Below are 72,089 nucleotides of genomic sequence, written 5' to 3'. Positions count from 1 at the left end.
CTCAAGAAAAATACAAAAAAAAAATTGAGAAAGTTTATGAGTTATTTGATTTATATAATAAATTTAAAAGAAAATATAAAATTATATATTTATAAAATGATAAATTTAAATTTTTATTATAAATTAATTTTAATTAAAAATAATAATTTTATTATTACTATTATTTATTTATATATTTACTTTGATTATTAGTTTTATTATTATATAATTTATTTTACTATTTTTTATTATTTACTTCTCAAGTTATACATAACCATGATTACAATAATACATTCCTGATAATAACCATGAATGATATGATTATGATGGTGTCATAACATTGTGAAATAAATAACAACACTAATGATAATGATCATAACAACCATGATAATATTAATAGTTTTGTTAATTGTTAATGATATAGTTCGTATAATAAAGACATAATGATAATGAAGATAACCATGACAATAAAGACAAAGACAATGAATAATTACAATAATACATTCCTGATATATAACTGTAATAATGAATATGAAAAAAAAAATAAAAAAAAATAATAATTAAAAAAAAATATATATATATATATATATATATATATATATATATATTATCAACCATGTTAACTTTTAGCTCAACTTCTCAAAAAAAATATACTATACTATCAACCATGTTATTTAATATCTGGTATGAATTTGTATTGTTATGAGTATTGTTTTATTACTTTTTAGAAGGTTTTCAAATTATTTTTATATTAATGTTGTTGATTATTATGTCTAATTTTATATATTTTATTATGTTTACAGTAGTTTGAATTCAACTTTTATTATGTTGATCGTATTCTTATTATTTTACCGTATTTTGAATTAACATTTAAAGTTATTTGATTTTTTTTAAGATTTTTATTTCACTGGAGTAAAATCATCACAAGATAATAAATAAATAATGGTTTACTTTTGAGATACTAAATTTATCATGTAGTATTTAAGAGTTAATATAACAATAATTTTTTAAACTAATAATTTAAAAATAATCAAAATATTTCTTATATTAAAAATAAAATATGACTAAATATTAAAAAATGTTTAAATATCTGTTTCAGATTAAAAAAATGTTTACTTACAAACCGAGTATTTAGTCATAAAATAATAGTTGATTATTTATATTTATCAATGTCTAAACTATTTGAAGTAAAAAATAATTTATGAAAAATATAAATTAGAGATGAAATAATTTTCAAATTAAAATAAAAATTATTATAAAATATTAATTATATTTTAAAACAAAATATTAAAATTAATTATCCATGAATATCAAAATTTAAAATTAATTAATTTTATTATTTTAATTATGTTTTGTTATACCGTGTGTTTGTTTCCAAGTGAGTATTGTTCATCCAGACGAATTTGAGAGAATCACTCCTGTTTGGATTCATTCATTTGCGAAAAAATGCGAATGTGGACTTAAGAGAATGATACTCACTCAAATGAGGTGAAACAAGGAGAAAATCACGCAGATTTGAGAGAAATATGAAAATGTCCACTTACTTTTAACTAGACATGACAACTGTGCATGACCATTGTTCATGACGCAAAGATTCGCATGCTTGTTGAGGTGATGTAATCTTGGTTCGCTGAGAAAACACGCTATAGGAGTGGGTTACACATGAAGAGGTAAAGCAGGCTTGATTTTTAAAATGCCATAATCAATTATATAAATTATATAAGACCATAATCGATTATGTGGTCTTCTATAATGTATAAACGGTCTTTTGTAACATGCACCACTAGAAAATCATTAAATAGAAACTAATTTTAGAGACAAAAAATAATTAGTTGTTATATTGACAAAATTAGATATTATTTTAGAGACTAAAAAGATTATTGGTATCTAAATTAGTTTCTATTTTGATAAATAGTTTCTAAATTGGTATTTAATTAGCTACCTAAGTTTTAACTACCAATTATTATTCTAAAGTTGGTATTTAGAAATTTGGTATCTAATTAGATACCAATTTAGAAATTATTTATCAATAATAGAAACTAATTTAGATACCAATAATTTTTTAGTCTCTAAAATAGTATCTAAATTTGTTAATATAGCAACTAATTATTTTAGTCTCTAAAATTGGTTTTTATTTAATAATTTTCTTGTAGTGATGTGTCTAACCTTTGTGTAGATGGTCTTTTGCTAGACCTTTTAATTCTTGTGTATCTAATCTGTTTGATGTCTAATTCACTTATGTTCATTGAACCGTTTAGATCATTAATTGACCATTTATATCATTCATTTCTCATTCTCTTTTCCTTAATTCAAACATCTTCACTTTCAAGTCATTTTTTCCTAAAAGTCATTTTTTTCTTTTTTCTTCTAATCATCTTCAAATTCAAACAAAACATTGATAATTTATTTTATTACAATGGATAACATAAATATTAAAAAAATATTACAATCAATCACATCTTTATGTTTTTTACATAAGCAATTACATAATCAAATAAATATAACAATTGTATAATCTTTGATCACGAATAAATTAATGTGCAAATCTTGTACACGAAAAACAAGCCCGTAAAATGTTTTTCCAATAACATTTTACTTTCCATTTGTGTTATTTCTTTTGGCCTTCATAGGTCCCATCCCATGTTTCCACTTCTTGAAGCAAACAATGTGTTATAGTTAAATATTAGAAAACCATATCATAGGAACCATAGCGACACTGGAGAATGAGTTAGAAACATTTTTTAATAAAAAGCTGTATAATAATAAATTATTAGTGATGAGAGAATATGATATTAGTTTTGGGGTACCCAAATATATGATTAGCCCAAACATTTTCCAGAAGTATTTTTACAATAAAAGAGAGAGAGAGAGAGAGAGAGAATAAAGGTAAGCATTGATATTGGTATGACCCCACAAGAGTGCAGTGTTTTTCTTGCACAAATCTATATATAGAGAGAGACAGAAGAGAAGAGAAGACCCACAGAAGAAGGATAATAGACTGTGAATAACAGAAGTGAAGGAGCAGAAAAATGGAGATAGAGAAGAAGGCGAAGAAGAGTGAGGAAATGGAGGGTGAGAAAGAAGTGAAGAGGAGCGAACCTCGACGAGGAGGCATCAGAACATTACCTTTCATCCTTGGTCAGTCACTCACTCACTTCCCTTCTCATTCTTTTTCTTTTAACCTTCATTTCCCACTCATGCTTATGGCTTTCCAAAATAATTTCATTTCAAACTCATCAACCCACAAAATCTTAATAATTCTTTCTAAAAAAAACACCAATGTACTACTTAACAACGTTTCTATATATTTATTAAAAAGATTAAATTATTGTAAGAGGATTATTTTTTATTATCATTACTTTCTTAACATAATAATTCTTGCAAGTAGCTCAGTTTTGGTAAAACATCAACTCGGTCAAGAGTAGACGTAGGAGAATTTATATTAAAAGAACTTTTATTTTTTAATGTAATTTTAAATTCTAATTTTTTTTTTTTTTTTTTAAGCTAGAGCCTCTCTCGTGTATATTTTTCATTTAATAATAACAATAATATAAAAAAATAGTAGTTTTCAGTCAATTAATCGAATAGGAGGGAGTGTTTTCAATCCAACTCTGTTGTGTAAAATGGATATTTTACGAGGTAAAAAAAGTCATGTTTCTCCAAACTTTAATTTATTTTTGTTTCTGTGTTGCGAGCAGTTGTATAGTACATAAAGATTTGGGGTTTTTTTTATACAAATTTAACCTCCAATTCTAAAATTTATAATAATATGTTTTTAATTTCAATTAAAATTAACTCAGTTTAATTTTCTAGTTTAAATCCAAACCTGTCTAATACAATATAATCAACAGGCTATTTTGTTTTAGGTAAAATTTAATTAATTAATTTATTTAAGGTTTTTCGGTAAATCTGAGATGCTCCTTTGTCAAAGATAATGATTAATGTTCTGAATACTAAAATTTATTACCAATATAACATATAATAGTGTGATTAGTGATGTTAAATCTATTAATGTTTCGTATAATATTTTTAAATTGTTAAAAACTAATTTTCTTAAACTTCATTTAGAACGTTTCTGCTACTGGTTCTTATAAATAACATAAATTCTTATTTCATTGTAAATAAAATTAGTAATCTTACATTACTTTTAAGTAATTTATATTAGATTTTTAGAAATTTTGTTCCGATATATTATTATAAATACTTACATTTTCGTAACTTGTTATTTATATTTCACTGTATTTTCGATAAACACTATTTTTGGTAAAAATAATGTTAATAAAATTTTAGAAACTTTTGTTATCACTTAAATTAATTCCACCACAGTTTCTGATAAGATAAACACGGATTAAACATTCTTTGCTGCAAATATTCTTACATAATTAATTCATATGTATTTACTCGAGGACAGTTTCATATGTATTTGCAATAGATCTTATAAAATGAGCAAGACACATCTTCCAAAAACTTTTTATTTTAACATCCTAGAAAAAAAAATACACAGCGCATATATATATCATTCAAATTATATCAAATATTATTTCAATAAAATATTATTTTTCATAGAATTTAGGGTTTACACTTACAATCAAAAGTTGTATTAAGAAATATTCAACAAGATTTTTTATTACCAAAGAAAAAAAAACAGTTTTTAATAATATTAGTGAAGAAGTTGTTTTCTTTATTAGGATAATTTTTCTCAAAATTTCTATTAATTTAGAAAAATAATCATTTTTAAACATTATTAATTATTTATATCTCACTTACCATTTTATGACAACGACTTGTGCAATTAGTAATTTTGTACATTATTTCAAAAAGATAAACAGTGAAGATAAAAATATATGATAAACAATGTTTAAATTAAAAATCACATGAAACATATATTGATATAAGTAAACACGTGAAAAAACAAGTTTTCATCTTTCTTTCGCATTGGAAGCATCTTTCCTTTAACTTTTTTTCATGAAGAGACTTGTTAAATAAACAACATAGTTCATCTAATAAACAACAAATTTACTTTTTTTTTGGTAAAGAGACATATTAGATACATCGTGTATCCACAATACTTTGAGTAGCTAACAAAGATTTGAGGTAAAGAAAAAAAAAGTATTGTGCAGTGTCCAAAATCTAAATATTTTTAACACAAAGTTGATACAAATGGTGCAGCAAATGAACTGTGTGACAGATTTGCAAGTGCTGGTTTTCATGGTAACTTGATAAGTTACTTGACCCAAGAGCTGAACATGCCATTGGTGTCTGCCTCAAACACATTGACAAACTTTGGTGGAACGTCTAGCTTCACTCCTCTCATTGGAGCTATTATAGCAGATTCCTTTGCTGGACGCTTTTGGACCATTACTGTTGCTTCTCTCATTTTTGAACTGGTTTCTTACCCTTTCCTTTCCACTATAATTTAATCTTATCTAATCAACTCTCATTGTGAAAAATGACTCATTCTAATTGAACTTCTTTACCTCTGAAAAAGTTAAAATAAAGCATTAAGGTTTATCTCATTCCTTTCAAACTCTCAAACTTGAAAATCACCACAGTTCAGTTAGATAAAGTTTCAAATTCAAAACAAGTGATTTCAGTTATAACTTAAGCATGTTCCATTTTAGTACATCCTACCAAATAATTTTTGTCAACTATTTTCTTGGCACAGGGATTGGTTAGCATCACTGTATCAGCTATACTGCCACATTTTCGACCTCCACCGTGTCCTACACAAGTGAACTGCCAAGAAGCCACATCCTCGCAACTATGGATACTCTACATCTCCCTCCTCCTCACATCTGTTGGATCAGGTGGCATTAGACCTTGTGTTGTTCCCTTTTCAGCAGACCAATTTGACATGACCAAAACTGGTGTGGCATCAAGGAAATGGAACCTCTTCAACTGGTACTTTTTCAGCATGGGATTGGCTTCTCTAAGTGCTTTGACCATTGTGGTTTACATTCAAGACAATATGGGATGGGGTTGGGGCCTTGGAATTCCAAGCATTGCCATGTTGATATCCATCATTGCCTTTGTGTTGGGCTCACCACTCTATAAGACTGTCAAACCAGAAGGAAGCCCTTTGGTTCGTTTAGCCCAAGTAATCGCAGCAGCTGTAAAGAAAAGGAACAAGGCTTTACCAGAAGATCCCAAGCTTTTGTACCACAATTGGGAACTTGATGCTCCCATTGCTTTGGAAGGCATGCTTCTACACTCTGATCAATATAAGTAAGTCACACATTTACCATTTTTCATTCAAATCAAATACTTGAAACATGAACAATGTGTGGTATTATCTATTCTTAGATTTTCCTTTTGAGGGATTTAAGATTTATTTAAACACCAACTTCAAGCATTGAAAGCCTTCAATAATCAACTATGGTCCACCCTCCATCGATCCTTCACTTTTTCTATGTATACGCTATACGATTCACACTGATTACTGGGAGCATTTGCAGATGGTTGGACAAGGCTGCAATTGTCACAGAGGAGGAGGCAAGAGATCCATCTACAACACCAGACTTATGGAGGTTAGCCACTGTCCACAGAGTTGAGGAGCTAAAATCTATCATCAGAATGCTTCCAATATGGGCATCAGGAATTTTGCTCATAACTTCTTCATCACATCTGCACAGCTTTGTAATTCAACAAGCTCGTACAATGGATCGCCACCTCTCTCCCTCTTTCCAAATTTCACCAGCAAGTATGTCCATTTTCAGTGTGCTAACCATGATGTCAGGAGTTGTTCTATACGACCGCTTTTTTGTTCCCTTTGCCCGTAGGTTCACAGGGAAACCTTCTGGAATCACTAGCCTACAGAGAATGGGAATAGGCTTCATAATTAACATCATAGCCACTGTGGTTGCTGCTCTGATTGAAATGAAAAGAAAATCAGTTGCTGCCAGATACCACTTATTGGATGATCCAAAAGCCATTATTCCTATAAGTGTGTTCTGGCTGGTGCCTCAGTATTTTCTGCATGGGGTGGCTGAAATTTTCATGTCTGTTGGGCATTTGGAATTTCTCTTTGAGCAGTCACCAGAAAGCATGAGAAGCAGTGCTACAGCTCTGTACTGCATAACCACAGCCATTGGGAACTACTTAGGTACATTACTGGTGACATTGGTGCATAAGTATACTGGCAATGAGAGGAACTGGCTTCCAGATAGGAACCTCAATAGGGGTGGATTGGACTACTATTACTTTCTTGTTACTGTCATTCAACTTGTAAATCTTGTTTATTATTTTATATGTGCTTGGTTTTACACTTACAAGCCCGTGGCAGAAACTACAGAACGGAACAAGGAAGAAGATTTGGAACAAACCAACGAACATATCTCATCTTACAATTTCAAAGATGGTGAGGAGGAAGAGAAGAGAGGATTTACAAAAGTTGAATGAATTGATAGGCTTGATATTAGATTTTAGCATTGTTGAATTATGTGTTCTTTTCCTCATCAAATGACCTATGTAAGTGTACACTGCATCTACTTAATGTTTTTTTTTATGTTTAGTTGAACTTATATAACCATCTAACTAAGCCACTCTTTTCGTTATTTAGAAAGGGCATTTTTGTCATTTTCGATAGAAAATTGGTGCATGTTATAATTGATATGCTGCAGGGAGAAATTGCCTATTTGAAAACGTTAACAAAATCAGGCCAGTTTCTTTCTGCACCTCCACAATTTTATAAATTCCAAAATTGACCTTCACTTGTTATTTGAATTCGAGATCTGGGAGTATGCTATGGATTCATCAATCCGGAAGTGAATCATGTTGCTTTCCAGATGAGGGGTGTTCCAGAAGCAAAGTTTGCATAAATTGTTGATTTCGGATTGCTGAATCCGGAAGCTTAATTTCTATTACGGATTGGTGAATCCAAAATTATTTTTTTCAGTTATGGATTTCTGAATCCAGAATACATATTTTGAATTACGGATTGATGAATATAGAATGGTTTTTTCAATTATGGATGTTCTACATTTTTTTTATTTTGGATTAACACTATCAGTCATGTAATACTGGAAGCACTAATCCAAAAATTTACATGGTTTCATAATCCAGAATGTAAAAAAATAAGTGTACAATTTTATATAGAAACAATTTTATCTTTGCATAACCTTATGGGGTGCAAGAAGAAAAATGTAGGACTTCAGGAAGAAACTGCCCAAAATCAGATCCTATAATGTATGTGAGGCACATTCTCCCTGCACCCAACACATTCTAACTGGCACCCAATCACTTAATAGTAAAAGACGAATATACCCTTAATGAAATTCTGAAAAATATAATTGTGATATGCACCCAATCACCTGCACCAACCCTATTCTTCTCTTCTTCCATTCCATTGTGCCTGCCGCAGCCACCGTAAGCCACCGTGTTGTGCAGCCACCGTGAGCAAGCTTGTTGTCCAACCACCGTGAGCGACGTTCTTCTCCATTCTTCTGCACCCACCGTGACCTCCATTATCGCAAGCAGAGCACCAGATTCGAAGGTACGTCATGCTTCCGGATATTTTTATCCATAAGTGAGTGAGAGTTGCGGATATTTTTATCCGCAAGTGACTTTTGAGAGGTGCGGATATTTTTATCCATAAGGGAGTTTGGGGTCCGGATATTTTTATCCGTAAGTTTGTTTTGACTTACGGATATTTTTATCCGGAATGTAGTTGGATCCGGATATTTGTATCCGTAGGCACAACTGTGGTTGGCTTCCGGATATTTTTATCCGTAGGCACAACTGTAGCTTCCGGATATTTTTATCCATAAGCAACGATCAGTTCCGGATATTTTTATCCGTAAGCAACTAGCAATTCCGGATATTTTTATCCGTAAATGAAGAAGACAAGGGCATTTTAGGATTTTTAAAAGTGTGTCGGGTGCCAGTCACAATTGATCGGGTGCAGAAAGCAATTGCCTGTATGTGAGAGGGGTCACCAAGGACCCAATAAAACCTTCTTATGGAAGTTTTTTTTTGCACACCCAAGCCTTTTTTTTTTCTGTACCCGGTAAATATAAAAACCTCCATTTTCTGAAACTTATAAAAGTATATAAATTACACAATCCGAATTATTAATTTTGAAGGTAATTATAACTTTTAGATTATGTAATACAGAATTCAAAATTCTATTTTAGATTTGCACAGTTTAAAAATATTTTTTTATAATAGTCTTATTCATCATCTAATAGTCACTTCCAAATTATACAATTCATAATTTATTATTATTTCTAAAACAATGGTTAACTGCAAAAACTTATTTACTTCTAGATTATGCATAATATATAAGGTGTGGAAGCAATGGCAATGAATTAGTACTCACAATTACCCATTTATGGGAATTAGCATTGACACAATATTCATCATTCACTATCTAAACTTTTTCACTATTTTTCTACTAAAAAACGTGAGGAAACTAGCATTGATGTTTTTTTTAACTATATTCATTAATTATGTTTTTTAGCTTTAAGAATATTAAGAAATGTACTTTAAGTCTAATTCAATCTTATATAATTAGTTTATAAAGTGAGGTTTGTACCCACTAATATACTATGAAATTTCTTTATGTCTAGTCGATGTGGGATCGGTTAGAATAGGTAGCTTGAAATAAGAGGAGAGGTGAGTTATTTTCGTAAGATTTTCACAAATACTAGTGTTAGATTGAAAACTCAATTAAATCAACTAATTTACTTGTTTAATTGATTATAAAAGACATAATAGGCATAAAACAGATTAATATGACATATATCAGAGTAAGATAGAGAGAGATAATGCACAAGAGAATTATACAAATTCACTCTTAACTAAGAGTTACATCTAGTTCTGAGCACACCATTGAGAATTCACTAAAGCAATAAAAAAAGATCACAAGAACAACCAGGAGTGTTGATCTTGAAGTCTTCAAGAACACACAACACTCTTAACCACACATAGAATTCAGAAACCCTATCTGGATATGTTCACAACACAAAATAGTAAAGAAGAATGAAGTTTGAATACACCTGAATTTAATACAAATGAAGAACAACAGAATTGGTAACCCAAAAACCTACTTCACATCACAACAATGATTCAAATGTAATCTCCAATAATGATTTTAAAATTTTTTGTTTTTCTCTCTCAAAAGTGTTGTGTTAAATGATCAGAAAACATCTTTATATAAACTAAGAAAGATTGTTAAAACAATTTGATCATTTAATGAAATCAGTTAAATCAATTAAAAATAGTTTGATTAACATAATAATATTTTAATAAAAACGTTTAATTTGTTTATGAAAATAATTGAATGTTTTATTTAACATATTAAATCACCATATAAAAAACCAGTTCATTTATCAAAATAATTGGTTGATTTCATTTAACAAAAAATACAAAAAGAAAACAAATCATTTTTAAATTCTTTAAAAAAACTTAATGGTTTTCAACCGGTTGATATGATAAATCAATTTATTAAAATACTTATTATTGTCATCAAACCTGAATATAAGTAATTTTAACTGATTAATATATGAAATAACTAATTAAAATAAATACATATTTGGAAAACAAAACATTTAAAGGAGATTTTAAATCAAGTTTACTTGGATCATTATGAGATACAAATTTACAAGATAAAATATACTTAACTAGACACACAACAACAATAGATCTTCAAGATAGATTTGGAAATCATCAAAGTTTCCTTGTTCAACATGATTTCCAACAAGTAAACATAAGGAAGTTAATAAGGATAAAACGTGAGGAAACTTTTAGCACAATATGGTTGTTTGTAAAATGACTTTTACATTGTACAATAAAAAAATACTTCTAGATCCATAAGTCATTTTTTAAATAAAATTACTGAGTTTTGTGGGGTAGTAAAAGTGCATTGTGATTGCCAATGGTTTTCTGTGGAGTTTTTTTAGGATGACTTATTTCATCCATTGTAGGGTGATCCTCCTTATCAAGGCAATTACTTTAGATGTGCAAAAGTGAATGTAACTTCTTCAATTGAGCATTTGTTCATTGCCTTGTTGTAGTGCAAAAATGTGTATACTAAAGTCATTTGTTTGGAACAAATTGAATACTTAGGGTGTGTTTTAGGGTGTGTTTGTTTCTAGGAGGAGAAAGGCAAAAGAAAAGGGGTGAATAAGAGTAATGAAGGAAAAGTTGGAAAAACAAGAAAAAAATGATAGGAAATCACAAAAAACTATGCATTTTTATTCTTTCAAATTTTCTTCGGTGATGTGAAGAGATTTGTGAAGAAAGTTGTCTTTTTTAAAAATTAATTATAAATAAAAATTATGTTTTAATATAAATATAAGTATAATACTTAATACATATTTTTATATTATAATAAAATGAATAATTAAAATAATAAATAAAAAGTAATTTAAAATTTAATTATTAATATGCATTTTTATTTTTATTATTATTTATTAATTTTTAATTTATTTTATTTTAATTTTTAAAGTTTTTATATTAAATTATTTATAATTATTTTAAACTTATTATATTTATCAAGTCACTCACAAACTTTCATACAATCATCACATCACTCACAAACTTCAATAAACTTTCTCCACAAATCTACACTAATATACCACAATCCAAACAACTTCACTTTCCTCTCATATTAGTTTAATGTTTTGTTTGGATTAGAGGGTGTGGAGGAGTGGAAGTGCGAAGATTTGTGAAGAAAGTGTGAAAAAAGTTGAGGGTGTTTGGATTGAGGTATGTTAGAGTGGATGTGTGAGGAAAGTTTATTGAAATATGTGAGTGATGTAATGGTTGTAAGGATATTTTGAATTATTTTTAATTGTGTAAATGATAAGATTACAAATTTATCCTTGTATATAAAAAAGAAGAAATAAATTATAATTAATTTTGTGCACATTATATTTAATTAAAAGAAATTAAAGTTTTAATTATAAATAAAAGAAAAATAAATTTAAAATTCAAAGAAATAAATAAATAATTTTGTATATTTAAATATAATTTTATTATTTTCCATTTTATTAATTTAAATTAAATTTTTTAATTAAGTTAATTTATTTAGATAATTTTAATATTTTTTATGTTTCTTGAAATTATGTTATATATATATTTATATACAAAATTATTATTAATAAGGATTTCCGTTATTATCATTAACAAAATAAATATATTTTAAAAAGTAAATGATTATTTAGAACATAACATGAATATTAAGTAGTTCTCAAAATATATAATATAAAGTCATTATATTTGATCTCAAAAGAGATAAAAACATGTTCATTTGTTTCTAGTTTAGAAATTAAGATAAAATGAAGAACATAATAATGTTAATTAGAAAAAGGAAACACATCCCCAGTAATAACATTTTAATCCTTCTTGTGGAGACCTTCGAACGGTTTTCTAGAAGACATATCTTATTTCGTTGTATGATAATAACTGCATCTTTTTCATCGGCAACGTCTTCAATGCACCATTTGAAAAAATTACAGCCTGGAACCATGTCACTTCTAATCTGTTTTCAAGAAAAGATTAAAATTGAACAATGAATAATTTTAAAATAACATTGTTAAGTTTACCTTGTAGTTGGGACAACCCCAAAAATTGTTTCCAGTATTTTTTTTTCTGTTGTTGCTATTCTCAAAACAACAAACTGTCCACAATCACAAATAGGAGCAACGAAGGCACTTGTGCTCCTAGTAGCATGGGTAAAAGTACCACATTTTTGCACACTACAACCAGTACAACTAGATGACGATGTGTTCTGATACACAGACATTGAAGGCCACTTAAGCAATGTTGTCGAAGTTTCATATTAGATAATGGAACCCAAATATGATTTATACATAATAGAAATAAAATGTTAAAAGAGTTGCATTCAAAACAATATGATTATTCAAAACAATGTTCAATGTCAAAAATAACAATAACAATTCATTAATGTTGAACATGAAAATTAGAAATAAAAATAACAATGACAATAACATAATGATAACACAATCAATGGCCTTGATGACGTCAAATGTCATTCAGAGTATCCTCAATTCGGTCCATCCTTTGGCCAACCCTGTCAATGCGGGTATTCATGTTTTGTCCCAAACAAAATTTGGGTTAACAATTCGGTTTGAATGAGGATTGTCGGCTCAGGCTGACCACCTTCAACATGTTCTTCTGGGAATTGATCCTCTTCATCATCTTTTTCATGTGACTGGTAAGGCCTACCAAGTTGGCATACGCCATTGACCTGAAATATATTTAATTTTGTCATACTCTTTTTCCCAAAGTAATGATTTCATCTTAGCATTATTGCTTGTTCATTCGACAAGTCGAAGTCATACACCTGCAAGATCCTCATTATCAAATTTGCATACGGGAGAGGTATGTTGTTTATCCCGACATTTGATAATGTGTTGCATGATGTAATGAGGCCAATTAATGATTACAATATTTTTATTAACCACAACATCAAAATATCTTCATTCAGTAGTTGTGCGAAGTTACTTCTATGAGGGCACAAGATATGCACCCATGTGTAATGAATAGTCGGTCATTCATTTTCAGACTACCAGCATTTCTGACATTTTGATCTTCAACATCTTCACGAATCATGGACGATAATGTCAGTGCTCGATCATCCAGTTCCTCAGGATTCGTCCCAAGGGTTAACTTAAGACCGTCATACATGAGATGAGCAATGTTCATCCAATCCATTTCTTTAATGTGTATCATCCTTCCGCAAATCTCAATGGCAAGGTGACCAAGAGGTGTGATCTTTACATTTGTATAAAATACTCTTACCAAGTCCTCATAATACAGAAGATTAATTCCAAGGAAAGGTTGTAAACCTTGCCAATTCAGAAGATTTTGGAATTCAAATCCTGGAGCATCAAAAAATGGAGTATGCATAACTTTTGGTGGTAATATTGATTTTGTATGAAACCTTTTCTCAAACACCACCATTTGACGTCTTATACTAAAATATCTTGAATAATCAATTATATGTAAACTATGAGAAATAAATTATATGTATTTCATAACATTATGGTATGTGTATGTAAAATGTAAAAAAATATAAAATATAGCATTCAAAAATTCTATTTCCATTCTATAAAAATAATAATTTCAAATAAATAAATCTATTTTTTTATAAAGAATTAAATGTTCAAAAAATATTAAATATGTACACATATTATTAAAAATTCTAATTTACTATGTAATCTTTTTTCTGTTTTTTTAATTACTACAATATTTGTTTTAAAAAATAACATTAAATTTTTTTATTTTCCATTATGTAAGACTAATAATTTCAAAAAAATAATCTATTATGTAAATTTCTTAATTTTAAATAAAAAAAGTATTTATTAACAGCTTAAAAGTTAAAAAAATAATTACTATGCACATTCATAAATTTATTCAACAATTTTTATAATCTTTTTAATAACAATATTTAGAAAAAAACAGATTCAAATCTATAATTTCAGTCTATAATTTCAATTCATGTCACAGAAAAGAAAAAATTCAAATTTTATGAAATTTTTCCAATAACAATATACAATTTTAGATAATCAACTTAACACAATAATTAATTTACTAATATAATTATTTTATTTTTCCTAAACATTCACATCTAAAATTACAAACTAATTAACATCAATAAGTATTTTAAAATAATTTAAACAAATTAAATTCATAATAAAAATAAACATCCAAACACAATTTAAAAAAAAAAACACACATACCTCGAGAGAACAGAACAAAACCACAACACAATGCAAGTTTAAGCAAGTTGAAATTGTCCCTGAAAAAAAATATCATTCAAAAATTAAATAAAAAAACAAAAAATAAAAAATCTAGAAAAATAATAAACATAACCGATTATCACTTCCGTTAAAAACAACACATAAACGATTATTCAAAGTTTTATGGCACAAAATCGATTATTCATGTAGTTAAAAAATGAACATAATCGATTATGGTCATACATAATCGATTATGTTCACTTTTGCATAGCCCCCATAATCGATTATGTCACAAATTGTTTTTTTTACAGATAATCAATTATGTCATGAACATAATTGATTATCATTTGTTTTTTACTAGATAATCGATTATGGGATACGTTGTTTTTCAGTGTTACTCAGTTAACAAAATTCTCAGAAAGCTCACTTGAGGTCAGAGACGAAGAACCAAGCGCACTCTCCTACCACTATGCTTACTCACGACCCTCTCCAAGCCCTCTATAAACCCTAAATGAATGAAGAACTGTCTCAAATGATTTAAATGTGTTTTGTGTTTTGTGAGGTTCATAACCAACTATATAATGGTGCATCACTCTTTATTACGGTTCATCCACTCTCTCACCAACTTAACTATGCATCCATTTCGCATTGAAGTTGGTCAAAGAGATTCCTGAAGTCATGAATCTCATGCGCGTTGCTGAAAAGCTTGCTCACACCATTGTGCATGCATGCTTCCTCCACGTTGCTGAAAGGCCATCACATGTACGTCCAAAATAAAGCACAAAACTAAGGGGCAGAAATGACTTTGTAGTGATCCTACGTAGCTTTCACTCCCACACGCTCTCCTTTCTCTTCACTTATCAAAGGTCCCTCATTTTGGCCAACTTTCCACTCACCCTCACCCTCCACCATCAGTAGATCCAAATGGGGGTGGCACCCCTCATCCGTCTGGGGGTACAGTGCCACTCCCAATACAAACACAGTGTAAATTCATTCTCTCAAATCTCCTCCCTAATCCAAACACACCATTAGTGTGTAAGTGAAGACCAAAGGTAGAGAACTTAAAACTAAAAATCATTGTGAAGGTTTTCGTAACTTCAAAATAAAAACATATGGTTAGCATTTATAATTACATGCATGCATTTGGAGTGACACTTGATGTAACACGTCTGAGCGTGCATGTGTTTGGGATAACATGTTATTTCAGTGTGTACGAGTTTACATGTGTTAGTTGACACGTTTTGTAACACATGTTAGTGTTATTATTATTATTATTATTTTAAAAGTTAAAATTTTCCTTTTATATTTCATTTTGTACATGTACAAAGCATAATAATAATAACACTTTTAATTCTTAATAATATCACATAAATAAAAAACTTTTACCCTTAAATTATTTTTTATTTTGACCATCACTCAAACTAATTAAAATTTATTTTTAACATTTTTAATTATTTATTACATTTGATTTAAAACCCTAGATGACAACCTTCATTGTTGTCGATCATCTCTTTATAGGTAGGTTTAATTATTGTTCTGATTTATCTTGTCATTCTTTGCACTTAGTCTTGTTGTAACCATGGTGGACTCAGTTCACTAAACAATTGAAATAGGGGATATTAAATCCCAAACTCATGGAAAGCTTTAGATCTAAAACCCTAGACTACAACCTTTATTGTTGTCTATTAGATCTAAAACCCTATACCACAATCTTCATTGTTGTCGATCATCTCTTTAGAGGTAGCCTTAATTGTTGTTGCGATTGTCATTTCTTGCACTTAAGCCTTTCTGTAGCCATGGTGGATTGTTAAAGCTTAAAAAAATCTTCTATATATTTAGTTTTTTTTTTTAAATTACTGCAACAATTTTTATAATCTTTTTAATAACAATATTTTAAAAAAACAAATTCAGATCTGTAATTTCAGTCTATAATTTCAATTCATGTCACAAAAAAAATAATTCAAATTTCATGAAATTTTTCCAATAACAATATACAATTTTAGATAATCAACTTAACACAATAATTAATTTACTAATATAACTATTTTATTTCTCCTAAACATTCGCATCTAAAATTACAAACTAATTAAAATCAATAAGTATTTTAAAATAATTTAAACAAATTAAATTCCAAATAAAAATAAACATTCAAACACAATTTAAAAAAAAACACACATACCTCGAGAGAGCAAAACAAAACTACAACACAATGCAAGTCTAAGCAAGATGAAACTAGGACTGAAAAAAAAATCATTCAAAAATTAGATATAAAAACACAAAATCAAAAATTTGGAAAACTAATAAACATAACCGATTATCACTTCCGTTAAAAACAACACATAATCGATTATCTAAAGTTTTATGACACATAATCGATTATTCATGCAGTTAAAAAACAAACATAATCGATTATGGTCATACATAATCGGTTATGTTCACTTTTGCATAGCCCCCATAATCGGTTATGTCACGAAAATTTTTACAGATAATCGATTATGTCATGAGCATAATCGATTATCAACTGTTTTTTACTGGATAATCGATTATGGGATATGTTGCTTTTCAGTGTTAATCAGTTAACAAAATTCTCAGAAAGCTCACCTTAGGTCAGAGATGAAGAACCAAGCGCACTCTCCTACCACTATGCTTACTCACGACCCTCTCCAAGCCCTCTATAAACCCTAAACGAATGAAAAACTGTCTCAAATGATTTCAATGTGTTTTGTGCTTTGTGAGGTTCATAACCAACTATATAATGGTGCATCACTCTTTATTACGGTTCATCCACTCTCTCACCAACTTAACTATGCATTCATTTTGCATTGAAGTTGGTCAAAAAGATTCTTGAACCATGGTCAGGAATCTCATGCGTGTTGCTGAAAAGCTTGCTCACACCACTGTGCATGCATGCTTCCTCCACGTTGCTGAAAGGCCATCACATGTACGTCCAAAATAAAGCACAAAACTAAGCGGCAGAAATGACTTTGTAGTGATCCTACGTAGCTTTCACTCCTACACACCCTCCTTTCTCTTCACTTATCAAAGGTCCCTCATTTTGGCCAACTTTCCACTCACCCTCACCTTCCACCATCAGCAGATCCAAACGGGGGTGACACTCCTCATCCGTCTGCGGCTACAATGCCACCCTCAATCCAAACACAATGTAAATTCATTCTCTCAAATCTCCTACCTTATCCAAACACACCATTAGTTTGTAAGTGAAGAACAAAGGTAGAGAACTTCAAACTAAAAATTATTGTGAAGGTTTTCGTATCTTCAAAATAAAAACATATGGTTAGCATTTATAATTACATGCATGCATTTTGAGCGACACTTGATGTAACACATGTGAGCATGAATATATTTGGAGTGACATATTATTTCAGCGTTTATGAATTTACATGTGTTAGTTGACACGTTTTGTAACACATGCTAGTGTTATTATTATTATTATTATTTTAAAAGTTAAAATTTTTCTTTTATATTTCATTTTGTACATGTACAAAGCATTATAATAAACTTTGAATTCTTAATAATATCACATAAATAAAAAAAATTTACCCTTAAATTATTTTTTTATTTTGACCATCACTCAAACAAATTAAAATTTAATTTTAACATTTTTAATTATTTATTACATTTGATTTATATAAATTTTGTGTGTGTATATAATATACATATAAAGTTTTCACTTTATATTTTAACTCAGTTTATATATTTTATTGTATTTTTTAAATCCTTTCAAAATTTCATTTCCACAATAATAATAAACATCAGTTTTTGTAATTTTTTTTATCTTTCATTTAATTATTATACAAAATACTTTAATAACAACACAATTATTTTCATATTATTTTACAAAACAAAAGTTACAGTAGCAACATGTTTTCACCATTTCATTATTGTTTATTCATTATCACAAAATAATATATTTTAATTAAATATTTTTAATTAATTATTTGGAATTTGTTTTGTATATAATATATCGGTTGGGTTTGATGAACCAACAACATCTGGAAGGTCATCCGATCGATCAGAACTAATACACTAAAGTAAAATAAGAAGATATGTGATAAATCAAATAATTCATTCAAGTTATATACATAAAATACGACCCATCAATAATATAACTATTACAAACTCTATAAATAAATATGTTATACGAGAATAAAATACGTTTTGTTTATTACATTAACCACAATTAAATACTTAATACTCACTTGAATATCGAAGAACCTTTTACAGATACACTCTCGACTTGAAAGTTGAAATTTGAACACCACAAGAATAAAAGAAAGAAAACATAATAATAATGGAGGGAAAAGATTCAATTGTCAAGCTGGTAGTAGATAGTGTCTAGACCTTTATATAAATAGACATGATAATTTCTTTCTTCAATATAAATATTAAAATTACACTTTTTATTTTTTTATTCATTTTATACTTTCTATTGTATTTTTAAATATTCCTAAATTTAATTCCAGCAATAATAATAAGAATAATAAACCTGAACATTTTTCTTTTAAATTTCCTTTTATTTTTATATTTTAAATTATCTACAAAAGCAAATTATATTTTCTATTACATAATTTTTTAATTTCATCCCAACCCTAAACCAAAAATATTTTTTCTTTTATTTTTTTCTATATTTTTTCCAATTTTCCTCTTTTACTAAAAGCAAGTAAAAAAATCTCGAATTTGGCCACTTGAAACCAAATTTCAGTGGGATTCTGACGGCGAAATAGAAAAGAGAGGTAAAAATTTGGCTCCTCAATCTGCTGCAATAAAAGAGAGTTTCCTAATGTTTTTTTTAAGAAATAAACCACGGTTTTGATGATAAAATTGATTAAATTTTAAGGTAAGGATAAGTGGATAACTCACCTTTTTATTCAATTATATTACAACTCTCAATAATATTATTTTAATATTTTTTATATTATTTAATTTTAAAAATATTTTTTATTATATATATTTATTGTTAAATTCATGAATATATATAATTTTAAGAATTTTAAAATATATTTTCCAAAATTTATTATTTTACCATACTTGAAAGATTAAATAAAGCATGTATTAAATACTGGTGTGTGGGTTTTATTAAAGGGAAATGGTTAAAAAAAGTTGGATGAGGGATAAGTGCCCTAGGTAAAAATCTTCACAACTTTAACCAAAACAAATTTGCGATTGTGTAAAGCTTCATAGGACCGAGGTGTGCCCTCCCTCGGCTAACCGGTGTTAGATGCGGATATAAGCGAGAGACCCGCCGTTGTTTCTTGTTTTTGTCGTTTTGCTCTGAAACTGCTTATCCGAGACACCAGAAAGAGAAGAGAAAGAGGAAATTGGGTTGAGTTCAGAGAAGAAGATGATGGAGGTGTCGGTGGGTGGCAGCAGCGTCTCTGAGCTGAGTCCGGACGAGGAGAGGATCATGATCAAAGACATTGCTCTCGCTGCCCAAGCTAACAGCAAAGAAGGAGACACCTTCTTCTTGATCACCCAGAGGTTCTTCCTTCTTCTTTCCCTCACTTTTGCAACTGGGTACCCTAAATCACATCCAAAGTTCACACCTTTTCTGTTTTTTCTTAGATTATGCCAACGTTTCCTTCTCTTGGCAAAGTGGTAATGCCCACAATTTTCTAGATCTTCCTCTTTCCATGCCCTCGATTTTCTGACCTGATGTCTCTCTATATAGTAGTCATTGGAGTGGAATTTTTGGGAGGTACGGGATGGATTTTAAGTGAATATTGCAATAATCTTATAACGCTTGTGAAATTAGGGGGTGTTGGGTCCAGAAGTTGTTTGCTGCGGATTGTGCAGCAAAGACTTCTTCGAATCCCTTGGTTGCATTGTTGCCTTGACTTGCATTTTATCGTTGTAATTTAAACTTCAAGGACTAGGTTTTTATTCAGTTCAGTAAGTTGTTAAACTTTCTTGTTTTCTTTTCTAAAGGTGTGTCTGGGGCGGGGATGTTCTGTTGTTGGTGTGTATGAGTATGACATACTGCAGGAATGATAAATATTGCACTCTTCCGCAAAATATTGGCGTTACTCTTAGTGCCTATACTCCAAGTGATAAGAAACTGATTCAATGTATGAGCCTTTCATACCAATGTTTCCCTAGAACTGGAAACAATTTGTTCCTAAGAAAAGGCGCTACTGATTTAAAAGCAATAAAGTTGAGCCGCTGTTCCAAAGTTGATTTGCACGTAACAGACGTCTTAGGACAAAGAGATGTGTGTGATAAAAATAAAAATTTTAGTCCCTTTCTTCATGACTGTTGGTGGAAACCCGAAGAGACAGTTTTTTTATTTTCTTTTAATCTGTGTCAATAACCTTGAAGCAGAAATGCTTTGTAGTTTGTACTTTAATCTTCATTTTGTGGCTATAGACTGACTGGCCTAGTTTGAATGAATACCTCCACACACATGTAATTGCACAGAATTAGAAGGAAGTTGTTTCTGATAGTTTTTATGCAGATGGTGGCAATATTGGATTGAATATGTGAACCAAGACCAATCAAACACTTCATATGATGGATCTTCCTTTTCAGAACATGATTTGGCCAATTCAAGTGCGTTAAAGAGGCCAGCTGGTATTGATAATTCTGATTTGATAGATGATGCTGTGTCAGAGGACTCTGGTATGGGTATTGAGATTCATGATACTCTTCTAGAAGGCCGTGACTACGTGTTACTTCCCCAAGAAGTTTGGGATCAATTATTTAGATGGTGAGATTGTTTACTTGTCACATTGGTCATGTATGGTTATTCTAAAATGTGATAAGTGCCATATTGTATTTATGATTCTCTTTTTGAATTTCTTGAATTTCATGGTTTTTGAAGTTTATAAATTGACACAAACTCCTAAATGACTAATCCCTTAACTGCGCTTTAATGAGGTGCCTAATGAGGTGCCTGACATTTCCCCCCATTCTTGACTAGGTATGGTGGTGGACCTACATTGGCAAGGAAAGTTATTAGTTCAGGTTTCTCCCAGACTGAATTGGCAGTAGAGGTGTATCCTTTGCGGCTTCAATTACTTATGTTGCCAAAAAATGACCGTTTTGCTATAAGAATAAGCAAGAAGGTATGATGTGATAAAGTATTGAGTCATGATATCTGATAAATATATCTTTAGCATCCTTGTCAATCCTTTGCTAGTAAAATTCAGGTTATACATGCTATATCTACCTTAAGAGTTGAGATATTTTGAGCAGGAAACCATTGGACAGCTTCATAGAAAAGCTTGTGAAATATTTGATCTTCAGCCAGACCAAGTAAAAACTTCATAGTTCCTTGTATTCTAATTTTTTGAATTTATTTCTTTTATATTCAGCAAGTAGTGAAAAATAGCTACCTCTATTATAGGTGTGTATTTGGGATTACTATTCCCGTCGGAAGCATGCTTTGATGAATGACATGGACAGAACTCTCGATGATGCTAATTTACAAATGGACCAAGATGTGAGTTCACTAAGTTTTATATTGGAGTGTTCCTCTTTCTCATGCTTAAACATTTCAATTTATCACTCCTGTTTTTCATTTGACTATTGAAGACATTCATGCAGATTCTTGTTGAGGTCATCAACAATTCAAACAACACAAGTTTTGCTCAAGAAAACGGTTCTGGATTGAGAGAAGCGAATTTTGCTCTAGTGGAGCCCCCGAAGTCGAGCTTATCAATTGCCGGTGGCTTATCTGCTAGCAAAGGTGCATCTAGAGGCTACAACACAGACCTTTCTTCATCTCTGAACCTAAATTCTCCGGTTAGAGACATGGAAAACCCTCATGGAACCAGTGGTGTCACCACAAGAGGTTCATTTGGTGGTCTAACTGGGTTGCTGAATCTTGGCAATACCTGTTACATGAATAGTGCGATACAATGCCTTGTTCATACTCCGGAATTTGCTAGATACTTCAGGGAAGACTATCATCGAGAGATAAATTGGCAAAATCCATTGGGCATGGTTGTAAGTATCATCTAAAAAGCTGTAAGCATGAACTTGTTTCCTCTTCTTTATGTAACTTTATTGGGGATACTTAGAATAAGAATTTGGTTTAGAGGTAAAAGGTTATTTGTAGAATTTGTTATGCATATATGTGTTTGTGTTTGTTTGTTCTAATACACCCATAAATCCTACATCGCTTAAGAGTTTAGGTCAAAGGTAACTTTTATACACCTTTCTCTCTTAATGAACTCGAGGTCAGAATGTTGACGGTGTTCTTGGGCAACAAAACGGAGGGGCCACTCCTGTTCTTAGACCTCCATTGGGGGCTTATTCTAATACACCCACAAATCCCACATTGTTAAAGAGTCGAGATCAATGGTGGTAACTTATATAAACTTTCTTCTTTTAACTCAAGAGATTTTTAAGTACAAAATATTGATGGAGGCATTAAACTCCAAAACAATACTTTAGATGTGGTGATTGACTCTAATAATGCTATCTCAATGAACTTCAGGTCAGAACCATATATATGTATATTATTGGAAAGGTTCCTTAATTGCATCCTTGACTGGGATTGCTTTAATTATAACCTCAAGGGTGGTGTTAAGTGCCATATTGACTAAAGACTCCACTTTAATAGAGTTTATAAAGTTTAGATAATCTTAATTTCACTAGTCAATTTTGTGGGCTATTATTCAGCTCCTTAATTCAAATTCTGAGATTGTCTTAGAGTCTAGATTAGATTTGTTGTAGGGTTACTTGCATTTGCTATGCTCTAGGTTGGGAGGCCTTGGGCTTGGGCAGAAATGTTTGAAAGTTGCTTTAGTTCACCCATAGCTAGTCTTACGTGCAGCGTCAAAGCATGTGAATCCCTCACCTTACAAGTTAATTTTGTTGGGTTGAGTTAGTCCTTTAGCCAAAATTCATACATATAATATTTGGCTTTAGGGTGAAGGAACATTAATGATTTTATATTTAAAATGCTTGTTCACTTTAGAGTTCTTTGGGTTTCAGGTGTTGATAATGTATACACTCTCTTATTTATACTTAATTTCAACCTATCTATGTAGAAGAGTGGGGGCCATATGGATTGGTGTTAGAATCCTGCGTTTAGGCCTAAGCCCATAAAATTGGCAAACTGAATTTGTTGCAATTGCTGATGTGGCTTTTAGTTAGAGGAGAAGAGATAAATATAGGGAGAGGACATGGAAAGCGACGCTCAGGAAGTATTTTCTCTATAAGAGTCTTTAGTAGTATGTTTGGATGAAGAACTTTTATAGGGTAATTCACTTTAATAGAGAATTTAAAATACTCCATGACAGAATATGTTGTTCGGATAAAGAATTTTTAAAAGATATTGAAATTATAGAAATTTACAAGAGTAATTTGATTACTTAAAATTATAGAATTTTAAATTCTATATAAAAAGTGAGAATTTGAAATTCTTTATACTCTCTCATCTCTCACATCTATGTCTCTTATTTTCATATTTTATCCTCAACTTGGTTGAAGCAGGGACGTGGTCACCTTCAATGTGGATGTTGTTGTCTCAGCCTAGGTCGGGGCATCATCAGCTCACCATTGTTTTTTCAAAATGATGTCAACAAGGGTTTCTTTTAAGCTGAAATCAATCCTGGTTATTTTTTGGCCGGCATTGTCAAGGTTGTTTTTCAAGCCGAAGTCAGTTGTTATTTTTCTAATGTCAACTGAGGAAGCTTTTGACCAATGTTAGTCAAGGGTGTTTTCAATAGACATTATTCGAAAAGCAGACCAAAAAATAAACTCGGTAAATGATGTTCTAAAAATAACCTTTTCTGATATCATCCAAAATAATTAGGGTTGATATCAATAAAAATAATCTCAACCAATGACAATTAAGATAAACCTTAGTTGGATTTTTTTTAAGAAACTTTGTCCAAAATAAATCTAGACAAAATTGATTGAGAAATATTGCCAATTGATGTTTATGAATTATTAAATATTGTTTAATGTTAAAATATTTTTTTTTGTATTTGGTGGTAATTGAAATAATCTATATAAACAATACAATTAAAATGCAATAAATTGAAATTGCTCTTTCTAAACCAAACATTTGAAAAATGAAACAATTTGAATTCAAATTGTATTTTGATTTCCTTGAAATTGTGAAATTCTGGATTCAAATACATGGTAAGGGTTGGGTAGAGAGAATTTATGTCATATTTGAAGAGCTTTTCTCTAGGATTATAAGGGGCTCCACTGTAATATTTTTTGAGTTATTATTTTGGGTTATATTTCATGTTATTTTGAAATGAAGGATATTTGACTTGTAGTCTATGGTAGCATATATGAAAATAATGATCTCCATTGATACCATTTAGAAGAGAGTAATTATCTTGGGTTGTATATGTGACAAGACACCTATTTGACTTGTATAAGTGACAAGAAAATGCTTTTTTTATTCTATTGTTCTGTTATTCATTGAGGCTATTATTTTGGGTTATATTTCATGTTATTTTGAAATGAAGAATATTTGACTTGTAGTCTATGGTAACATATATGAAAATATGGTCTTTGTTGATGCAGTTATTATTTTGGGTTGTCTTCATATTGCTTGAATGCCTACGATAGGATTGAACTTTTTGTGCATGACTGTTCCATCCTTCAATGACTAGGTTTGTTTAGGAAATGATTTTTAGTCTACCTTATGGTAATGTGTTATGTTTATTAAGTATTGGTCTAAAAGAAAGTTTTCACTGTGTAGGGTGAACTAGCCCTAGCATTTGGTGAGTTGCTTCGAAAGCTATGGGCTCCTGGACGAACCCCAATTGCTCCTCGGCCCTTTAAAACCAAGCTTGTTCGCTTTGCGCCTCAGTTCAGTGGACACAATCAACATGATTCTCAGGTTTGCTCGATGACTGAAATTTTGCCCTCCAATTTCTGTGATGTAGTCTGTGGTAATGTTTATTTTATTATTTTTTAGGAGCTTTTAGCATTTCTTCTGGATGGTCTTCATGAAGACTTGAATCGAGTAAAGCACAAACCATATATAAAGTCTCGAGATGCTGATGGCAGACCTGATGAAGAAGTGGCTGATGAATATTGGGCAAATCATATTTCTCGTAATGATTCCATAATTGTTGATGTATGCCAGGTAACGCAAATGAGTAATCAGTAGATTTTAACTTGCATGGTTAACTGGAAATGCTGCATAGAATGCCATGTAATAAATATTAATATAAATCATTCAGTCTGTCTAAATATGATTTTTAACTGAATTTTTTTGTTTCTTTGTAATCAAGATAATTCAACATGTGTGTCTGCCCGCACATGCAAGCAGTGTTACAATCACCATGTTGCTAAATTAGATTTTCATTCAATTGGTAAATATCTTGTATCCCGAGACTGATTGTTGGCTGCTTGAATATTTGCTTACAGCTAATCTGAATCCTGCATATGGATCCTCTCATGCCACTCAATCCTATATCAACCCTTTTTGTAACTGTATCTTTGTCACTTCTAGATATAATTTCAGGTCTCATATTCTATCCATTCAGATAATCTTTCTTAGTATTCTGAAAATTTGGTGCGTTAGTGTCTACATATCAACATTTTAGAAACTTTTCATGATTCTGTCAACTAACTTTTTAAGTTAAATACAATCATACCCTCACAAACTCAATATTTTCCTTTGCATTTCACCTTTTCTTATGTCTGATTCATTCAGCTTCTAATGTTTATTAGTTGCTACAATGAGTTATAAACTGCCTTGATCCTAAAGTAGCATAATTAGGATCTGTTGGGGACTATTATTTACTATTTGAAAGATTTTGTGTTGTAGATATTCTGAAAGAATGTTTATCTTTTTTTCTTGGTAAGAAGTGAAAATACTGGTTAGAAATGCAGGATTACCAAATTGAATTCTGGGTCCTCTCAAAAACTTAGTTAAAATGTCTGCAAGTTGGTATTGGAACTTCATCTGTTGAAATTCACAAATTGGAGTTGTTAGATCCCCATAAGTTCACATGTACCTGATGCCATATCCCTATATTCAACTTTTGTACTAAATTGGGCAACAACATTTTGTTTCTTACTTTTCCCGGAATAATATTTCCTCTTATGGATACAAAATATTCCTTAGTAGAGTGTTTGTTCATAGGACCTCTTGCTCAATCAACATCATAATATCCATAAACTTAGGTACTTTCTTTATCTTCATACGACAATCCTTGTCCATGTGCCTTTTTTACGTATCTAAAAATGCATATCACAACATTCCAATGATCAAAATGAGGAGCCTATATCAATTGACTAACAATTCGAATTGCAAAAGAGAGGCCTGGCTTAGTAATGGTGAGATAAATGAGTTCATCCTCCTTCCAAAAAAATTGTCAAGAGATACAACCTTCAATGAGCAAATGAACTTCCCTCTCTTACAATCTCATTCTTTTACACAAAAGGGTATAAATGTTTTCATCCTCCTTCCAAAAAATTGTCAAGAGATACAACCTTCAATGAGCAAGTTAGCTATTTTAATCATCTTCATCTTCAGGGGAGAGTTTAATAGAGGAAGATGATGAGCCTTTTATATTCCCAAATCTATTTTTTTGGATCAAAAAATAAGGTTCACAAGAGCAATCCCATTGAAACTGAAGCAGAGAGGGAGAGAGTAGAGGTGGATCAAAATCCTAAATCTTCAGGTCAAAATTCTGAATATGTAGGACCACATATTAAACCATGTGATGGAACAAAGTTTGAGAAAAATCTGGTGTATACCAGAAGATGAAAGGTCATTCCAGGATCTACTCGTGTTCAAGAGTTCAACCCTATTCATTACGTGAGGTAAATGTGTCTTGACCCTATAAATCTTAATTCTACTAATTGTGATGATCTTACTAGTAATGAACTCCTTTCTTTAGAACCTATTGATTGGTAGACTAGAATATAGATCTCCCAATTTCTCTTAGAAAAGGAACTAGAGCCACTAAACCACCTTAATCTTTAGCAAATTATCTATCCTTTGAAAAATTCTCACCTACCCATAGAACCTTTCTCACAAGCCTAAATACCACAACCATACCATTTTCTGTATGAGGCATTAATTGTCAAAAAATGGAAACAAGCCATGAATTTGGAAATGGAGGCATTGGAGAAGGACAATACTTGGAAACTAGTCAACCCTACCACCTGGAAAAACACCTGTTGGGTGCAAGTGGGTTTACACAGTCAAATACAAGGCTGATGGGACTATTGAGAGGTATAAGGCCAGGCTGGTGCCTAAAAGATTCTTTCAAACTTATGGAGTGGATTACTTGGAGACCTTTGCACCAGTTGCAAAAATGAACACGGTTAGAGTAATTTTTGTCTTTGGCAGCAAACCATGATTGGAACTTGCATCAATTTGATGTGAAAAATGCATTTTGGCATGGAGATCTTAAAGAAGATATATATACATGAAAGTACCACCTGGGTATATAGAATAGACCAAGGTCAACACATTTTGCAAGCTAAGAAAAACACTATATGGTTTAAACAGTCGCCTAGAGCATGGTTTGGGAGGTTCACCAAAGTCATGATGAGCCTTAAATACAAACAAAGTCAAGGGGATCACACTTTGTTTATCAAGAATTCTGATTCAGGGAGAGTAACGGTTCTATTGGCCTATGTGATTGATATTATTGTTGCTGTAAATGATGAAAAGGAGCAATGAAGGTTGAGTCAATGTCTTGCCGAAGAATTTAAAATCAAGACTCCAGGAAAGTTGAACTATTTTCTGGGAATTGAAGTTGCTCGTTCCAAGAAAGGGATATATTGTGATAATAAATTTGCAATCAACATAACTCAACCCAGTGCAACATGATATAACAAAACATATTCAAGTTGACAGATTTTATCAAAGAAAAGCTTGACAATGACATGATTTGCACTCCATGTGTCTACTCAAGGACAGCTTGCAGACATACTTACCATGGTGCTGAACAGAAGTAACTTTTGAAAGAATTATATTCAAGTTGGGAATGGAGACCACTTATTCACCAACATGAGGGGGAGTGTCAATATATTTTAGAAAGTTTCAGATTTGATTGCTATTGTTTTTTAATTCTATATATTGGTTGTATCTTGTTTTTATTACTAGCATATCAATCCCACAATCACAGGGATTTGTTTCTTAGAATAGGCTGTACTGTTTCCAAATTTATCCAATTAATGTATGTATATATATATATATATATATATATATATATATATATATATATATAAGATGTAAGTAATGAGACTGAATAAGAGAAAAATTATTTTCTTCTAAACTTTGAGAAGTTCTCTTGTACCTATAAATTTTCAATGATGCTAATATTTGTCCATAATATCAACTTTACTTTCCTGATTATCCCTTTGTAATTGTTTATGCATGATATACATTTACATTTTATGTCGTTCCTGATGAAGTTCACTAACTTGGATATGTTTCTGATAATTCATTTTACAGGGACAATACAAGTCAACTTTGGTTTGTCCAGTTTGCAATAAAGTCTCTGTCACATTTGATCCATTCATGTACCTTTCCCTGCCACTCCAATCCTCCACTGCCAGTAGAACCATGACAGTGACAGTCTTTTCTTGTGATGGGGCTGCCCTTCCATCTCCTTGTACAGTAACTGTCCCTAAGCAGGGCCGAATCAAAGATCTCGTCCAGGCACTTAGCAATGCCTGCTCATTGAAGCACAATGAGAGGCTATTGCTTGTGGAGGTAGGCACCATACTAGAATAGAAGTTAAATATATTTATTGGAATTATTGCATATATTTTATTCTAATTGAGTGTGTGATATTGATGTGCTATTAACAGATACGAAGCCATTTGATCCATAGATATTTGGAAGATCCTGTTCATTTGTCTACTATTAAAGATGATGAGCGCCTTGCTGCTTACAAAATTCCAAAGATAGACAAGAACACAAAGTATCTCCAGTTGATACATCGCCGAAGAGAGCAGTATGTGATTTTTAAATTTACATGATATGCTTACAGTTGTTATATTTGCCAAAGAATTGAATTTGCTTTGTCATATTAGTACCTGTAATGATGCTTATTTTTGTCTCCTTATAACTTATCTTTTACTATTTTTGGGATTTGGGAACACAGTGTCATGGTTAATAATCACAATGCGGTATTTTGACTATTAGGCAGTGCTGATTCGATTTGATCTTATCTATTTGGTGTGGATCCATTAATATTTAAGTAGCAGTTGCTTGGCCATGGTATCATATGCCATGTGGGCCTTAAAACATCAAATTGGGCACAATTTTCTACGTTGTTTGTTACTCTGCTTTCTGACATTGCTTGTAATTTTCTTAGGAGTAGTGACTCACACGTCATATCAGGATGGAAACCATACGGAACACCTATTGTTTCTTTGATTTCATGTGATGATACAGTCACAAGAGGTGATATACAAGTAATAGTTAATCGTATTCTTTCCCCTCTGCTAAGGAGAGGTGGTAATGTAGAACAAGCTACTACTTCTGAAGCAAGCATCCCAAAAGCAGCACCTGATGAATGCAGTCTTACTAATGATGATGCATATGCTGGCAACATGGTGTCAAATTCATTAAATAAAGAATTTACCAATTCAAAGGCACCATCAATGCCAACGTTACCTCTTCTCTTGGTAGGTGATAACAATGCTTGCATTGATCTTTCAATGGGCGAGGAGAAAGTGGTTAAACTGCCTCAGTCATCCCCAAAAGTTTTAGTGTATATTGATTGGTCTCAGAAGCTTCTGGAGAAGTATGATACTCATCCAATTGAGAGTTTGCCTGAAGTTTTAAAATATGGGCCTGTAACCAAGAAAGCTCGTACTGAACCTCTCTCCTTGTACACCTGCTTGGAAGCTTTTCTGCGCGAAGAACCTCTGGTGCCTGAAGATATGTGGTTAGTTCATCATGCAGCTCATTTTATTCTTTCTTCATATCTTTCTTAATCTTGTCTAGCAAGCATTGAAATGGAATATAATTAATAGTTGTCTGCTAGATCTGTTAATAACCTGTTTCCTAAAAGGATGACTACTTTGTACAATAAAAGAATCTAACTGAAGAGAATGAAACTGTTTGAGATCCTACATAGACTAGAGATATGACGGAATTATTTGTAGGTGCAAACCTTATCTTACAAGTCAATTTTGTGTGGTTGAATTACGCTTAAAATTTACTTTCTAAAATGATATCAAAGTTTATGAAAGCCTATCCTATTAAAGTTTGTTGCTCCTATTGTGCCACTTGATATTGGGCCTTCTCTATTTTCACGCTTGAGATGTTCAGTCCTTGGCATGAGGGGATGTGTTGGAGATCGTATATTGACTAAAGTTATAATCAAATTATAATATATAAGTGAGTGTGTTACACTTATAATCTACTTTCTAAGAGAAACAATTGGTTTTGACTAGTAACATGCTTCTTATTTGAAGGGTTATTTGTATTGGATTAAGAGTAAATGCAAATATTTATGATCAATGACATTGAATTTTCTAGCATGAGGTGCCACTGTCCTTTATATGGTCACCCCGCGGAGCAGTTAACCTAGATTATCTTTGAGGAATTCTGATCTAGGTGTTTTCATTGAGCTATGTGTGGGTTAGCTTCTAATATTTTTAAGTTATTATGGCTTTAGATCTGAAATTGTGTTACATTTATTTTGGAATTGGACTTTGAACTTCATTAAGTGCTTTATGCAAATACAATATTTTGTCCAAATGGAATTTTCTGCATCCTGATTTATAGATTGTCTGATTTTTTTGATGGTTTTTGAATATATGCTTGTTAAGACTTAAGTATGCATGGCAAACAACACGCTAAGTGTTGTGTCAACTGCCGACCAATTACTACCATAACTTAATGCAAGAATAAATTTGAAAGTGAAAATTCTAAAGAACAAATGACAAGGCAATTAAAAAGTAAATGCAAAGACATAACCATTCCTAGTTTTGAGAGGGGAATCAATGATAAGAAGTAATGATCACCATGTGAGTTGATGTTCTCTTTGGTCTTCTCTAAGCTTTAAATTGTAAAATTTAATAGCAAAACAACCCATAATTTTGCTAAAAAATGCTTATTGAAATAACTCAGCCTCAAAAATTTCTAATTTCCAAAGACAATTTAACTAGAAAGCAAACATGAATAAATATTTAAGTATGCTCAAAACCTTTGTCCACATCTGAGAAGCCCAAGGACTTCAACATTTATGGATGAAACGAGGCTGTAACTATGGGTTATCAAAGCTCTGTTTCTCTCTTTTTTTACATTGTGTTAGCAATCACACTTTATTACTTCCATACTTAGCAGATTATTATTGAAGTATATAACAAAAATATCCCTGAATCATAGGGATCTGATTACATAATTGTTGTTATTGTATTTCCCAAATTAGTCTTCCAATCTAGTATATATGTGTGATGTATTCTTAGCAATAAAATCATTCTATTCTATCCTAATATTTTGAGATATTAGAGCATTCAAATCCTGAGAGCAGCCTCTGACTGCGCATCTAAAACCCTAGACGACAACCTTCATTGTTGTCGATCATCTCTTTAGAGGTAGGTTTAATTGTTGTTCTGATTTATGTTGTTATTCCTTGCACTTAGCCTTGCTGCAGCCATGGTGGATTCAGTTCACTAAACAACTGAAATAGGGGATATTAAATCCCAAACTCATGGAGAGCTTTAGATCTAAAACCCTAGACTACAACCTTTATTGTTGTCTATTAGATCTAAAACCCTAGACCACAACCTTCATTGTTGTCGATCATCTCTTTAGAGGTAGCCTTAATTGCTGTTGCGATTGTCATTCCTTGCACTTAGCCTTTCTGCAGCCATGGTGGATTCAGTTCTCCAAACAACTGAAATCAGGGATAATAAATCCCAAACTCATGGAGAGCTTTAGAATCTTAACACTGTATACAGATTGAATGGTAAAAATTACTTGAAATGGTCTTAGCTTGTTTGTACTACTTTAAAAGGTAAAAGGAAAGTTGACCACATGAATGATGATGCCCCTCACAAGGAAGATGCCAAATTTGCAAAATGGGAAGAAGAGGATTCTATGATCATGGTGTGGCTATCGAACTCAATGATCCTAGAGATAGGTGACAGTTGTATGTTTCTTAATTTTGCAAAATAGATCTAGAAAGCTATAGAGTAGAGGTACTCTAAAGCTAAAGATGTTGCCTAAATATATTAGGTGAAGGTGAAGACTATGGCTGCAAAACAAGGAAACAAGACTGTTACAGAGTATGCCAATCAATTGAAATCATTGTGGAGGAGTTAGACCATTACAAGGTCATAATTTCCAAATGCTCAGTAGATTCAACAATGCTCAAAGAATATGTTAAGCAGGATAGAATTTTCCAAAGAATTTTTGGTGGGATTTAAGTCTAATTTTGATCAAGTGAGACTTCAGATTCTCGTAAAAGAAAAATTTCCAAGAATTAGTGAAGCAGTGGCTATGGTCAGAATTGAAGAAAGTAGAAGGGGAATAAATGCTAGAAACTCGATTTGTGGAAAACTTAGCTATGATAGCTAGAGGGGCCTCGACCAAGATGGTAAACTAGAAAAGGGGGGAATAACCAATATGGAGAACAAAGGTGAAGGAGTGCAATGTACATATTGCAACAAACCTCATCACTCATGAAAAATGTTGTAAGGCATGGAAAGCCACCTAGCCTAGATTGGGCTCACTAGAACTTTGACAAGGAGTGGGGAAAGAAAGGAGACAACATAAGAAAGGGAGGATAGAAACACATTGATGATGAAACTAAGGAAGAAAACAAATAAGATCTAATTGAACTCAATTAAGATGAAATAGAGAAAATGAGATTATTCCTCAACAAATTGGATAAACCAACATGTACTTATTCTTTAGCATATTTAGGTATGTGTGGAAAGATTCCTTTTGCAGTTAGTAATAAAATGAACACTTCTCCCTTCTATTCATATGATGTGCGGGGTCCCTCAAACATCCCAAATGTATCTTTTGCGCATTGGTTCATTATCTTCATATGTGATTATACTAGGTTTACATGGATGTTCCTTCTAAAACAAAAATTCAAAGTCAACTCTGTTGTTCAATGTTTTTTCCCAATGATAAAAAATCAGTTCGGTGTTAACATTTAGATTATTAGATCTAATAATGTCAAAGCTTATTTTAATCATGGGCTTAATTTCTTTTGTAGTAAGGAAGGTATCTGCTGGTGTTGAGGAATAAAAGGTAGACATCAAAATAAAAGGAATAAAATACTGTAAAATAGAAAAATATATTAAGTGAAACAAAACAGAGCAAGATAACCATTATTTTTGCTAACAATTACATTTATAATGCTTACCGGAACTGACTCTTAAATGCTTTGGCCTAAAGTTTAGGAACAGTTATTTAGAAAGATTTATTCAACCATTGAAACAGAAAAAACAAATAAAAACTATAGTTACAAAAAACAAAATATCTAACACTCCTCCTTGATTTTTGAACTGCAAACTCCAATCTAATGTCTTAAGAACTCAAACATGCTAGCTGGAAGTGGCTTGGTAAACAAATCTGCAACCTGGTTTTCAGTTTTGCAATAAACAAGAACAAAAACTCCATATTTCTTATCTCACTTGCTTATATATATGTATATTTTTATTTTTATTTATTTTTATTTTTTTAAGAAATAAAAATCTCATCCTCGCATTGCTTAATCTCCATTCAACAACTTTGGATTTGACGAAGTGTAGATTCTGAAAGACTTTTGTCAAAGCCTAAACTGAGAAGATAATCATCTATTCGACTATACCTTGATTTGGGAGCCTGTTTTAAGTCGTAAAGAGCTTTAGACAGCCTATAAACTTTGTCTTCTTTTCCTTCCATAATGAAACCTTTATAAATTTTCTCTTCAAGAAATCCATTTAGGAATGTTGACTTGACATCCATTTGATGTACCTTTCTATCTCGAGGTATGCCAACAAGCTCCCAAGTTTTGTTCTTCTCAATCATATACAACTCCTCCTCCATTGCCTTTTTCCACTTTGGGTCATTGATAATTGGTGGAACATCTTCCATTTCAGATTTTTGCATCTTGAGAAACCCTTGACCAAGTCCATTGTGCCGTAACTCAGTAGTATTTTTCTTTGTTGAAAATACTGTCTTCTCCTCCTAAAATGGATCTAATGAGAAACTTTTACCTTCATCAAACAGTGGTTATCTTCAAGAAACACCTTGAATCTTTTTTGTAGCAACTGACCAACACTCAATAAATTTTGGTTTATGTTAGGTACATATAACACATCAATAATGATTTTAGTACCTGAATGTGTTGCTACAACAATGGTTCCTATTCCTTTTACTAGAATGTGACCCCATGGCCTATCTTGACCCTTGAAATTTTTGAAGGCTTCAACTCTTTGAAAGGTTCTTTGTCATAAGTCATGATTTGTGCATCCACTATCAATTAGCCAAGATGCACTTGAAATATTGTTGGAGAAACAAGTTGCATCGAAAAGTTCATCCTCCTCATTTGCAATTTGAGCATCTACATCTTGTTGCTCACTTTGGTTTCTACAAATGATTGCTTCATGCCTAAGTTGATTGCACTTGCTGCACTTAGCATCAAGTCTTCTCCAACACTTAAACGGTGGATGACCCAACTTGTTGCAATGCTTACAAGGAGGATAATTTCTTTTTGGAACTTTCTCTTTGGCTCTTGTTATTTTATGTAACAACTTCTCCATTTTCTTGCTGGTTATGCTTGTTCTTGCTGCCTTTGTTTCTCCAACCACCTTCATGTTTGGCTGGTAAAGCTTCCTCAACAGTAACTGATTCCCTCATAGACCTTCTTTGCTCTTATGCTGAATAACTCTGCCAAGGTTATTTTGGACAAATCCTTGATGTTTTCCAAGGTAGTTATGGTAGCCTCAAATCTTTTCAGGAACAGTGACAACATTTTTTCAACAATACGGGAGTCTTTAAAATCAAACCCAAGCAATCTTTCTCTATTTGCAATGTTCGGAAGCCTTTTAGAATATTCGTAGATGGATTTTGTCTCCTTTATCTTCTGCAACTCGAAATCTCTAATGAGGTTCAACACTTGCATACTTTTAATTCGGTCATCGCCTTCATACTCTGTTTTGAGATAGTCTCATATGGCTTTGGCTGATTTGAGAGACATAATGTGTGTGAATATGGTGGGAGATACTCTTGCAAATAGGCATGCGTTTGCCTTTGATTTTTTCGTCTTCTACTCCTTTTGTGATTTCATTTGGGCCACAGTAGGGTTTGTTGGAAGGGACTGAATTTCATAGTCCTCTTCTATAGCTTGCCATAGATCCAATGCTTCTAGGTAGGTGTCCATACGAATTGCCCACATCGGATAGTTTTTTCCATCGAAGACTGGTGGTGCCATTGCTGAAAAATTTGACTCGCTTTCCATTGATGCACTCTAGTGTCCTCACAGATCCTTAAGAAGAAAGCTCTGATACCAATTGTTGGTGTTGAGGAATAAAAGGTAGACAGCAAAATAAAAGAAATAAAATACTGAAATAGAAAAATATATTAAGTGAAACAAAACAAAGCAAGATAACCATTATCTTTGCTAGCAATTATATTTATAATACTTGTAGTAACTGACTCTTAAATGTTTTTGCCTAAAGTATTTGCCTAAAGTTTAGGAACAGCTACTTTGAAAGATTTATTCAACAATTGAAACAGAAAAAACAAATAAAAACTACAGTTACAAAAAAAAATAAAAAATAAAAAATATCTAACCGTATTATTCATGAATCATTTTGTGTCAAAACACCCCAACAAAATGGAATTGCTGAAAGGAAAAATGGGCACTTATTTGACCAAACTCAGGGTCTTCTTTTTCTATGTAAGGTTCCTAAATCTTTTTGGAGGGAGGTTGCTCTTATGCCACATGTTATCTTCTAGCCTAAAAAAAGTCCTGTGGAAATTATGTCTTCTTTCTATCCAAATGTGACTGCATTAAATAAACTTGTTTCAAGAATATTTTGGTGTGTATCATTTGAGTTGAAAAAAAATAGATGAAATGTATTTCTGATGTATTTGATAAATGTGATTACAGTCTCTATTTATAGTCTCTATTTATAGACTGTTTTACAATCTAATTAAGTAAAGAAATAATAGGTAATGAAAGCCATACAAAATGAGTGTTTAAAGCTGTACAAATGAAATAAAATAAAATCACTAACAAATCTGTCCTAATAAATATAGAATGGAATCTGCACTTCATTACAGCATAATTCTCCTGATTATGCAACAATTTGTGCATGTCCATAGTGGTGCTAGTGGAAAACTTCTAGAGCTTTAAAATGTGTCTTTGTAGGATATTCATCCACACAAAGGATATAAATGCTATCACTTACCAACCAAAGAATTCTGTGTTTACAGAAGTCACTTTTTTTTTGAGTAACAAAGTTACTTTCACTTGGATCATCTTCAACGAAAGACTATAAAAAAGGAAAATGATTCTTCCCTACCACCTCTTGATTTAAGACTTTTGACAAAAAAACAAGGATTGAAAGGGAAACAAATTCTGAGAAAGAGGTTCAACCCACTGAACCCACTAAATCCACTAAAGATGGGGATGATGTAAGATTTGGGAAAATCTTATTTATACAAAGAAGATAGAGGCCATTCTAGATTTTGTCCATGTCCATGAATCTAATGCAATATTTGTAACCTCTAGTGAATCAATCTCTGATTTCTCAACTGCGTAAGAACCTGAATCCAATTTGAGACCAACCTATGAGGACCTAGATTCCAATTGCCCTTTAGGAAAGAGACTAGAAAAGGTACCACCAACCACGATACCCTTTAGCCAATTACCTATCCTTTCCTTTAAACACTTCTCACCTACTCAAAAAGCCTTCCTTACAAGCCTAAACACTACCACAACACCTACCTTCCTACCTGAGGCATTAACTGACCATGGACCTGGAAATGGAGGCACTAGAAAAGAGTAGTACTTGGGAATTGGTTACTCTACCAAATGGAAAAAAGCCATAGGATGCAAATGGGTATATATTATAAAATACAAGGCTTATGGGTCCATTGAAAGGTACAAGGCAAAGTTAGTTGCCAAGGGATTCACTCAAACTTATGGAGTGGATTACTTGGAACATTTGCTCAAGTTGCTAAAATGAATACAGTTAGGGTGATATCTGAAAGAGACTCTAAGCAAGGGAGTTTTGTTCAAACGAAATGAGAATGTAAATCTCAAAGTATATACAAATGCTAACTATCCTGTATCAATTGTGAATTGGAGATCGACTATTGGATATTGTATTTTACTAGGTGGGAATCTTGTAACTTGGAAGAGTAAAAAACAAGATTTGGTAGCAAGATCTACTGCTGAAATAGTGTTCAGGGCAGCAGCACAAGGGATCTATATAAAGTACTATGCCTGAGGATCAGCTTGGAAGACTAGAAAATAAAGTAGGATAAACCAATGAGACTTTATTTTAATAAAAAATCTGCTATTAGCATAGTGATAATTCGGTGCACATGATAGAATCAAACACATTGAAATTGACCAACATTTTATCAAAGAGAAATTAGACAATGGTCAAATCTGCATTCCATGTCTCCTCACAAGAAAGCCTTGCAGATCTTCTAATAAAAGGGCTGAATAGCACCAACTTTAAGAGGATTGTCCAAAGCTGGGAATGAAAAATACATACTCACTAGGTTGAGTGGGAATGCCAGCAATCACACTTTATTACTTCCATATTTAGCAGATTATAACTAAAGTATATAACGGAAATATCCTTGAATCAAAGATTACATATTTTCTGTTATTGTATTTCCTAAATTAGTTTTCCAATCTTGTATATACGTTTGATGTATTCTTAGCAATAAAATCATTATATTCTACCCTAATATTTGAGACGTTACATTCCTTGTGAAAGCATTTTAGCTGAGCAAGCTCCTCCTTAATATGTGAGCTATAATCTGCCTTTATAATCTGGTTCTCTTTTTAACCCAAAAAAAAAAACTACGGAAGAAAATCTGCACGAAACTTTAATCATAAAATCATTGGAACACCCAAACGAGACACTGTCTTTTAGCTCTATGTGTGCATTCTTTATTTGTATTCTTAGTGTTATATGTCTTCATGGCAATTTCAACCTTTAGAATAAAGGAATTTTCATACTAGTCTCTTTGTATTTCAGTTGTTCACATGCTTTTCGTGCTTGATCTTGTATTGCAACAAAATTCTGACGTCAAGCAAAAGTTTGTTACTGCTGCAGAAATAGCTCTTACTGAAAACATTTCTCTGTTTACATATATAAAAGTAATACTTTAATCGCAATGGCTATTGTTATATTTATCTGAATCTGATACAGGTACTGTCCTAAATGCAAAGAGAGACGACAAGCTAGCAAGAAGCTTGATTTGTGGAGGCTCCCAGAGGTTTTGGTAATTCATTTGAAGAGGTTTTCATACAGCAGGTCAATGAAGCATAAACTGGAGACTTTTGTTAACTTTCCCATCCATGATTTTGATTTAACTAATTACATAGCCAACAAAAACAACTCTCGCCGACAACTGTACGAACTGTATGCCCTTACAAATCATTATGGTAGTATGGGTAGCGGGCATTACACTGCACATATTAAGGTAAGTCAGAAATTTCAATCCATTGAAGTTGCTTTGATTTTTTGTCATTGGTTCAGCACCTAGAATACTCTTCCTTTCAGCAAGTGTTGCAGCCTGATTCATATTTTTCAAATGCAGCTTTTAGATGAGAACAGGTGGTACAATTTTGATGACAGCCACATAACTCTGATAAGTGAGGATGAGGTTAACACTGCTGCTGCCTATGTTCTATTTTACCGGAGGGTGAAGACGGAGGAGGCAGCCATTAGCAATGGAGCTTAGTCTTTCATGTTGGAAGTTTTATGTATAATATGAAGTAGATGTCATGCCTTGTTATTCCAGAAAAATTCTAGGTAAAGGTAGGTGAACAATTTCAAATGTATGTCTTAATTTAGGGATTTTATTTACTATATGAAAGGCACCAACCTGTTGATACAAGAGTGTATGTAGTCAATGAAATAATGATTGATGTACTTCTTTTGCTTCATTTATTTGCTTTGCTTTTTTGTGTTTCTTTTGGAAGAGGGGAAGTGGGAAGTTGAATTCTGGATACCCTTTGAATCCAGTAACAAGTGTTTAAGCTGTTCACCTGTTCAAAAACACTTGTAACTGTTGGTAGACAATTTCTTCCTACATCCCATGTTTCCTTCTCCATGTACCTTTATGGGAGTGTTACAAGAATGTATATTATCCATGGTTTAGATTTTGTTGTGGAATTTGGAATATATTTCGGATTTACAATTTTGAATATATTTTTTGATTTGGACATGCATTCTGAATTTGCTTAGTAGAGAAATTTTGAATATATTTTGAGTTGGACATGCATTCTGAATTTGCATGTAGTTTATAATATATTTTTGAATCCATAAATACATTCTCGATTTTTGGATTGTGAAATTCATAATGATTTTTAAATCTTGATAAAGTATTTTGATTTTTTGGATTATATAATGGAGAAATGTGAATTTGGAATGTATTTCTGAATAACGAAATCTGAAAAAATATTTTGGATTGAAATATTTAGAAATAATTTCTGGATTAATATTTTTAGATACATTTTGGATTTCATAATACATTTTGAAATTGTACTTACTTTTTTTGTATATAATTTAGACTCTACATGCACCTATTGAAGAGCAAGATTAAAGTATGTAAACAAATGGATATCACTTTTAGGCTCTTTTATTTAACAGGAGTGGTGTAATTTTGCACCAAAAATTTATTAGAATGGACATACTTTTAGTCATGTTTTAATAGAACGATTTCACTATTTAAAAGTAGAGGACACGATTTTGTTGACAACTAAAAGATAACAAAAAACTTGTGGTCTAAAGATGACTTTCCTTATGAGAAATTAATTGAAGAAGTCATGTTCAGTATGATCTTGATTTGGGTTTATGAATGCTTTTAAAGGTGAAGTGGTTAATGATATGATAAAAATAATACACAAAAGTGGTGAGTGTGATGATTTGTGTATTATTTTTATCTTTAAAGTTGTTGTAATTTGTGATGAATTCGATTGAATTTTTATCTTTATTTTTCAGTTGTCAGCAAAGTTATATTCCACAGTGAGAAATTCTACAGAGTAAAATTGTGTTACTCAAGTAGGACTTAATAATTTTTGTATTTTTTTAAAATCTATGTATTATGGTAACTTCCGTGCAAAATTATATTAAAAAAAAAACTAAATTATAAGTGATAGGTAAAACTATTTCTTTAAATAACATTATTTTTACTTTTATTTTTCCATCTAACACTCTTTTATTGACTCAATTCCTCATATAACACTATTTAAACTTTTATTTCCCCATCTAACATCCTTTTATTTTTATTTCCCTATCTAACACCCTTTTGCTTTTATTTATCTATCTAGCACCATTTCTGTATTGACCAGTCATCGGACCTCGAGTACTGAAAGTAATGGAGGGTCACGTAAGCTGGGTCTCACAAGCGGTATAAGCTAGTGTGTCGATCAGTCGTCAGACGTCGACTACCAGGGAGTATCGACCAATCCTCAAACGTCGACCACAAAGGAGGGTCGAAGAGTCGTCGGGCATGCGGGAGGACTGACGACTCATCGGAAATTGACACAACAAATGGGGCCGTGAGAGGTGGGTCCCAGAAGAACATATCAGTTATCAGTAAAAGCACCTAGAGATAAGGGGAAGCCTAGGTCACGAAGAGTTCAGGTGTGTGGTGTGAATAACGCATTCAAGCGCGACACAAGTAAAGAACCGTTGTAGGCGCTAAGGCCCATTAGGGTTAGGGTTTTCAAGGGTAGGCTGCATGCATGACACGTGAATACTTAGGGCACCCAAAGAACAGGGGCCCCAGAGGGTGGGTACATGAGTTGGTACCTTGGTGGCCATTCTGTTAGTCGTTACACTCCAGTTAAGGGCAGTCCTACGTGCAAGATTACGCTAAGACTGCGTAATAGCGACGTAGGGACGTTCCCTCAGGAACCCTAGTTACAACATATATAAGGGGTGTTAAAAACCTTAAAGCGGTACGCAGTTTCTGAGTTTAGAATTATTACACACGCATACTGTTTTCTCTGCCCTAGTATTGACTTGAGTGTCGGAGTGCAAACGGCCGCTAGGGCGCCCCCTTTGTCTTTGCAGGTACATAGTTCTTTGATCCAAGAAAGCGCGAATTTGGGAGGAGACAGGCGGGCGTAAGATTGTCGTTACAGTCAACTAGCAAGCGAGTCAACCGACAAGAACATTTGGCGTCCATCGTGGGGCCCGATAAAACTAGGTCCCACTCACAAGTATAGAGAAGAGATCCAACAATATGAGGAACACGGGGTAAAGGTCTGTCACACCAACAAGAGGGGAAACACATCACCATGCAACAAATCATGGAAACGATGTGCGCCCTTCAAGAGACGGTGGCGGCGTCCAGGATGGATCAGGAACGCATTCAGATTGACCTAGTTGCGTTGCAAGCAAGGAATGCAGAGCTGCGCAGGACCAATGAGGGACTGCGTAGGAATTTGCAGCAGGCAGGGGAACACGTGGTGGACAAGCGAGCCCCGCCTACACCACCCAGGGCTTTCCCTATGCCGTTCTCGCAGATGATCATGGACGCCATGATACTGGCCACCTTCGTAGGTCCTAAGCTCGCCATTACAGGCTTGGAGGACCCAGAGGCTCATCTCACGACCTTCCATACCCAGATGATGCTGTCGGGAGGCTCTGATGTCGTGCATTGCAAATTGTTCATGAGCACGTTGACAGGCACAACGCTAGACTGGTTTGTCAGCCTCCCTGACGGGCATGTAATGTCATTTGCGCAATTTTCTACGCGGTTCAGGGAGCAATACATCGTCAATCGGGCTCCCCCGCCGGTCTCTTACGACCTTTTTGACGTAAGGCAGTACTGGGGAGAGTCTTTGAAGGACTTCCTCAACAGATTCGGGGCACAGGTGGTGAGGCTGCACACCAAGGACGAGGATATGATGGTGCATGCTTTCAGGAAGAGAATCTTGCCAGGACCCTTCAGTGAGTCACTCATCAGGTGTCGCCCCAAAACCTTTTGTGAGATCAGACGTCGAGCGGTAGCCCATATCATCACAGAAAGGGAAGTCACTAAGAAGCGCAGGAGCATCGCCCCCGTCCGGCCACGAGGACCAAGTCGACCTCAAACCATGAGGGTACACGACGTGACGAAAGAGAAAAAGGCCGAAGGGAAGCAACAACCCTACGAGATCAGGAAGGCCCAGACCAGAGCGCGTGTGAGAGAAGATGCGCCCCCAGGCACAGCTTCCTGGTAGAACCGAAGGAGCTGATCGCTATTCCCAACATAGCAGAGAGACTGAAGATGTCTCCGAAAACTGACCAGTCCTCAGACGTCGACTACCAGGGAGTATTGACCAATCCTCAGATGTCGACCACAAAGAAGGGCCACCGAAGAGTCGTCGGGCATGCATGAGGACCGACGACTCCTCGGGCATTGACATAGCAAATGGGGCCGCGAGAGGTGGGTCCTAGAAGAACATATCAGTTATCAGTAAAAGCACCCAGAGATAAGGGGAAACCCTAGGTCACGAAGAGTTCAGGTGTGTGGTGTGAATAGCGCATTCAGGCTTGACACAAGTAAAGAACCGCTGAAGGCTCTAAGGCCCATTAGGGTTAGGGTTTCCAAGGGTAGGCTGCATGCATGGCACGTGAATACTTAGGGCACCTAAAGAACAAAGGCCCCAGAGGGTGGGTACATGAGTTGGTACCTTGGTGGCCATTTTGTTAGTCGTTGTACTTCAGTTAAGGGCAGTTCTACGTGCTAGATTACGCTAAGACTGCGTAATAGCGGCGTAGGGATGTTCCCTCAGGAACCCTAGTTACAACATATATAAGGGGTGTTAAAAACCCTAAAGTGGTACGCAGTTTCTAAGTTTAGAATTATTACACACGCATACTGTTTTCTCTGCCCTAGTATTGACTTGAGTGTCGAAGTGAGAGTGCTTTGATCCAAGAAAGCGCGAATCTGGGAGGAGACAAACGGGCGTAAGATCGTCGTTAGAGTCAACCGACGAGCGAGTCATCCGGCAAGAACAATTTAAAAAAAAATAAAAAAATAAAAAATTTTAATTTTGAATGCATTAAAAAAATAAACATTTTTAATATTTAAAAAAGTTATTAATGAATAAAGAAATGAGTTTTTACAAAATAAAAAAAAAGTAATAAATTAAAAATGTTTAGTTTAAATTTTTTAAGAATGAAGAAAATAAAAAATTAAACCCTACAATAACATAAAAATTGAATTTATAAACATAAATAAGTATTTATTTTTATTATTATTGATGATGTAATCATGTTAATTTCAAGTAAAAAATACAGGACATAATTATAAAAAATCAAATTCAATTAGTATTAATTAGTAAATTAGTATTAATTAGTAGTGGACACACAAATAATATTGAAGTGTCTACCCTAAATGAAAAATCCTAAAAAAAAAACTAATGCAAATGCTACACTTAATGCTGAAAAATGAAAAGAAAAAAAATGTAAAAATAAATAAATATAGAAAATAAAAACAACAACAATAAAAAAAACAGAAATAAATAAAGAATGACAGAAAAAATAATAATAACTAAAAACAAAAAAGATATAAAATAAAGGCAAAACAAAATAAGATAAAGATAAAAGATATAAAAAAATAAAATAAAAATCTAAACAAGATAAAGATAAGAGATATAAGGCGATACTAAATAAGTATGTCACACCCAATATCTTTGTTTTCTCATCTTTCCTTTTGTATCTCACACCCAACATTTGGTTTGTTGTCAACAAATTGTTTCATTATATATCATTGTTCACTATGACAGATCAATGAAAGAATGTCCCATTGAAGGATGTACATTCAGTTCTATGACACCAAAAGTTGTTGCTATCAAAAGGAAAATGACCCTACAAAGAATGAAAGAAGTCATCCTCGGAAAACTGCATAGGGAAGCAGAAGAAAGGGTCACAACAATTCACTTCCGCTACCCGACTAGACTTGGTGGAGGGGTAAGTCATTACACCGCCATCGAGATGACTGAGGATGATGATGTTGAGGCGTTCTTTGGCATCTACGACTCTATTCAACTACAAACCAGACCCGAAATGTACGTCACATTTGAGAGGTTTGCATCTTCATCAACACAATGTCAACCCACACACTCCTCTCATTCACTAAACATTCATTTTGAACCATCACAAGAAGTTCAACCTTCATACCACCACCTATCACAACTATTGTCCCATGAAGCACCACACCCTTTCTCATTAGATATGAATGAACCCACCCATCAACATCTTGGGGAATGGAAAAATGACATGCAGTCATATACCCAACTATTAAGTGGCCCATATATAAGCCTAGGCGAACACGAAAATCAACAACTCTCTCAAGAACCACCACAAGAGCATGAGGTTGTTGGTCTTCCCAATGAAGTCTTCGATCCTTTTAGTGAGGATGAAGACAAAATACAAGCAGTTGCTAATGATGAGAAGCTAGAAGAACCACATGCACACCATACAAACAATCAACAACATGAACATAACTCATCCTATGTCCCACCGAAGCATATTTTGCACTTTTCATCTGAACCACCTATGCATGACCCATCATTTGGTAATGCCTTTGACCGCGACACAGTAGTGTATCCTCTAGGGACACTTTTTGTTGGGCAAAAATTCAACACCAAGGAAGAAGCTCAAGATGCCATCATGTTGGTGCTAGAAAGGGAAATAAAAACAAAGGGTGTTAAATAAGGAAATAAAAATAAAAGGGTGCTAGGAAATAAAAGTGTAAATAGTGCTATAAAAGAAATTGAGTCCTCTTTTATTTTTATTTTTCTATTTAACACTATTTCTGACTTTATTCTTGAGATAAACCTATTTCACTTTAAATATTTATAAAATTATAGTGAATTTAAATATTTATAAAATTGAAATAGAAGAAAATTTTAAAAGATATCAAAATAAGTAATAGTAAAAATTAAATAATTTTTTTTGGATATTTTATAAAATAATATTAACGGAATGGTTTAAAAAATTATAAATAAAAATAAAGTTATTTATTGATGATATGTATGTAATAATAAAAGAAATAAGTGAATAAATTTATTATTAGGTTTAATAAAAAAATAAATGTATAAATTATAACTTTAATATAAAAATTAAGAAAAAAATTATATTTAAATTGAAAGATGATGCAAATAATGAGTTATATATAAATGTATGTCATAAATTATAATTAATAATAAATATGATTATATAATATTTTTTATAATTTTTTATAATTTTTTAGGGTTTAGAGTTTATGGTTTATGGTTTAAGAGTTGTGATCTAGGGTTTATGATTTAGGATTTAGAGTTTATGGTTTATGATCTAAGATTTACGATTTAGGGTTTAGAGTCTATGATTTAGGGTTTTGGATTAGGGTTTAATGTTTACATTTATTTTATCCATAATATTTACTTACATCAAAATACCTATAAAATATTATACTTCATTCTCTTTGTATGGATATTTTTTTATAAATTTTGATATATTTAATTTTTAATTTTCAAATTTCAAAATTTCTTCTATTTTAATTTTATAAATATTTAATTCACTATAAGTTTTTGTAAATATTTAAAAGTGAAAATAGTGCTATCTAAGGAAAAAAAAAGTCAAAAGTGATGCAGAATAGAGAAATAAAAACAAAAGAGTGTTGAATGGAGAAATAAAAGTGAAAATAATACTATTTGAGAAAAAATGTCTTGATAGACAGGCGGGATTGGTTAGTGACACTAAACCCAAAGTTTTATGCATTTTAATACAAAAATATAATTGCATATCAATACAAACTGAACTTCATACAAAAACATAAATGCATTTAAATGCATTTAAATGCAAAAACAATACAAAAATAAAAATGCATTTCAATACAAACTGCTGTTCAATAGAAAAATATAAATGCATTTAAATAATAATAAAAAAAAAACATAGATAGAAGGTGTTGGATTTACATAAAAGTCCTTCCAGAGTTTTCATTCACATGTACAAATTTGGATTCAGCTTTTAATTATTTATTTTGAAGACAATGCTACCTATTAATCAATATTACAATATTTTGGTAGATCCATGCCTGAAAATTTGAATTATTTTCAATCTATGCACCTTTAATAAGGTAAAACATACATAAAGTCCAATTAAGCATGTTGTGGCATATAATTTATCCTATGCTTAGATGAGTTTCTTCTAAAACACTTGAAAAAGAAAAATAATATAAAATCCACTTATTTTTATGTACAAATTAAAAATAAAATTAAAGAAATTCTATAAAAAAACTAAGATAATTTATATATAAATTATTTTTAGTTTATGAAAAAAAATTAAAATTAATCTTTTTTTTACTTTTTTCAATTAGTGGTAAAGGAGAAACTCACTACAAAAAAAATTATTTTTAATGGGGTTATATTTGACACTACCGGTGGTTTTAACCTCCGTTAAGTGTGTTACCCGGGGTTTGCTTTTCCACCGGAAGATCCATCGTCGCTAACTGATTACTGGCGTTCCCGACGGTTTGATAACCCTTGCTATTTCCAGCGGTTTGAAAACCCTCGCTATTTTTGGCAATTTGAAAACCCCCGCTATTCTAGGCAGTTTGAAAACCTCCGCTATTCCTGACAGTTTGAAAACCCCATTACTTTTAAGAGGTTCATATATAAAAAGTAGGTGACAAATAGTAAAAATGCTAAACCAAAATAGCCCAACGGTTTTCCTCTACAAGCCATGTTGTTAAATAAACCTGCTATGTACACTTCGATAATATCATTATAATAAGGAAATTGTAATATTTATCCTATTATTTAGATAATATTTACTAAATTGTAGAGATTATTTAATGGCTAATTTAAATTTTTATTTAATAATAACAATAGTGCCAGAAAGAAAGTAATATAAAATTTTAAATATATATTACTAACATTTTAAAGGAAACCATGCTTACTCACCAATTTAAAAATAGGCATAAATTATTGACCTTAAAGTTACCAGTAAAGGACGATCGAAATAATTAAGTAACTCGCCAAATAGAGAAGCAAATACGAATTTTAGGGGGAAGCTAAAAAAAGAAAATTGAGGTTTTTGTCACATTTTTCTCTTAGGTGACTTTGTAAAATGGAAGAGAAAATAAAGTAGCAATTTTTCTCTTCCTTGTTAACTTTCTTTGTGTACCATACAAACAAAACAGTGCCCACAAATAACTAAAACCTATGAAATCTCACAAAGTGAATAATAAAATAGTTCTACTAAATAATATTCTTCGACTATGATTCTTGATGTTGATCATTTGTTTCATCATTAGGAACACTTCCTTGATCGAATGCCTAATATATAAAAATAATTATAATAAATAGCATTCTAATTATAATATAAAATATATTAATTTAATAAAGATTACCGGTGATGCATGAAACGTAGCAAAATCATAAGGCAACTCTCTTGAATAGTTTTTTAAAAAAAAGTCATCATTGCTTTCATTTCATTGACTTGTGATGTCAATATAAAAACCTAATTTAGAATACAAAATCAATGAAATTAATCACTTGCCATTAGAATATTGTTTCCAAATTAAATCGGTCAACACCATAATAAAAATTAAAATATAATAATATACAAGGAACCTCATTTGGCACAATCTCTACTTTTTTAATTCTGAATGAAATGAGCAGGACTGCAGTGTGTTCAATCTCAAACACTAAAATGTGAGCATGGTATGAGGAATGGATTCTGACTTTTGAATTTTGATTGTTAATCATAGCTTAAATTAATGGTGAATGCGTGTTTGACTTTTTCCTTTTGATTTTTAATTGTGGATACATTTTAAATTTTGGCCATTCTTTTTCAAGGCATTTATATAACTCATGAATCTTGTATCTGTATAATCTTTAATATAGTGGCCATTTTAATAATATAAGTCATGAGTTTTGGGGCTGACTGGTATGTGCTTGAAAAAAATTGGACAGAGAAAGTATTACTGATTCTGCTATAGGAGGGGAAATAGTGTTAATATATTCTTTCTATAATTGTTAACCTAATTCTTTCTTTTTAGCAGGTCAATCACTACGACAATGCTTCCATCCACTATTAATACTACATTCATTAGTGAGGGACTCCAACAATACTCTCTTATCTTAGTATCAAAACTTTTAGTTTTTCTTAATTTCTACTCACCAACTTTGTCCATATGGCTAACTCCAAAAACGTACAAGTCTTTAACAGGACTCAAATACAAGTCTCTAATATGATATTTCAATCAAAGTTACCACCATCTTTTAAAAAAGTTAGTGCATAGCTTAATATTAAGAATGAAGGTGAGGGAACTGGTGTGCAAATATACAAGAGAAAAAAAATTGATAGAGTAACAATCAACCTACTTTCACTCATATATAACAGTTGCCACATTGCCACTGCTGAACTTCACATTCCAAATAAAAAAAATGAATAAAAGTAATAAATAATGAACCCTCACAATGTTTCCGGCTTTCGAAAACATAAGCTAAGGAATCGGTTGTTGATATTTCTTTAGATATGAATGATGATGAGGTTAATTCATATGCTTCAATTATTTTCCTACAAAGAACACAAGAAAAAATAAATTAAACTTACATTAAGTGTGATTGACAATTATAGACTTTATTAGAATTAAACTTACACCAATTTCCTTCACTTCATTACTCACAAATGCTCCATTAGCATGCTTATGAATAGCTATCCATATATCTCCTCTACTAACCTTGTGACCACACTCTTTTTCCTATTAAAATGATGAAAAATTATATGACACAGTGTAAGAGAGATTAAAACATAAATTTAACATGAACATATGTATTATTGTCACCATTTCATCTCTTTTTCTTGCCATGGTCTTAGTTCCACCCGTGTGAGCAAATATAGTGTTATAAATTTCACAAAGTTAAGGTAAGATATAGTTAATTGTTTAAAAATGACTAAAATGAGTTATTCTTAATCCTAATTTGTTATTTTATTTTATATTAACAATTCATATTGATGTATTCTATTTTTTTTAACGTGCACAACTTCATTAATTAATATATATATATATATATATATATATATTATATTAATTAATTAATAATTATTCTAAAATACTATTTTAATAGTGCGAGTAATAAGAGATATTTTCATACAAAATGTTTTTAATTTTTGTGATCAATATTATTGAGCAAAAATATTATTTATGTTTTCGTGTTAATTATTTAGATTTAATTTAATAAATTAAATAATATTAATTATTTAAAAATAAATAAATTATGTTTGACGAATTTTGTTGTAATATACATAAGCACTTATTTAAATAAGGACATTCCATAATCAAAACATTTTATTTTATTTTTAAATATAATAGTTAATATTATTGTGAACTTAAATAAATAAGAGATAGATAATTTTTAAGCATAATTTACTTTATACAAAAGTGCTATTTATGACATAAATTATACATCTAAAGAATTCATTCAAACTATATATAAATTCTTAGAGGATTACTTTGCATGTACAAAAGAATAAAAAAATTAATACTTTCATGAGTATTCCTCCCAAAAATGTACTTTTACTATAAATATATTATATTGTTGTTAAACCATTAGAGACACAATACAAGAAAATTATTAAATAGAAATCAATTTTAGAAACAAAAAATAATTAATTGATATATTGACTAAATTAGGTATTATTTTAGAGATTAAAAAAATTATTGATTTCTAAATTAGTTTCCATTATTGATAAATAGTTTATCTAATTAGTTATCAAATTTAAAATCTAAATAATTGGTAGTTAAAATCTTGGTAGCTAATTAGATACCAATTTAAAAAATATTTATCAATAATAAAAACTAATTTAGAAACCAATAATTTTTTTAATAATTTTTTTAATCAGTCTCTAAAATAATATCTAATTTAGTTAATATAATAACTAATTATTCTTAGTATCTAAAAAGTGTTTCTATTTAATATTTAATAATTTTTTAGTAATGACATCATGATTTTAACAATTAAAATATAATTAAAAGTTAATAAGATTAACACATTATTAATTGTATAAATATATGTTTTATTATTTATTATACAATTATTTATAAAAATATAACTAATATTTAAAAAATTAAAATTTAGATTATTAAAATTAATTAAAATATAAATAAACATTACCCACGTTAATTATATATATATATATATATATATATATATATATATATTTCCTGCCGATTGACTCCCTTCGCCAGTTGACTCTAACAGCTGCTTTGGCCCTTCGATCTTGCCTGAGAATCGTGCATTCTTGGTCAAGAAACCTCTCACCTACAAAGACAAAAGGGGCGCCCTAGCGGCTGTTTGCACTCTGACGCTCAAGTCAGTATTAGGGCAAAGAAACACCAAGTGTGTATATTAGCTTTAGTCTTAGAAACTGCGTACCTTACTAGGGTTCTTGACACCCTTTATATAGGCTGAAACTAGGGTTTACATTTATGCTGTTACCCTTATCTAGGATTCCTTGGAAAATGTCCCTGTGCCGCTATTTAGGTAATTTTAGCGTATCTGGCACATGGAACCTTCCTTAACTGGAGTGCAACGGATAACCAGTGGCCGCTTGGGTACCAACTTGTGCACCTTTTCTCTAGAGCCATCTGCTTCGTGGGTGCCCTAAGTATTCACGTGCCATGCATGTAGCTTTCCCTGGAAACCCTAACCCTAATGGGCCTTAACGCCTCCTAGGATTATCCACACGTGCTGCGCCTTCATGCGTCATACACACCACGTGCATAGATCCCTCGTGACTTAGGCTTCCCACATATCTCTTTTCTTTACCTGTTATCTTAACAAAACTCTAGGGCCCACCTTACGTGGGCCTTTGCAACATTTAGATGACCGATATCCGATCTTCTCCCTCTACTGGCGAGGTTCGATATCGATCTCCACATCGGGCTCAGAATACCAATGCCCAAAGGCTAACCAATCCCCTGGTGAGTGTGTTTGGGGTCCACCTCGTGGCCCCCCTCCCATCACCAAGCATCAGTGTGCGATGTCTGAGGTCAGTCTCTGGGTCGATGACCGAGGACTGGTCGGGACACAAGCCCCCCAGTCTCGAATTGTAACTTGTTTCAGTGAAGAGACTAGGTGGTCGCGCTGGGTGACCTATGTGGCATTGGGTAACGGGCGTGAATAGTACACCGACGAGACATCTCATCATTTTTCGTTAATCAACGTACACGTGTCAAAATCGATGGTTGGGACTGTTAGAATGGATGGCTTTTGTACCGCCCTGGTAGTCGGAAGTGATGACGTGGCATCAAGCTATTGTATAGGCGTGTTGACGAGACGCCTTGCTGGCAGAAGGAAAGGAAGTCGGGGGGCTCGTGAAGTCGCCAGTTATTAAGTTGGCGTGCTCCGATCTCCAGCACACCAGAACCGGCGGTCACCGGGTTAAAGATGAAGTCGCCAGATGTAAACTCAGGCGGCCAAGTGATTAGAGATCGCCGGAGCAAGCACATCGCCGAAGATGAAGGTGGTGCAGATTATGAAGGCGGCCGGCGAGACCACAGGGAAGGTGTGTACGAAGGCACCCTAGCTCGCCAATCCAGTAGAGATCGCACTCCAGGACAGCTATGCACTGAGTAGTATCATGCATAAGTAACTTAGCCAAAGGAGAGTCAGAAGCAGCGCCCAAGTCAAGGAGGCTCCAAATGATGGCACGTGTACAGCTGGATGCGAGCCACGTGTCCAGGTGTGTAACTGCCAGGAGAGAGAAAGTGCCCAGGTATATAAGGGTTTCCCAACGAACTTCTGAGGTACGCACGTTCAGATTGTCTTCTTTACGCTTGCGAGTTCTTGAGTATACGGAGAGAGAACTGGTTCACGGTTCCTTGAGAGTTCTTGAGTGTTACTCTTAGTATTTGGTGGTTCGGTCACTGACTTGGGCGTTGGAGTGCGATCGGCCGCAGCGGCGCCGCTCTGTTCTTTTGCAGGTTCTTGAGGTGGATCGTGACGAAGGACGGAGGTTGAAGCGGCGCACACGTCGATCCAAGTTTGACGAGGCAAGCTTCAACGTTCTGGTCAACAGGCAGGATCATCAGGCGCCCACCGTGGGGCCGTGTAAAACCTGTTCCCATCCACAACGTGAGTTCTTGGAGGTTTTTGCAGTTTTCTGTGTGGCTGTGTGCTGGTACAACCACTGTTCGCTGATCATCTAAGTTTTGTTCGGTGATCTCGCGTTTTCCACCGTTCGTTTGGGGTTTTGTTCGGTGAGGTGAAGTTTTCTGCTGATTGCGCGAGTTTTGTTTGGTGAGATTTGAGTTCTTTGGCTTGTTTGGTTTTTCGTGGAAGAAGCGGTGGTTTCTAGTGGAGTCGCAGGTTTCTGTGGAGAGTTTTCTGTGTTCTTGAGTTTTCTTTCGGAGTTTCGCGCAGTTTTGACCGATTGATCGCTGAATCGATTGTCGCTGAAGGAAGTGTTGTTCATTGCACTTTGTGATTCGTCAAGTTTCATGAGAAAAATGAGAAGCAATCGTTCAAGTCCAGTTGCGCCCGTTGCTGCTGAAGGCGCCGGCGCCATGACCATGGCGCAGATGGTGGAGATTATGCGTTCGTTGCAGGCAACTGTGGAAGCCTCGCGCATAGAACAGGCGAGAATGCATGAGGACCTGGTCGCCTCTCGGGCCAGGAATGATGAGCTTAGCAAAGTGACTGAGGAGCTGCGTCAAGCTCTTCAGGAGCAGCGAGGGCGTCCAGTCGCTGAGGAGGTCACGTCGTCAACGCCGCCTCGTGTTTTTCCTATGCCTTTCGCTCAGGCGATTACCGACACGCCTATCCCTGCGAGTGTGGTACCTGTGAAGGTTGTTTTCACTGGCGTGGAGGATCCTGAAGCTCATCTCACCACGTTCCATACGCAGATGATGCTGTCAGGAGGGTCAGACGCCGTGTACTGCAAGATGTTTGTGAGCACACTCCAGGGAATGGCGCTGGAATGGTTTGTGAGCTTGCCTACAGGTCACATAACCAACTTCCAACAGTTCTCGAAAATCTCCATTGAGCAGTACATCGTGAATAAGGCACCGCCCAGGGTGTCTTATGATTTGTTTGACATAAGGCAGTATTAGGGGGAGTCCCTCAGGGACTACCTGAATCGTTTTGGGGTGCAGATGGTCCGATCGCCGGCCAAAGATGAAGAAATGCTGGTCTATGCATTTAAGAAGGGCGTGCTGCCGGGACCATTCTGCGAGGCCTTGATCAGGGCTCACCCTGCCACGTTTGCTGGGGTTAGGCGACTTGCGGTGGCCCACATCGCCGATGAGAGTGAAGTCGCCGAGAAAAGAGGAAGCGTGGCTCCCGCCAGGCCACGCGCCTAGACCAGGATCCAGCCACAGAGGGTGCTGGAGACAGCGGCGACCAGAAGGGATCAGAGGACTCGCCATCCTTATGATCCGAGGAAGAACAAGGGCAGGGGCCAAGGACGCCCTCAACCAGCACGCCGGGAGTACAATCGCCCGCCTAAGCACAAGTTTGTCATGGGATTGGCGGACCTGATCGCCATTCCCAATATATCCGCTAGGCTGAAGGCGCCTGAGAAGGTGGGCGACAAGGTGCTGGGACCAAAGCCAGACGCCTGGTGTGAGTTTCACCAGGGCTTTGGCCACACCGTGGATTCGTGTTTGGCTTTAGGATACCAGCTCGACGATCTGGTCAAGAGCGGGTTCCTAAACGACTACCTGATGGATAGAAGGACGGGGGGCGCGTCGAGCTCCCAACCAGCAGGTGGAGAGACTCAGCAGCACGAGATGCCTACGCAAGGGGAAATCCACACCATTGCAGGGGGTTTCTCAGGTGGTGGATGCACCGCATCACAGAGGAAGAGGTATGCGAGGTCTGTGATGACGGTGGATATGTTTGAAGACCACTCGCCGGATGTGGACATTACGTTCACCAAGCAAGATCTTCGGGACGTTGTGCCTCATGACAACGATCCCATAGTCATCTCGTTGATCACAGCAGGAAGAAAGGTCCACAGGGTTCTGGTGGACCAAGGAAGCTCGGCAGACGTAATGTTCTGGCCGACTTTCACGTAGTTAGAGTTACCCCTTTAAATCAAAAGATGTGGTTTCTACAAATAAAGCTTTGGATGTTTTGCATATGGACTTGTTTGGGCCATCTAGGACTGCTAGCTTAGCTGGAAATTACTATGCTTTGGTAATTGTTGATGATTTCTCAAGATATACATGGACTTTGCTTCTTGCTTCTAAAAATGATGCATATAAAGCTTTTAAGAAACTGGCTAAGGTTCTGCATAATGAAAATGGAAATAGCATAAAACAGATTCATAGTGATCATGGGGGAGAGTTTCAAAATGCAAAGTTTGATAGGTTTTGTGAAAAACATGGGATCACACATAACTATTATGCTCTTAGGACACCCCAACAAAATGGTGTAGTTGAAAGGAAGAATAGATGAATAGAGGAATTAGCTAGGACCATGTTAAATGAATCTGATTTACCTAAATATTTTTGGGCAGATGCAGTATACATTGCCTCTTATGTGCTTAACAGAACCTTGATTAGACCTATTCTTAAGAAAACTCCTTATGAATTGTATAAAGGTAGGAAGCCTAACATTAGTCATCTTAGGGTCTTTGGTTGCAAATGTTTTATTCTGAATAATGGTAAAGATAATATGGGCAAATTTGATCCTAAATCTGATGAAGGAATACATATTGGATATGCTATAAATGGACATGCTTATAGAGTGTACAACAAAAGATTGCTTGCTGTGGAAGAGTCTATACATGTTGTTCTTGATGAAACAGATTGTACTGTGCCTAAATCTGTTATGGATGAACCTGGTATGGATGATTTAAGAACCATTCTGCAAAAGAATCAATTTAGTGATCTTGATGCAACTAATCCAAATGTTGCCAAAGAATCTATTGTGAATGTAGGATTTCCTAAAGAATGGAAGACTCCCAGGAATCTCACACTTGACAATGTGATTGGGAAAATTGATAAAGAAGTCTCAACCAGAAATTCTCTCAACAATTTATGCAAGACAATGGCGTTTGTCTCACAAGTAGAGCCTAAAAATCTGGAGGAAGCTCTACAAGATAGCAACTGGATAGCAGAAATGCAGGAAGAACTGAACCAGTTTGAATACAATGAAGTATGGTCGTTAGTTCCAAGAACACATGAGATGAATATCATAGGAACTAAATGGGTGTACAGGAACAAAATGGATGAACATGGGGCTATCACCATAAATAAAGCAAGGCTGGTTGCTAAAGGCTACAACCAAGAAGATGGAATAGATTTTGGTGAAACCTATGCACCAGTAGCACGTCTTGAAGCTGTTAGATTACTCTTAGCATTTTCCAGCATACAAGGATTCAAGTTATTTCAAATGGATGTTAAGAGTGCATTCCTGAATGGTTACATTAATGAAAAGGTGTTTGTATCTCAGCCTCCAGGGTTTGAAGACTACCAAAATCCAGAACATGTGTACAAGCTTAAGAAGGCATTATATGGACTAAAACAGGCACCTAGACAATGGTATGAGAGACTAAGTGAGTTTCTGCTTTTTCAAGGATATGACTGTGGCAATTCTGACGAGTAGGATACGTCAAACATTAATGGAGGAGATGAGAAAGGAGATTGATCGGAAGGTAATAGTTGAAAAAGTACGAGTACCTGATGCTCGTGTTCCACTACTTTAAGATGAGGTGACAACTGTGGCCGATGCATTTCAGACATTCATATCCTGGCCAGAAACCTCATTCGAACTATGCCTGAACCTTCGGTAATAATTTTATTTCATTATATTAATTTATATTTATATATTACATCTAATTTAATACAATTGTTCTTTATTTTGTAGAAACCTTGTCGGAAACCAAGTCCAAAAAAGAAGCATGAGGTTCCGGTTGACAATCCTATAGCTTCCTTAGCTGTAGCTACTAGAAAGATTGGTCGAGAACCTTTGGAAGTTCCCTGGGATATACGTCTTTTTGAAATAAAAACTGAACTGCCATGTACATATACACATGGAAAATTTTTAGAATTTGTAGTTGGGGATCAGGAGCTCAATATAAGTATAATTCAATTTTTTATGATGTAAGTATCTTTACATATATTTCAATTTACTTTATGTCAAATTATTATTGATTATGCTTTAACTAATAACTTGTAGATTTTTTAATGGAGTCTGTCTCACTAAGGGGAAGGAAAATGTGTAAGGATTCTTAGATTCTGCATATACTAATCCCATTGGAATAAAGGAAAATGAAACCCAATCATACAACACTAACACCATAGAAAAAGAGGGAAAAGAAATTTATTTATGCCCTTATATTAATGAGTAAGTTTAATTATAAGTCGTCAATTATTACTATTTCATGTTTTAAATATTTACCAACTCTTTTAATGGATGATAGAGATCATTGGCAGTTACTTGTCTTATCAATGGTTGATAAAACTATTGTGTGGTTATGTTCCCTAAACAAGGAGATATCCCCAACTCTTAAGAATATCATTGATAGGTAAGTACATTATAAACTTCCGTATGTTACTAATTAAGCATATACTAACACGTTTTTTTGTATTAATCAGCTCATGGCGTGGATATAACATCCTAAAAGGTTGATCCAGTTCAAATTTTCAAAATCTGAGCTAGATAAAACTAAAGGTTTGTAATTTTTTTTTCTTTCTCTTTTCATTGTTTATTTTTAACTTTCACTTTTTATTGAATTATAATGTAATAAACAACCAGGAAGCTAAGAGTGTGGCTATTATATTATGCAATGGATGGTTACCATTGTAAGACTAGACCTTAAAAGTGATTGGCATGAGGTAACATGATTGTTAATTATTTTTATAATTCTTTAACATATATGTATCTTAAAACTAATTTATGTGAGCCTTATTTTATAATGCAGTACTTCACGGATGAGCGACCAATGTCTTTGAAGCCTTAGCATATGTGAGAAATACTTGGTCCACGTATTTTATAAATTTTTATAACTCTAGGATAACTGATGAATAATGTAGGAATTAGATAGATAGATAGAGATATGTTATTAGTGTTTGTAATACATTCTGATCAATATATAAAATTTGATTCTCTGAATTTATGTATTTCTCTGGCTGGGTTATAATTGAATAGGTCAATTTAACTGAGAATTAACATTCAACGAATGCGACTGTTTACCATAGCCGCATTTATACTCACCCTCTTTGCACCAACACACACCTCAAGCCAGACTCACACTGACTTTACAAGATTTTACAAACACGTTTACAATATCATAATACAATTACAAGAAATTAAGTAAGGGTTGAAAATACCTGGAATTATAGAAAACCAGAGGCCCTATGACCAATTCTTGAACCACAACAAAGCTTAAAAGCAATCTTGCTAATCTTGGAAAACTTCTTTCACAAACAGATCATAAACTCTCTTTTTGATCTCAAATCAGAGTGTAAAAAAAACTTCTCTAAAAATTTTGAAAGAAGGCTATATTTATAGTATTTGAAATCTAGCCGTTTAAGGCAACATAACAAAGTCAAATCTGTTTTGTTCTCATTTAAAATAGTTGAAACAGGTTTTCAAAAAAATGTTAGCACAACACTCATTTAACTAGTTGAAACCATGATTTAACCGGTTGAATGGGTTAGGCAGTTGCAAAACTAATTCAAAAACAGTTTCAAAACCTCATTGCCAGCTAAGTGACAAACAACCGATTGTCTCGACAATTCAACCAGTTGTTTTCTCTTTGCATGGAAAAACACTTTGTTTCTTTTTAAATTGATTAATCAAGCTTTGTATAGGAATTAGAACTGATCTTACAAATATTCTAAACACCCTAATCTAAACCCAAACCCAAAAAGCAGCACAACTTCAGGCTTCATATGGATTTGATACATCAAAGCTCCCATCTTCAACAGGGTGGTCTATTCATAACGTGTATTTATCTTTCTATCAATCTCATACGATATTCTCTTCTTCTTCTTTCAAGAACTAACCCCAAGAAGTTAACTTCAATACCGAACAAAGTAAAAAATAGGTTTTAGAAGTGAGGTTGAATAGAGCACAAGACTTTTTTACAAATAATACTAGACCATCTAGCAAACAGTCTATACAACAAAAAGGACATAAAATGTTTATACTTATTCATCCAATATTTGGGTTATGTCCAAATCGCTTTTAAGAAATTCTTAAAGTGTTCCACTATAATAAAATTCAGTTACAACTAAGTACATAGTGTCACTCTCAACAACAGAAGTACATCTAACCACTCTTGGCCATCCCTCCCTAATCTCTCATTGAGATTAAGAATCTTAAATATTCTTTGTCATTTTTTGGCTATAGATAAAGAAAGATGAAACTTAAGAATAACTAGTTAGAAGGATATACAATCAAGTATCCTTTATAAGGGTATGACTTTACAAGGTGAGGGACATAATATTGTTTATCTTTGCTACTTAGGCAAAAAATAAAGGATAAGGATATTAGACTTGAAGACTTGAAGTTGCTCGAGTCCCAAAGAGATGATGTTTTGATGATGAATAATGAAGATGGAGATGAAGATGATGTAGACGTGTCTAGAATGTTTTAGCTTTATGCGTAATTGTTATATGATTTTCCCACACAAACTATTCATAAGATCAACATATAACTCCCTTTAAAATGAGTTAAAATGTTTTTTGAAAAGAGAAAATTTGTTTAAAGTATTTTTAGAACAAAATAATCGATTACATTTTAACTTAATCAATTAAATTATTATTGATGATGATCAAAATAGGATAATCGATTATCTCAGTAATAATAGATTAAATTAGAGAACCATTTTAAATATTTTTAGAGTTGTTAGTGAAATAATCGATTAAATATACTTTAATATTAATTGTTGAACTGATTTAATCGACTTAACACTCTTTATAATCGATTAATTAAAACTATTTTCAAAAGATTTACATAGAATAATGGATTAATACTTGATATAATCGATTAAAAACATCACATTTAATTTTAATTTGTGATTTTGAAACTCTATAAATAGAGCACTTGGATTAATATTTTTATACAAATTTTAAAAGTATTGATATACACTTTGAAGCAATATAATATGAGTTTTTCAAAGAGTTTATTTCATTCTTTTTGGACTTTCAAGATTTGATTGTCAAAGGTTGTGTTGTTGAATCTTTTATATGTTTTTGCTATGAAAAAGATTGGTAAATGTTTTCTTATTGTTTATGCTGAAGTGTTCTAGTTGTGTTTTTGTAATTATTGTTATTGCTAGAGTGTTTCTAGTGTTTGTTTTATTGTTTTTAACAAGAGTTGATAAGGCATATATCTTCTTGAGTACTAAAGATTTGATAAAGGCTAAGATCCTCTAAAGGTTTATTAAGAATTGGTAAGCATATATTCTCTTTGTGAGCAAGAGTTGATAGAAGTCGGTATCTTCTAGTAGCTGATATCCTCTTGAGTATGTTCAAGATTTGATTGTTGTTTTTTTAAGTTTGTAATAGCAAATTGCTTTGTACAAACTTGATTTAATAGTGGTACCAACAATTCTAAAGTTGAATTGTCGAGACTAGATGTAGGATTGGTGGATTTAAACCAATATAAATCCTCTCGTGTTTTCTTGATCATGTTTTATCTTCTTTAATTGTGAAACTATGAATCTTATAAATATCTTTTATTAATCTTGTATCAATATTGTTTCACAAAGTTAACTGCATTCTAGTTTTGTAACATACTCTTGAATCAATCTTGATCCATAATACTTGCATTATGTTTTTAAGTCTTAAAAGGGTTTTGAAAAAGAATTTCAAGAAAGTGTGATTTTCGAAAAAAGATTTTAAAAATCATTCAACCCCTCCCTCTTGGTTTAATCAAGTCATTATATTTTCCTAAGAAAAGAATGTAGGCTTGAAAGCTTTCCATAGAATATAATGTAGTTGTGATTTTTGTGAGTGTCTTTATCTTATATTTATAGTTGCTCAAATTATCACTACTATAGAGCAATCTTAAAATTTCATTTCTTTCTTGTAATTTTGATATTGTATCTCTTCAATCTTGATGTGTAAAATTACTTTAATTATCTTAAGGGTTTATGCTTACATCTATATATAGGAGGTCTTGTTTTTTGTTTTTATATTTTTTATATTTTTATTTTATCTATGATGAATTAATGCAAGCAAGGTGCAATATACAATATGACATGTATAAACATTGTATGAAATAAACACTTTATTTGATTAAGATATATTATTTTTAGATGCCCATTACTAGAGTAAAAAGATTATTATTAATAATTGATTTTGTAAGTAAAAATGAGGATAATTATGTTTTAATGATTTCCTTTATCAATTGGATAATGGGTGTTAGACTATTTGGTCGTCTTCTTATACAAATGACTCACTTTATCCCCAAATTTTCTATTAATATATTACCATATATATAAATGATTGTTTGAATATATATTTTAGATAATATATAATAAAGAATAATCACTAATTCTTGAAGCATTCTTGGATGATCATTGATTCAATAGCTCACATAGGATATCATATTTCTTTCTCTTCTACATATATCAGTTTTTCAATTTTCAAGTGACCTTTTCCTAGTTCTTTTGTATTTTTGTGTGTTAATATTGCTTTATTAGAGAGATCAAGATGTTCTCGTGACAGGGTTTTACAAGGAATTGTTAAGAGTTTAAAATCTTAGTATTATGGTATTTTTTTTTCTTATTTTTTTTATTGTGATTGGTAAAATTTTTGAAAAATGGTCAAGGTAAATGAGGAACTAAATATAACTCTTTCCCATTAGTAAACCAATATAAATTTTAGTATTTCTCTCTCTCTCTCTCATCTCTTTAATTTTCTTACTCACATTTCATATTTTTTAACTTAAAGAACATTAAATAATATCTCAAATTCTTAAGAAGCTTGTTTTATTACTTGGTACATTAGATTCAACAAAAAATAGTCATCCATTTGCAAAATCTTCAATTCACCTTTTCTTGAACTCAAATTATATTCTTAACAATTGGTATTTCCTTAATTTGTTTTTCAAGAAAATGGTTAAGAAAATGTTACCTTTTGTTAAAGGTGTTTTTATTAATATATCACTTATGTTTAATGAGACTAATTACATATTTTGAAAAGTTAGGATGATGAAATTTTTTATTGAATCTATTAATATAAACATTTGGGATGCTAACATTAATGAACGTTATATTCCAAATCACAACATTAATGATATTTCTATTGATAAACTTTTGGAGCGAAAGCAAAACATACAAAGCACAATATTAACTAACTCTAAGGCAACAATATTATACATTTTTTCGTTAAATCTTGATAAATTATTTCATGTTTTATAACACATTTGTGCTAAAAATACAAAATATCTTAAAGATAACAAATGAAAGTACCACATTTTTTAAAGAGGACTAAAAATCATGTTTTGTCCAAGAAAATATATTGGAAAATAAATGATAAAAAAATAATTATGAGAAATCTCTGGCTAAAAGATTAATCTCAAATTTTATTTTTATATTTAATCTTTTGGTTCAAAGGCATGCATTTTCTTTAAATAAATGGATTCTAGCCTTTAAAAGGAAAAATTGATTCTAGTGTTTTTTATGCTTAAAATCAATTCTAATTATTAACAAGTTTCGCTCCTTTTTTCTATAATTAGGAGAAGCATTGATTATTTATTTTATCAATAGGCAACCTTAAACAAGCTCTTATGGTTGTGCAAGTTATTATTTTCTTGATGTTTATCATTAATTATTAGGACTGGTAAGAGATTTTACGAAACTCTCTCTAATTAGTTTTATACCTCTTCTAATTTCTGACCATAAAAAAAGTTTTTTTTTTATCAGCAAATAATAAAATTATTTATAATAGAACACAGTAGAAATATAAATGGTTAGAAAGAGAAAAAATGGAGAAGTTTCGATATCACGATTCTTGAATTAATTGAAAACCAAAAAAATAAAAACATTGAGAGTAGAAGATATTTTAGAGTGAAAAAAGCGTATAGTTAATATTTTAAACCCTTTTTATAAATAGAATTTTAAAAGTTTACCTAATACATATTAAATATAAGACAATTACTAGAAAACAAAAAAGACAGAGTACAAGATACCATTGCATAAATGTACCTTTTTTATGTTTTTTCTCTTAAACAATTTTATTTAAATATCATTTTCCTTTCCCTACCCATTTCAATTCCTTTCTCTTCTCACTTGGTTTCTCATTATATAAATAAAAGATAATGATACATCCACAATTTCAATTTTTTATTTAATCATATTACAACTTCTAATACTATTATTTTATTATTTTTCATATTATTTAATTACAAATTTATATTTTATTATATATATTTATTTTTAAACTCACGTATACACTCCTAAAATTTTAAACTATATTTTCCATCCATATATAAATATTCCACGACCCCTTAGAAAGTTAACGGGGAAAATAAACATATTATATTGCAATTTTTCTTAAATCGAAAATAGTAGAAATTGCAACCTGTGCCCTAGACCCTGGTGTTAGGGTGGACACTTTGCGTATCCCTTGTCCTTAACCTGACGGCCAACCCTCCTTTGATCCTCAACGTCAAAGAAAGCACATGTTCTGGACACGTGTCCTTATCCACTGCCTCGATCTCGAAGCTCTCCATCACCGAAGCTGCAATGGACTTCATCTGAATATAAGCCATTTCTTTTCCCAGACACATTCGTGGACCAGCGTGAAACACCGGAAAACGAAACGGACTCTCCGTTCGGAATGCGCCATTCTCCAACCACCTTTCGGGATTATATTGGGCACAGTCTTTTCCCCATACGCTCTCCATTCTCCCCATAGCGTAGGTGTGGTACGATAGGAACCACCCCTTCCCAATCCTCGTTCCATCCGGTAAAACGTCGTCGTCCGCACATTTCTTCGAGTCAACTGGCACCGGCGGGTACAACCTCATCGTCTCCGTAAGCGCCGCATGCAAGTAATGCATCTCTTTCAGCTCCTCGTACCCGAACGCGCCAACGCCACCCGTCGCGAACCGAACCCTTGCGATTTCGTCGTGAATTTTTCTCCGAACGTCAGGTCTGGAAGAAAGAATCCAGAAGAACCAGGTGAGTGCGGACGACGTCGTGTCACGCCCAGCGAGAATGAAACTTATCACAACGTCGCGGAGAAACTCCGGCGAGCTTTCCTGCGTTCTGATGAAACGTGAAAGTAAATCTTCGTCGTCGCTGGTGTGCTCCCTGGATTCCAATCGGGACCGTATGATGGAGTCGGCGAACACGTGCACGGTAGTGATTGATTTTCTGAGTCTCCGTTCTGTTCCGATGTTCAGCAGCTGCTTTATTTTCCACATGAAGGGTAACACGCTCATGAATCTCCCTGAACTCAGTACGGCGGCGTCCTCGAATGCGCTCATGAACTCTGCACCGGCGGTGCCGTCACCGCCGAGACAGGCGGGGTCGACGTTGAAAGCTAGCTTGCAGACGTTGTCGAAGGCGAAGCGCTCGAACAGGTTCTGCAAATCGAGGAGCCCGTTTGTCTGGGAGGCTTTGGAGAGAATTGGAAGAAGCCGGGTTTGGAGTTCGGTGGTGACGGTGTTGACAATGAAGTTACGAAGTGATTTGGTGCTGAACTCGTGGCTGGCAATTTTTCGCTGCAACTTCCAGAGTTCACTGTCGGAGTTGAAGATTCCGTTGCCGAGGAAGTCTTGAAGGTGGTTGATGAAGCGTTCGCCCTTTGGGTAGTTTTCGAATCGGGTTTTTAGCATGTGCTCGACGTTGTCAGGGTTGGCCGTTATGACGCCATGGGAGCTGTAGGGGCGGGAGAAGACGGCGGTGTTGGTTGGGCAGTCGCGGAGGACTTGGGTGGTCCAATCGAGGAAGCGATGGCGGTTTTGGAGGAATTCCGGTAAGGTTCCAATGAGAGGGTAGTCTTTGAAGCCTTTGGTGTTGGTTTTACAGGGTTTTTGTGTAGCAAAATAGAGATAGAGAGTGAAGAGAAGGGCAAGGAAAAGGAAGGAGAAGAGCTCCATATGCAGATATTGATGAATGGCTACACACTGTCCCAGTGATAAGCTTTCCAGGGATAGGAATAAGTATTTCATTACGGTTACTTCAAATGGAAGAGTGGGATCCAAACTATTAATATTTTAATAGTTTGTGGACCTACAAAGATATTAACATTATTTTTTATTTACATTATTTTTTATAATGATAATGATGTAATTCATTTTTTTTATACAATCACATTTATTATTTTAATACTTTTTCATATCATTTAATTCTAAATTTATTTTTAAATCCATCACATTAAAAAGAGTGGTTAAAATATCATTTTTTTAATAATTTTTTTTGTAGTTTTTATTTTGTTTTTTTAGTTTCTATTTGTATTTGTAATTTTTTTTATGTAGTGGTAAGGTTTATTTTGTATTTGATTTCATTTTAGTTTTTTATTATTATTATTATTAATAATATTATTATTATTTTTTATTGATATTATTATTAAAATTAAAAATAATAATAACAATAAATATTAAAAAAAATTAAATAATAATATCAATAATAATAATTACAATAATATTATTATTATTAATAGTAATAATATTAATATTAGTAGTAATTATAATAATAATAATAATATTAATGTTCTAGACAAGAGTATAGGCGACATCAAACCTAGAATATTCAAAGTAGTCAAGAACAAGTGTGCTTTTATGCTTATGTGTCTCGTCCTTCTTCCTGATGCGGTCCTCTGATATATACTATAGACCCCTCTTGCTTCCTCTGCATTCGATCTTGTTATCGGCTTCATTCAATAATAAATGCGCGTTTTCCTACTTAGGTTAATTGTCTGCTATCCCTTGATTCGCCTTGATACGGCATAAATGCCTTTGATATTATCCTAAAAAATTGACACTTGTACACAACATCGGGTTCGGCCCATGACGCTACAACCCCCTAACCTTAGGTTCAAGCCTATGAGACTAAGAAATCGAGCTCTGAAACATTCCTCCTATCTCTAAGATTAACTTCTGACCTTGAATACCTTGATTGTTTAGGAGACCTTTGGGGAGACGACCCACTTATACACAACATCGGGCTCAACGCATGACGCTACAACCCCTTAGCCTTAGGCCCACGCCTATGAGGCTGAGAAGTCATGCTTGAAAACTTTCACACTATGTTCACTTCCCAATTTTGACTGCTTTACGGGAACACACACCCCATTTATTATCTTCTACTATGCGTCGCATCAACTGTCCCTCCCCGTACCTGGCCTTCCACATGTCTTCCTTACATTGGTCATGCTTGGGATGTGGCGATTCACTTTTCCCGTGATGTTTCTTCTCCTCTACTTGGCTTCGTGGGCATTTCTTCTTTCCTTATCTCCTCTTCATTCACACCCCTGTCTCTTCTTTGCTTCTAACGGTTCAACAACACTCCTCACTTTTCTTCATTCTACACAAACCCCGCTCCTAGGTATGCCTTCGACATTTCCCTCTGCTTATATCATCTCTTGTTTACCCTTTTAAACTATGCTCATGGATTATTACTCCATGTATCCTTGGGCCAAACTTGACATTCTTCGTGAAGTATCCACCTTTACTTCTGTTAAAAGAATTTGAAAGCTTTGTCATGCTCAATCTCTTAGCACACTGGTTCTGAAAAAGACATTTTGGTTGTGCCTTATACGCTTGAGGAACCTGTTTGTAAATATTGCATAAATGAAACCCCTTTTTGTTTTTTCTACGAAACTTTATTTACCGGGCTAGGTGTTTGCCTGCCTTTAAGTCCCTTTGAAAAAGAAATTTTGAACACTATGAATGTTGCCCTTGCACAACTTCATCTTAATTGCTAGGCTTTCGTATGAGCCTTTTATATTTTATACAATGACTTCGGTTTTCTACCGAGCTCTAACATGTTCTTTTACTTTTTTGAATATAAAATCTTCAAACGAACCTCGTGGGCTTTCGTTAGCAGGGTGAAAGGCCGAGGTTTGCTACGTTTATTCCAATCATCGTACAAATCCTTTAAAGGCAAGTTTATAAAACTCCAACAATCCGACCATAATCCCACCTTGCTAGAAGGGCATCCTTTATACTAGTCGTTCCTCAATGTCAACCTTCTCGATCCCCCAACGATCTTGATAGTAGTGAACTTAATGACTGCAAAAAAACTCGATGAACTAGGAGTCGTATTTGAAACTCCAACCCTTTTAGAGCTAGAGTACTGATCCCGTGACCTTAAAGTCTACATGTTAAGCATATTACTTAAGTTAGTTTCAGTTAGTCTCCAAGTGTATCTTTGCCTATATATTTCATACCTCTGTATCAGTTTACACATAAGTGAATATATGAATATTTTACTCTTTTATCTCTCTATGCCTCCACTCATTCTCTTTCCTGCTAACATGGTATCATGAGCCTATTTTTTTGACACATGTCTTCATCCCCAACCTCCTCTTCTTCCTCTTCTATTTTCCTTTCATCTTCTTCTCCGATGGCCTCTGTTCAGCAATTCACCACTCTCATAAACCTCAAACTTGATGAAGACAACTTTGTTCTCTAGCGTCATCAAGTTCTTGCCACTATACGTGGTCTCAAACTCTTGAAGTTTCTTGAAGGAGATCAGGTTCCTTCTTTGTCCCCTTCATCTTCTCATTCTTAACCATCAGAGGAAGTTCTTCAATATCAACAACAAGATCAACTTATCATCGCCTGGCTTCTTGCTTCAATGACTACACCGATTCTTACAAAAGTCGTGGGCTTGGATTCTTCGGCGCAAATTTGGAAATGTCTTAAGAAAAATTTGCCTCTCATACGCATGCTCAAATTCAGAAGATGAAGTTGCTGCTCAAGACTCCCAAGAATGAAAAAACGATTTCTGTTTACCTTCATGACATTAAAAAGGCTGTCAACATGCTTGCTGCAATCGGCTCCCCAATTACTACTAAAGATCACATTGAAAGTATTCTTGAAGGGTTACCAGAAGAATACAATGCATTTATTGTTGTTGTTACGTCACACACAGATCCTTACTCAATCAATGAGATTGAATCCCTCTTACTTGCTCAAGAAGAACAGTTTCAGAGGTATAAACTTGCTCACTCCTCTTTTCAAGCTAATGCTACTTCTGTTCATTCTCAATATAATCAAATCCCATCCTTTCGTCCATCGTTCAATCAATACTCCCGTGGTGGTCGTTTTCTGCATAAACCCTCAAGCATGTATTCTCGATCTAATGGACCTCGCCCTTTTCACCGTGATTCTTGGACCTTCTCTCCTTCTGGATCCTGGAAACCTAATCGGGTTCGCTGTCAATTGTGTTCAAAAAGTGGTCATCATGCGCTTCAATGTTGGCATTGGACTGGTAAGCCATCTTCTTCCACGGTCACTGCCAACAAATCCCAGTTTTCTACTCTATCTCTTGATGATGGTGAACCATCGATTCTTGGCACACCTTCCACTATCGAAGACCCACTATGGTATCCGGACAGTGGGGCCTCTCACCATATGACACATGACTCAACTCTATTTACTGATAATCAAGAATATCAAGGCTCTGCAAATGTTAAACTTGGTAATGGTGCATGTATGTCTATCTCTCATATTGGTTCTGCATCTTGTGTTTCTCCTGTTACTAACACTGCTCTTTCTTTACAAAACCTTTTACATGTTCCTACTCTCAATAAAAACTTGTTAAGCGTTTCCAAATTTGCCAAAGATAATAATGTTTTATTTGAGTTCTACTTTGATTCTTGTTATGTTAAACATCAGGTAACCAAGCAAATTCTGTTTCAAGGCATCATTAAAGATGGTCTATACGTTTTTCCTGCTCTAAGATCCACTCCTTACTCTGCTAATTACACATCCTTTAAATCTGAAAAACCTGCTCTGCAGTTGTGGCACAACAGACTTGGTCATTGCAGTTTTAATGTAGTCAAGAACATTTTAAATCAATGTAATATTGCTTGTACTTCTAAATCTGGTTTCTGTAATGAGTGTGTTCAAGGGAAAGCTCATAAACTTCCTTTTTCCTCTTCTACAACTGTTTATACTTATCCTTTACAATTGATATACATTGATATATGGGGTCCTGCTTCTATGCATGCTACGAATGGTGAAAAATATTATATTTCGTTTTTAGATGCTTATTCCAAATTCACTTGGTTGTATTTGTTACACTCTAAATCACAAGCGCTTGCTGCCTTCAAATTATTGATTGAAAATCAAACTGGTCTTAAAATTAAAACTATTCAGACTGATAATGCAAAAGAATTTCACTATTTTAAATCTTTTATTAATGAATCTGGTATACAACACCGCTTCACTTGTCCACATACACACGAGCAAAATGGTGCCATTAAAAGGAAGCATCGTCATATAGTTGACATGGGCCTGTCTATGCTCTCTACGACTTCTCTTCCTATGAATTTTTGGGGTGAAGCTTTTCTCACTGCTAGTCAGATTATCAATGTTCTTCCATCTTCTGTCATACAAGGTAAGACTCCTCATGAACTTCTTTTTCACAAGAAACCTGATTATACTACTTTTAAAAGTTTTGGTTATGCATGTTATCCTCTCATTCGTTCCTACAATCTTAATAAATTAAATTTCAGGTCTACTTGTTGTTTATTTCTTGGCTATAGTCAATGTAATAAAGGCTACATCTGTCGTTCACCTGATGGTAGAATATATATCTTTAGGCATGTATTTTTTAATGAAGATATTTTTCCACATTCTATTCCAAAATATGGTTTTTTACCTAACACTGATGCTGCCCCTGTGTCTCAAATTACTCCTCCTGTTTTAACTGTGATCTCTTCCTCTCCTTCTTCCATTCCTATTTCTGATTCCACTACTCGACCCACATCACCTTTACACAATCACACATCCTCACCTGCTGTCACCACTACTGATTGTTTGGTTCCTTTATCTAATCAAAATGTCCATCCTATGACTACTCAGGCTAAGTCTGGTATTTCCAAGCCCAAAATATATACTGCATCTCTTGTGTCTGTGCCTTCTGAACCTGTCAATTTCAAAGCTGCACTCCAATCTCCTCAATGGAATCAAGCCATGCAAGATGAATATCGTGCTCTGATTGAAAATAGAACCTGGACTTTGACTCCTTTACCACCAAGAGCAAACATTGTTGGCTGTAAATGGATCTTCAAGAATAAGTATAATGCAAATGGCACGTTTCAGTGACACAAAGCACGACTTGTGGCCAAGGAATATAGTCAAACTGAAGGTCTTGACTATTCAGAGACATTTAGTTCTGTAATCAAACATACTACTATCAGAGTGGTGCTTGCTCATGCAGTGTTTGCTTAATGGAACATTCATCAAATCGAAATCAATAATGCCTTTTTAAATGGTGATCTGCATGATGATGTCTACATGCAACAACCACCAGGCTTTATCTCTACCAATCCACCGCTAGTGTGTAAGCTTAACAAAGCTATTTATAGTCTCAAACAAGCACCTCGTTCATGGTATCACTCTTCAAAGTCTTGGCTTTAATTCCAATACTAGTGATCCATCATTGTTTGTTAGGTTTACTCATTCTTCTTCTTTGTTTGTTCTCATCTATGTAGATGATATAATTATTAATGGATTTGTACCTACTGATATTGTTCTGACCGATTGACTCCCTTCGCCGGTTGACTCTAACAACTGCTTCGACCCTCCGAACTTGCTTGAGAATTGTGCCTTCTTGATCAAGAAACCTCTCACCTACAAAGACAAAGGGGCGCCCTAGTGGCCGTTTGCACTCCGACGCTCAAGTCAGTATTAGGGAAAAGAACATAAAGTGTATCAAATAGCTTTAGGTCAAAAGCTGCGTACCTTACTAGGGTTTTTAACACCCTTTATATAGGTTGAAACTAGGGTTTACCTCTGTTCTGTTACCACTGTCTAGGGTTCCTTGGGAAGTGTCCCTGTGCCGCTATTGTGTAATCTTAGCGTATCTGGCACATGAACTTCCCTTAACTGGAGTGCAACGGATAATCAGTGTGGCCGCCTAGGTCCCTACTTGGTGCACCTAATGTCCATATTTATTATGTTTGCGGGTGCCCTAAGTACCCACGTGCCATGCATGCAATTTCCCTGGAAACCCTAATTCTATTGGGGCCTTATGCCTCCTAGGATTATCCATGATTTTGGGCCTTCATGCGTCATACATCTCACTTGCATGGATCCCCCGCAGCTTAGGCTTTTCCCATGTCTCATGTCTTTAACTATTAACTTATCGTAACCTTTTGACCTGTCTCATCTGGCCTTCTACAATGTCCAGGTGACCGATGTCCGATCTTCTCCCTCTACGGCGAGGTCCGATATCGATCTCCAACATCGGGTTTAAAATATCAACGCCCAAAGACTGACCAATCCCCTGGTGAGTGCGTCTGGGGTCCACCTTGTATCCCCTTTCCATCATCGAGCATCGGTGCACGATGTCTGAGGTCAGCCTTTAGGTCTACCCGAGGACCGGTCGGGACACAAACCCCCCAGTCTTGAGCTGTAACTCGTTCTACTAAAGAGACTAAGTGATCGCGCTGCGCGACCTACGTGTCACTGGGTATCGAGTGTCAATAGTACACCAAAGTGACATTCCATCATTCTCTGCGTAATCTATGTACACGTGTCAAGATCAATGGCTGGGACTCGTTGGTGCTTGAACTTCCCCACGCACGGTTCGAACATCTTAACCCCTACGCTCCGCCTATCGTTTCATCACTTTCATTTCAACGAGCCTCCTTTCAGCTCTCTGTGCGGAAAGCACTCTCTTCTCCTATCCCTTGTTCAGGTCTTTGGATTCTGTTCTCGAAAGGTATGATTTTTACTTTCCGATTACCTTGCCGCTTATCGTTCTTGTCACGGTTACATCTGCCTGGGTCTGTTTATGATTTCTGCATCTCTGTTGCATTTATTTTTCCTGTTCATATTTTTTCGGGTTTCATTTTTCTGGGTTTCTTCTGGCGTCGTCAAGTTACACTGCCTTTCCCCTAAAGCTTCTTCTCCCTTTTCCCTCTTTAGCTTCCTTTGTCAAGATGACTAAACGAGGTGACTCTCCGAACCAGCTTCTCCTTCGGACTTGGCTTCAACCTCCTCTTCATCCTCCGCATCTCCACTTTCCTCAGTTCCCCCCCCCCCCCTCCGGCTTCTTTCTATGAGTCTTTATACTGTTGGGCTCCAGCGGACCTCTTGGGAGAGACGTCTGTCTTTACTACCTTAAAAAGCATAGCTGCTTACAGGAAGAGACAATCGTGTC

At 33.6% G+C, this 72,089-nt stretch overlaps 4 protein-coding genes across 4 annotated transcripts; 3 read left to right on the top strand and 1 right to left on the bottom strand.

Moving 5' to 3' along the window:
• Positions 1 to 2,688: 2,688 nt before the first annotated feature.
• LOC137813897 (protein NRT1/ PTR FAMILY 3.1-like) lies at positions 2,689 to 7,489 on the top strand. Its single transcript, XM_068616363.1, has 4 exons — positions 2,689 to 3,117; positions 5,149 to 5,366; positions 5,645 to 6,204; positions 6,435 to 7,489. The coding sequence occupies exons 1-4, from the start codon at positions 3,009 to 3,011 to the stop codon at positions 7,375 to 7,377; spliced, it is 1,830 nt and encodes a 609-aa protein (XP_068472464.1). The 5' UTR covers positions 2,689 to 3,008; the 3' UTR covers positions 7,378 to 7,489.
• Positions 7,490 to 19,769: 12,280 nt separating this feature from the next.
• Positions 19,770 to 39,736, top strand: LOC137813896 (ubiquitin carboxyl-terminal hydrolase 5). Its single transcript, XM_068616362.1, has 13 exons — positions 19,770 to 20,183; positions 21,157 to 21,408; positions 21,622 to 21,766; positions 21,897 to 21,956; positions 22,048 to 22,143; positions 22,248 to 22,649; positions 25,372 to 25,512; positions 25,591 to 25,761; positions 29,095 to 29,355; positions 29,454 to 29,599; positions 29,963 to 30,538; positions 38,997 to 39,270; positions 39,388 to 39,736. The coding sequence occupies exons 1-13, from the start codon at positions 20,047 to 20,049 to the stop codon at positions 39,529 to 39,531; spliced, it is 2,805 nt and encodes a 934-aa protein (XP_068472463.1). The 5' UTR covers positions 19,770 to 20,046; the 3' UTR covers positions 39,532 to 39,736.
• A 2,382-nt stretch (positions 39,737 to 42,118) lies between these two features.
• On the top strand, positions 42,119 to 43,024 carry LOC137815852 (uncharacterized). Its single transcript, XM_068618964.1, has one exon. It carries the CDS (start codon positions 42,119 to 42,121, stop codon positions 43,022 to 43,024), a length of 906 nt encoding a protein of 301 aa, XP_068475065.1.
• A 20,181-nt stretch (positions 43,025 to 63,205) lies between these two features.
• LOC137813895 (cytochrome P450 CYP94D108) lies at positions 63,206 to 65,140 on the bottom strand. The gene has a single exon (XM_068616361.1). It carries the CDS (start codon positions 64,919 to 64,921, stop codon positions 63,332 to 63,334), a length of 1,590 nt encoding a protein of 529 aa, XP_068472462.1. The 5' UTR covers positions 64,922 to 65,140; the 3' UTR covers positions 63,206 to 63,331.
• Positions 65,141 to 72,089: the final 6,949 nt, after the last annotated feature.

Source organism: Phaseolus vulgaris, chromosome 1 (genome assembly GCF_000499845.2).
Source record: "Phaseolus vulgaris cultivar G19833 chromosome 1, P. vulgaris v2.0, whole genome shotgun sequence".
NCBI lineage: Eukaryota > Viridiplantae > Streptophyta > Magnoliopsida > Fabales > Fabaceae > Phaseolus > Phaseolus vulgaris.
The sequence above is the reverse complement of the archived record's forward strand: the minus strand, read 5'-3'. Positions and strand labels throughout refer to the sequence as shown.

Coding starts and splice junctions, on each gene's coding strand:
- LOC137813897 (XM_068616363.1), top strand. CDS start 3,009: ATGGAGATAGAGAAGAAGGCGAAGAAGAGTGAGGAAATGGAGGGTGAG. Junction 5,367..5,644: donor CTTCTCTCATTTTTGAACTG/GTTTCTTACCCT, acceptor TTCTTGGCACAG/GGATTGGTTAGCATCACTGT. Junction 6,205..6,434: donor CTACACTCTGATCAATATAA/GTAAGTCACACA, acceptor GAGCATTTGCAG/ATGGTTGGACAAGGCTGCAA.
- LOC137813896 (XM_068616362.1), top strand. CDS start 20,047: ATGATGGAGGTGTCGGTGGGTGGCAGCAGCGTCTCTGAGCTGAGTCCG. Junction 22,650..25,371: donor AAAATCCATTGGGCATGGTT/GTAAGTATCATC, acceptor TTCACTGTGTAG/GGTGAACTAGCCCTAGCATT. Junction 25,762..29,094: donor TAATTGTTGATGTATGCCAG/GTAACGCAAATG, acceptor TTCATTTTACAG/GGACAATACAAGTCAACTTT.
- LOC137815852 (XM_068618964.1), top strand. CDS start 42,119: ATGTGCGCCCTTCAAGAGACGGTGGCGGCGTCCAGGATGGATCAGGAA.
- LOC137813895 (XM_068616361.1), bottom strand. CDS start 64,921: ATGAAATACTTATTCCTATCCCTGGAAAGCTTATCACTGGGACAGTGT.